This window comes from Tursiops truncatus, unplaced genomic scaffold (genome assembly GCF_011762595.2).
Source record: "Tursiops truncatus isolate mTurTru1 unplaced genomic scaffold, mTurTru1.mat.Y mat_scaffold_463_arrow_ctg1, whole genome shotgun sequence".
In the NCBI taxonomy this organism is placed as follows: Eukaryota; Metazoa; Chordata; class Mammalia; order Artiodactyla; family Delphinidae; genus Tursiops; species Tursiops truncatus.
Genome location: NW_022983316.1, coordinates 1 through 55,353, shown reverse-complemented (window position 1 = coordinate 55,353; position 55,353 = coordinate 1). Strand labels below are relative to the sequence as shown.

At 44.1% G+C, this 55,353-nt stretch overlaps 1 protein-coding gene across 1 annotated transcript; it reads left to right on the top strand.

The window, feature by feature from the left end:
- The first annotated feature begins 11,399 nt into the window (after window positions 1-11,399).
- Window positions 11,400-48,998, top strand: LOC117310896 (methionine synthase-like). Its single transcript, XM_073799834.1, has 11 exons — window positions 11,400-11,732; window positions 12,020-12,199; window positions 14,699-14,815; window positions 15,129-15,269; window positions 21,211-21,300; window positions 22,691-22,843; window positions 26,053-26,160; window positions 27,462-27,562; window positions 35,912-35,979; window positions 36,560-36,680; window positions 45,057-48,998. The coding sequence occupies exons 1-11, from the start codon at window positions 11,622-11,624 to the stop codon at window positions 45,202-45,204; spliced, it is 1,338 nt and encodes a 445-aa protein (XP_073655935.1). The 5' UTR covers window positions 11,400-11,621; the 3' UTR covers window positions 45,205-48,998.
- The last annotated feature ends 6,355 nt before the right edge of the window (window positions 48,999-55,353 follow it).

The window sequence follows — 55,353 nt, the reverse complement described above, 5'->3', positions numbered from 1 at the left end:
AAAAAAATTCACATAGCCAGAAGAGGACAAAAGAGAGTTAATTTGATAACAAACATGTATTGAACCTTTAGTTGCACCAAGCAAGCACACTCACATGTTAAATCAGTTTCTTCCCCAACATATAAATGTTGGGTATATATTATTATTTTTGTATTTCATGTGAGTAAGCCAAAGCACAAAGACTTTACCTGACTGTTGTCGTGCTCACATTCAAACCCAGGAGATGGGTCTGTGCTAAATGGTTGGGTGAAAGAATCCAGGGTGAGGCTGTCAGGAAGAGTTGGCTATTTTAGAGAAGGTGGTCTTCAAAAGCCCTCTGACGGGGAGATGTTTGAAAACCTGAATAAAATGAGAAAGCCACGTGGCCATTTAGGGGACGAGAAGAGGTTTCTAGAAAATTGAAGATTTTGTATGAACTGCTGTTCTTTAACTCTTGCCTGACTCAACAAAATGTTGACGTCTTCTCGTCTTAGTAAATATGGATTATAACTCCATTTTTTATGGTGCATATATTCCAGTATGTATGGTTTACTTAGTCTATTATTGCATAAAATTTAGTAGGATGAACAGTGGCCAGTGAATATACTAATTCGTGCAGCCGTTTTCCTCTCGTAGAGTGATTTTCTTAGTTCACAGAAGTGGTCAAAGGCTGGGTCAAAGGGTGTGCACATTTGACATTTTAACACACATCGTTAAATTGTCCTTCTGAAAAGTTGTATCTAGTCATCTTCCGCTACTAGTTCAGTGTGGTAAGACCATTTGACATAATTTTTATTTTACCAAAGGTGTATATGCAGATAGTGAAAGAGACAAATAGTTCTTTTTATGAAAAACAGAAGCCTTAAGCCTCCAGGTCCCAGAGGCAACCACTTACAAGTTAGCTGATTCTTGTATCATTTACCTCCTTAACTTCAAATTACAGTTTTAGTTATTATTTGTTGTCTTTCTATACTGGCTAAGGATTTAACTTTTTCTCCATCTTCTACTCCCCACTCCACACATCTTTACTTTTAATCCCCCCGTCCTTCCAATATAGTTAATTTCAGTTGTAACTGTTTTTGGCACTTACATTAAGCTGTGTAAAAGCTGAGCCATGTAGTATACCATGATTCCTTTTCCTTTCCTGCACCCTCTTTCTTTTCTATGAAGTTAATACCTATCTTTGCATTTGCTTTGCTTCTTATGTATTTTCAGACTGTTCCCTAGTTGTGTAAATGTCCAATATCCAGTGTATCCAAAGACACTAAGTAGACTGTTGTTTTAATTTCTGAAGAATTATCTCTCCAAGTCTCCTGACATAATCTGGAAAGGTTGCTCAGTGGGCCAGCCGCACAGCTGTCACTGCAAGATATTCCTCCCCATCATGTGGACAGTTCTTCTCACCTCTCTCTTAGGTGTTCAGATCTCATAATTTCCTCATTCTTGGTTAATCTCTCATTTAGTGAACTGTATCCTCTGGTTAGCTTCTTACGAAAGAAGACATGGCAGTAAATATTTGATAAAACCTTTCATGTCTGAAAACGGCTTTATTCTACTTTTATACTTAATTAACAATTGTGTGGGTATAGGAGTACAAGCTTGAAATTATTTTCTCTATGTTTTGAACTCGTTGATCCATTGTCTTCTAGTTTCCATTGGTATTGGTAAGAAGTCCAGTGCTATTCTAACCCTGATCTTTTTGTGAACCTACATTTCTATGCTTCTTTATCTTTGTGTCTCAATTATTGCTCTATTCTGATGTGATGTTCCATCTGGATGTGATGGACTGTTGAAATCTAGTGATTAGAGCCATTCCTTGTGCTGGCACTCAGTAGGCCTTGTCAGTCAGGAAACTTAGAGCCGCAGTTGCAGGAAGTTTCCTTGAATTGTTTAGCCTCTCTTGGCCTGTGTATTATTCAGAAACTGGATGTTTTAGAAAGATCACCTAATTCTTACTTTTCCTCCTGTTTTTCAGTGCTGACATTTTGTTCTACTCTATGTGAGATTTCTGCATCTGTGTTTATGTCTGCTTTTTCCAGGAGCTCTTTTTTGTTACCTAAATGTTCTTTTTCAAATTTCTATAGCAGCCTGTTATTGTTTATGGAGCAGATGTCTTCTCAAATTCCTTCAAATATATCTTGAGCACCTAGTATGTGCCAGGCCTGAGGAGATAGCAGGGAAACAAACCTAGTCCCTGCCCTTGTGCAGTTTATTTCTTAGGGGGCAAAGGGAATAAGAAATGAAAAAACATAAAGATACACACACACACACACACAAACCCCTGGATGGTACTGGATACACTGAAGGGATATGGAAGGGATAAGCGTGATAGAAGTACCAGGATGAGGGTGGGGGATGCTCTTTTATATAGGATGGTTTGGGACGGAACAGAGGGGAGAAGAGGAGATTGAGAAGTTCTGAGGTTTAAAAAGGCAGCTGCGGGCTTCCCTGGTGGCGCAGTGGTAAGAATCTGCCTGCCAATGCAGGGGACACAGGTTCAATCCCTGGTCCGGGAAGATCCCACATGCCACAGAGCAACTTAGCCCGTGCGCCGCAACTACTGAGCCTGTGCTCTAGAGCCGCGAGCCACAACTACTGAAGCCTGCGTGCCTAGAGCCTGTGCTCTGCAACAAGAGAAGCCACCGCAGTGAGAAGCCTGCGCACCGCAATGAAGAGTAGTCCCCGCTCGCTGCAACTAGAGAAAGCCCGCGCAGCAACAAAGACCCAACGCAGCCAAAAAAAAAAAAAAAAAGGCAGCCACCAAATCTCGTGAAGGGCCTTGGAGACCACTGTTAACACTTTGGCTCTTCCTGTGAGTGAGCTGGGAAGCCGCTGAAGGGTTTTGAGCAGAGGAGCGACCATGGTCCGATTTATGTTTCAAAACCACTCTTGTTCTTCGGGGGAGAATGGTCTGCGGGGCCAAGCAGAGCCACTGGAGGTTGTTGCTGTAGCGCAGATGAGGGATGATGGTGGCCGGGACCAAGGCGGGAGCAACAGAAAACGTGAGGAGTCATCCATTTCTAGATGTGTCTTTAAGGTAGAGCCAGTAGAATTTGCCTTCGCGTTGGTGTGAGCCGTGAAAGGAGGAGGAGTCACAGATAATATTCAGCTTTTCAGCCTGGGCGTCGAGGTAGGAGGGCAGTGAGCAGCCGATCTGGGACGGGCTGAGGAGAAGTTCCTGTTGGGACGGGCCGAGGAGAAGTTCCGCTTTGGCTGTGTGTTTCCAGGGTGTGCTCAGGATGTGGTTGTGGAGATGAGTGTGGGCTTCATGGGCAAAGTCTGGCTTGAAGGTAGGATTGTCTTACTTGGGAATTATTTCTTCCTAGATGATATTAAAGCAGTGAGACTGACTTCACCAAAGGAATGACAGGAGAGAAGAGGCCCTAGGACTAAGCGAGTCTTGGAGCCACAGTGCTTCGTGGTCAGGGAGAAGAGGAGACGCCATCAGAAGAACTTGGGAAGGAACGGCCTGTTTGGTAGGAGAGGAACCAGAGGGGAGAGTTCACCTGGAAGCCATGTGAAAAGAAAACTTCTGGAAGGGCATGACGAGCTATTTTAAAGAGCTGTGGGTAGATCAGGGAGGAGGAGATCAAGAATTTACCCTTGGATTTAGAAATGGGTAGTTTATGATCTTGCTGTGCTGTTTCCAAGGAGATGAAAGCTTAATCGCAGTGGGTTCAAGAGAGAAGAGGAGAATGGGGGCAGCAGGTATAAACCATTTTGGGGGAGTTTTGCCAGAAAGGGGAACAGAAGTAGGGTGGAACCAGAGATGGATATGAGGTTAAGAAAGGGTGTGTGTGTGTGTGTGTGTGTGTGTGTGTGTGTGTGTGAAGACAGATGATGTGACAGTATGTGTTTGTAAGCTGGTGGGAGTGACCTGGTAGAGAGAAGGGGAGGAATTGGTGCGCAGGAGAAAGGGAGCACTTGCTCAGTCCATGACCTTGTGGGTCGAGGGCTGGCAGCCAGTGTGCAGGGGGTGGGCAGCGTGCTCACAGCGCAGCAGCAGCAGCAGGCAGGGCTGGGAGTGCTGGGGGTGTGGTGGTTTGACTGCTTCTATTTTCTCAGCGAAGCAGGAGGCAAGGTCAGCCCTGAGAATGAGAATGGCATGTTGTTTGCTTCGTGTACTGGTGCTTTACCAGAAGTGTGAAATAGAAGCACTCCCATGGGGAAGGGTGGTCACTGCCTGTGCTGTTAAAAACATACACACCCCTGGCTTCACCCGTGAGTTTCTGACTTATGTGGTCTGGGGTGAGACCTGGCTTCGGTAATTTTAAAGCCTTAGACGTGATTCTCCTGTATACTCTGGCTGAAAACCACCAGCAGAGTTTATCTCATTTAGTCCTCGTAGTAACCATGTGGGGTAGCTGTTGCCCCATTTTACAGTGAGCCAAGGTCAAATGGCTAGGACGTCATGGAGCCCTGGTCTGCCTAGTTTGAAGACTGATGCATGCTTCCAAATCCTGTGTTATCTCCCCTGCAGAGTGCTTGATCTTGGCTGAGAACAAGCTTTCCCAATTTAGATTTGAATGAGTCCACAAATAAAAAGCAAATGTAGGGGAATTTTTTAACTTGCTAGTTATGAGAGAAACACACATTAGAGCAATATTAAGTGACATTTGTGCTTATTAAGTTAGCAAAAGCAAATTTAAAATGATCAAGATCTGTGCTGGTACAGCAGTGGTAAACAGAAGGCCTCATTCATTGTAAAGTATAGTAAAAACTGAGACAGTCCTTTTGAAAGACCCCATAATGCCTATCGAGAGTCATGAAAATGTTCATACCCTTTGAGGTAATGATCTCATTTCTGGGAAAGTATCCCAATAAAAACATTCAGCAGCATAAGAATTCTATATATGCCAAGGTTTTTCACCAGCTTTTATTGAAGATAAAACAACCTAAATGCCCAACTGGAGAGAAAGTGATAACTTAGGTTATCATTCTGTTGTAATATTATCCAGAGTATTTCAATATTAATTATGAAGATTATGGAGCAGCATGACAGTGCTTACAAGATATAAATAAAAAATAAAAACCAATAGTTATATAGACACTGTATATGCAACTACATAAAAACCACATTGATAAAGATTGGAGGATAATGCTATTAAGGAGAATAGCTGTTAGAGTAAAGGTGGTGGGATTAAAGGTCCCTTTTCAAAAACTGCTTTTCCTGATTAAAAGTAATTTTTCTATATAATTATAGACCTACATATGCTCGTTGAAGGATTGTAGTATTGAAAATTATAAAGAACAAAGTAAAAAAAACTCATATACTTGAATAGGTCAGAAATCAGCAATACAGATATTTTGATGCAAAGGCATTTCTTCTATTAATTGAGTTCGTAACACCTTTGAGTGTAACAATCAGGTAAGAACCAAGATTTGCTTTACTTGGATGACACCACTGGTTATAAGGAGAAAACAGCTCTCTTAAATGGAAGACCACTGTTGCAACTAAACAAAGCAGAGGAACATACAACGTGCTTATGTTCCAGTACATGGCGACTGTCTTTGCTTTATGTTTGTGATCCATAGTGCAATGAAAACTGCAAGGTCAAGGCCAGATATGACAGGGAGGACTGGCCCCGAGCCTGGATTAGAAGGCATATAAGGAAGCACTTCTGTGTTTTTTGTTATGTTAGTAGTTTTGATCAGCTGTTACTTTTAACTCTAAGTAACAACAACAACAAAATATATATATATATAATATATATAATAATATATAAAATACGAAGAACACTTTCATTATTGAAATTTCTATGGGAAGAATTATTACTACTCACCTCCAGATTTAATTCTCCTTTTCTAATTGAAGTGATTATTTTTATGGCAATTTTTGCTAATGTAAGTTTTCTTAGAAATACAGTTATCACATAGTAGAATAGACTATATTATTTTTGTTTGCACGTGTGTAAACTATGTAAAAGAATAATCAATATCATCCTATAAAAGATCCATTATATTCAGCACATTTTCCTATGTTAAAATGATTTGAACATAATATTCTAATTTATGGAGAAATAAAACTCCATTAGGATATTGATTAAAATGTAATAAATCCTAACCTAGAAAATAATGAGGAATTGGTATCTGGGAGACATTCAGGAACATGATATATCTTTCTGGTTACTATTCAATCAAGTTTTATAGTTTTTCTTAAATAGGAAACCTCAAGAACATTCCTAGGTATTTGTGTTGTTTTGTTGTTGTGATTTTGGCTTTTTTTTCCTTGGTAGTAATTTTTTAGAGTTTTATTACATAACATCTTCTTTTTAAATTTAGATAAATTGACACTGTTTTCGAGTTGAATATCTTATATTTTCCAGTAGGTTATGCACCATAGTATGATAAACACATAGTTGTAGGAAACCAAATCAATAGTTTGCCCTTTATTTTTTTCCTTGGTGAAGGTAGTTGACCCACGCCTAGGAGTTGATTCTCAGAGTTTCTGCTCTAACGCTCTCCCAGCTTTGTTAAAATCTGACATATATTTCTGCATTTCAGGGGCCTCCTTTTTAGTGACTATAGAGAGGTCACCCCTCTCTGGTTAAGATGCCATGATTGAGTATTTATCTCCTTGGACCTTTCTTTATAAGGTAGTTATATTTAAATTCTCACTTTGTAAGAAGGAGACTTGTCCAGATTGCCTTCAGAGGTAGGAGTTGTGGTACGGATATGAGGAACATAGGCCTCTGAGCCACGCCTGGTCTCAAGACGTCCATGCCTGAGTGTTCATTTGTCCTACAGGAATAACAGCACAGCATACAGTAGGCATACCTCCTACGCTGAGGGTCCCTGCTCCCTGGCATGTGCTGGCACCCCTCGCTGTGAGAGAGAAGATTTGAGTGGGTTCATTTGCCCCTGCTGGGATGTGGCGTTGCTTCATCCAGGCCTTAGTATTTGGCTTTGCAGAGTAGGATTTTCCAGCAAACAGCCTCTCTCTGCAGGTTGTAGAGAAAAGCCATGAGCACCTGCTGGCTCATGATAATGACCTTGCAGATGAGTCTGGTTTCTGGTCTCCTCACCTGCTGTATCCCCTGTGGTTCTCTAAACCAGTAGTTCTCAAGTGGGGGGGGGTGATTTTGCCACCCCAGGGGACATTTGGCGATGTCTAGACAGATTTTTTATTGTCATGACTGGGTTGTTGGGAGGGGACGTGCTCCGTCATCTAGTGGGAGCGGGCAGCGATGCTGCTGAAAGCTCTCCAATGCATAGGGCGGCCCCCGCAGCAAAGAATGCTCTGGTCCAGATTGTCAACAGTATCAAGGTTGAGTAACCCAATTCTTAACCCAGGGCAGCTTCTTTTCTGCTACCCGTTTTTCTCTCTGATGTTGTCTGGCTGATGGGGAAAGGACAAATATGGTTTTCGTATTTTAATCCTCTGTGCCAAGCCTTGGGCTCTGGGCACTGAGGATAAATAATGGTTAGCAGAAGGCCCAGCTCCTTGCAAGATTCAGTGCCTTTCAGAGGTTTTGGTGAAAGTGGAAGAAAGACCTGATGAAGCAGGGAAAATCTAGCATGGTGGGATTCCAGAAAGATCTGAAGGGCAGGGAAAGAGTTCATAGTTAAAGCTCGATTGTTAAAAGGAAGGCAAAACTAGATAGGTTATGGGTCTTTTCTAAATATTTTTGGGTATTGGTTTTAAATACATCTCTGGATAGTAGGTCAGCCTTTTTCTTTGCTCTTCCTATGAGCTGTCTCTTTCTACTGTATCCCCTTCCTAGCTCTCCCTTTGAATGTACTAAAGCCGACCAATCCTCCACTCTATCCAGGGATCGATAAACATATTAAGAATTTCCTTCTCTTTCCTCCCTTTCACCCCCACACAGAATTTGCATCCTCTCCTAGAAGGTGACATTTAAAACAACTTGACTTCTTTAAAGAGTTCAGAAGTTTTCAGTGTGGTGGCACCTGCAGTTTCTAGATTGCAACTGACACCCCTTTTTCCTCACCAGATCACCTCTCGGTGTCGATTCCACGTCTGAAATCCTATCCATTTCCTCTATAATCCTGAGTTCCTGGCATCCACATTCTGCTTTAAATGTGAGTTCTGCCGGGGCACAGCCTCCGTTCTTTCAGGAGAAGGGTGAGCCAGGAGGCGTTCCAAGGTGACCTTGCGTCTCCTGCAACCCCAGCTCAGTGCTCTGCCCTGTCCTTCATCCCATGCCTCACTTCTGTCCGCAGGCCTGTGGCTTCTGCCGGCCTCTGGGTGTCCTAACCTTCAGCTGCTTACGCCCACACATTTACCCCAGTAGGGAAGTCACTCCAAGGATTTCTGAACCAATCCCTTGCCCTGAGTGATTTTAAGCCAACGGGTCTCTTGTCCTGTGTTTTCCTTGGAAACTTCCCTTCTTCAGCTTTTTTCTTTCTGACTTGTCGGTGCCTTTCTGATGGTGGCAACACGTCCCTTTCCGTCACTTCTGTTTTGAACTCTGCTGTGTTCCGTGGCCCACTTTAAGCTGGTTCAGTCAAGTTTGAAACCTTTAACTTGCCTCTGAAGTTGGTCCCGTTCCTTCTCTGTTGTTGTCAGGGTGCATTTTCACAGAACCTAGGTGTCTTTGATCCTTTTTCTTTCTTTCTCATAGTATCAGCCTCGATAACTAAATCAAAAATTGTTTTATGCTTATCTCATTTTCCCCTAAGTGTCTGATAATCTAGCAAAACTGAGCAGTGGATTTCTTAACTGAAGCCTCCTACCTACTGATGGCTGTCTAGCTTTACTACAGCTTAAGAATAAACCTGATAAATCATAAAATCATAAAAGATATTTATTCCTCCTTCTTGGCCCTTAGATTTGCAGTATTTTCACTGAGGTTTCTTCCACCTCAGCCTGAGAAGGTGCATCTCACTCTTTAGTGGTTCTCACCTGGGCTGTATGTTAGTATCGCTAAGGGGCTCTTTAAAAATACTGTTGCTTGGGTCTCATCTCAGGATTCTGATTGAACTGGTCTTGAGTGAGGTTCAGGTATTAGTATTAGAAAACGAAATCCCACCGGGTTATTAAAACATGCCACCAGAGTTGAGAGCTTCTGCATCTTTGAAATCCTCAAACCTTGAAGTTTATTAGTGTGTTTTATCTCACAGCCCTGGCTGAGGAACAGGACAAAGAGAACCTTGGAGAATCTAACATGATATGCTCCTGGCAAAGGCCTGTCCATTGAAACTCTGTGCATTCTGAGATTTGCTTGTTTATTCAACAGACAGTAGCTGCTTGTCTATTAATGTGGCAGGTAGGTGTACTAGGTGCTGGGAGAACAATTTGACAGGGGCCTCATCCTTGCAGAGCTGATAGTTGATGATTCAGTTCTGACCTAGAAATGAATTCCTGTCCTGTGAGATGTCATTCATGGCTCAGAGAAAGAAAGGACCAGGACCTACCAACCAAACTAGGTGAAGAAATGCTAACAGCACTGGTAGCCCCCCAACCCCCGTGCCTTTTCTCTTAGTGAGCTTAGCTGGGCCATGAACCTAGAACCTAGAACTCTGGCTCTCTGTGAAGGGGGAAATAAAGTCCAAGACTAAAGGTGACCCTGGGTGACCTGCTCTTGACCACTTTCTTCTGGGCCCACATCTTGATCTTAACCTTATCACTAACTGAAGGAAGAAGTAAGAAGTTTGTTGAAGACATTCAGTTAAGGAAGATGAGAGCCTGCCACCTTCCCTGAAGCCTGGAGCAGTGGGGCTGCAGAGCCTGCTCCTTGTGGTCCTTTCCCTGGGCCCCTTGGTCTGCTAAGTTGTGGGAGCACATCCCCAGCAGGAGGTAAACTCTAACCCCAGCAGCTGCAGGAAGCAGGGATAGATTAGACATCACGGAGAACAGTTGAAAAAGAACACCAAAGTAGGTGAGCAATCAGAAGCCTAGATCTGAGTGAGTTCTTTTTATAATTCCCCCACCAAGCCTTTCTCTGGAGGCTGGGGCCTCACTGAATGTCCTTGAACTACAGCAGTATCTGCACCCCTCATCCCTGCGGTCGCCTGAGAGCTCCCTCTAGAGGTCAGGATGTGTGTGATCAGCAGCTTATTTACCATACTTCATGTTCACATCTGGTCAAGGGTATCCTCCCTCCAAGTAGTCAGCCTGGAAGATTCAACACTTAATTCAGTGGTGTTGGACAATTTTCAAGAACATTTTGCACATTTATTCAGAACTGTATGTGACTTATTTTTTTGGAACCACTGTAGTGATAGCAAGTATTCATTTTTTCTTCAGAGCAGATTTGTTTTTTTTCTACAAACAGAAATTATTCAGCATGAAATTTGTTGAATAAGCCTCGCGTTGAGGTTGTAAATTTGACCTGAAGACAGTTTCCATGACCAAGTTCAGAAATGCCTTGAGTCAGGGCTTCCCTGGGGGCGCAGTGGGTAAGAATCCACCTGCTGATGCAGGGGACACGGGTTGGATCCCTGGTCCGGGAAGATCCCACATGCTGCGGAGCAACTAAGCCTGTGTGCCACAACTACTGAGCCTGTGCTCTAGAGCCCACGAGCCACAACTACTGAGCCCGCGAGCCACAACTGCTGAGCCCGCATGCCACAACTACTGAAGCCTGCATGCCACAACTACTGAAGCCCACACACCTAGAGCCCGTGCTCTGCAACAAGAGAAGCCACCACAATAAGAAGCCCATGCACTGCAAGGAAGAGTAGCCCCTGCTTGCTACAACTAGAGAAAGCCCGTGCACAGCAACGAAGACCCAACGCAGCCAAAAATAAAAAAAAAAAAAAAAAAGAAATGCCCTGAGTCAAAGCCTCATTCAACAATAATATTGAGCACATCCTCTGGCAGGCATTGCCCTAGGCGTTGGGGATACAGCAAGACTGATTCTAGCTCACGATGACAAATTAATAATAAATAATAAAACAAAAAATAATAAGTTGTCAAATAAATATATTTTCTAGAAGGAGAGATACCATGAAAAAGAGTGGAGGATGCAAGAGGGGTGGCAGGGGCCTGGTTTAGAGATGGAGATTAAGGAAGGCTTCTCTGAAAAGGGGACATTTGGGGGGAGACCTGAGTGATGCAAAGCACAAAGCCATGTCACAGTGTGTCCCGGGCAGTGGCAGCAATGAATAGAAAGGTTCTGAGGGAGGACAAGCTTGGTGGATTTCAGGAACATCAAGGGAGCAGTGTGGGGAGAGTGGGGTAGGATGAGGGGGGCAATGATAGGAAACAGAATTGGAGGCATGGGACCTGATTCTAAGGATATTGGGAAGCAACAGGAGGACTGGGATTTGCTGGAGTCAGTGCTTGGCTTTCTAGGGTCACTGTTTTGAAAAGTAATATTAATTTATATTTATGACTTGAGGCACAAGTTAGTTAGCTAATGTTATGGTGGGTGGGGTTGGAGGTGGGGAATAAATAAACATCTTTGAATCTGTGTAGACTGTTACTGCAGGAAGGTCCAAGAAAGCCTGGGTGATGGGTGAGGACACTGCAGGCAGGTCCAGGAGAGAAAGGGCACGTATTTTTAAACTTATTCTTTAGTAGTATTTGAATTTTTATCATATGTGTGTTTCTTTTGTTTGTTTGTTTTTTGGCAGTACGCGGGCCTCTCACTGTTGTGGCCTCTCCCGTTGCGGAGCACAGGCTCCGGACGCGCAGGCTCAGCAGCCATGGCTCATGGGCCTAGCCGCTCCGTGGCATGTGGGATCCTCCCGGACCGGGGCACGAACCCTGCATGTCCCCTGCATCGTGTCCCCTGCATCGGCAGGCGGACCCTCAACCACTGTGCCACCAGGGAAGCCCCCCACATGTGTGTATTTTTAAGAAGCCTGTTTATTAACATACCATACGTGTATGTAAGATTTGATCTTTACAGAAGTAGTGTAGCTGTTGTGTTGACGAAAACACAAAGGGACTTTAAACCAATTCCTCCTTGGAGATAATTTGATAAACATTGAGAGGCTGCTTGGCATTTGGATTTCTATGAAATCCAAGCATTGATACTTAAGCGCTTTCAACAAGTGAATTGTCCTTCTGTTTTCATAGATAACACCTTATTTTTCTATTTCAAATTACATCTTTTACTCCTTTCCCCAGGCAACAGAAACAGACACCAAAATCAGAGTGTGCACCCGGGCCTATCATCTCCTTTTGAAAAAACTGGCCTTCAATCCAAATGACATCATCTTTGACCCTAATATCCTCACCATTGGTACTGGGATGGAAGAACACAACTTGTATGCTGTTAATTTTATCAATGCAACAAAAGTCATTAAAGTGAGTATGAGTATTTTTCTCCTTTCTACCCAAGACATTGCTTAGATTTCTCACATGGCTCCAGTGAATAGTTTGAGCTAACATACATTTATTGGCAAGGAATATTGACATTCTTATTCTTAGGTAGTAAATTGGTTTTCTGAAATTTAGGGACTTTTATTGTTTTTCTTTTATATGTTATTTTATACTGTGAAGTAAAACACACATACCGGGAAATATAGAAAAAATAATAGAGTATGATAAATAATTAATTATGAAGCATATAATAGCTTTCACTTTCACTTGCGTCCTGAAATGGAGCATGGGTAGTGCCTCCATGGCTCTCCCTTTCTCATTACACCCTCATTCTGAATTTTATGCATGTTTCAACAGGCTGAGTTTTATGATTCTACTTTGTTGCTTTTCTTTAAAATTTTATCACTTCTGTATACACAATCTGAATTATCCATGGATTTTGTATCTGCAAATTCACCTACTCACTAAAATTTATTTGTGACCCCCAAATCAATGTTGCTGGTGCTTCTGCATCATTCACAGGCATATGCATGTGCAGAATGGTGAGAGAGCTGAGTGCCTGACCTACGTGTTCAGATGAGTCAACAGGGTTGAACCTCTGGGTTCAGCCCTCATTCCGTAAACAAGTGACCTTTTCATGGTCTGTTTAGTGCCATGTTTTTCACATTTTTGAGCTTTTTCTTGGTGATTGATTTCTGTATTTAAATGGCTCCCACACATTGTGCTGAAGTGTTATTTAGTGTTCGTATGTGCAAGAAGGCTGTTACGTGCCTTATGGAGAAAATATGTGTGTTAGATGAATTTTGTTTAGACACGAGTTGTGGTGCTGTTGGCTGTGAGCTCAGTGGTAGGCAATCAACAATATATACTAAACAAGATGTCTTTAAATGGAAACACATGTAAAACAGGGTTATATGTTGATCAGTGATGATAATTTTGGGACCAGAGGTTCACGAACCTAACCCTGCATTTCCCATTGGAGCAGTGGTTTTTTTCCCCAATTTGCAGTGTTCGCAGTGACTTCGTAGAACATAACTATCACAAATAATGAGAATTAACTGTATAAACAGTATAGTTTTGCCTGTTTTTGAGCTTTAAGATTCTAATGCCTTTTTTCCTCACCCAGTCTCATTTTAACGATTCACCTGTGTTGTTGTAGCTGTACTTTGTCATTTTAATTAATGTATAATATTCCATCATATACCTGTTTCATAATTAACTGTTCTGCTGTTGATAGACATTTGGTTTTCTTTTTTTTTTTAAATGTTTTATTTTTGGCTGCGTTGGGTCTTCGTTGCTGCCTGCGGGTTTTTCTCTAGTTGCGGAGAGCAGGGGCTACTCTTCCTTGCAAGTGTGCGGGCTTCTCATTGTGGTGGCTTCTCTTGTTGCAGAGCATGGGCTCTAGGCACGCAGGCTTCAGTAGTTGCAGCGCATGGGCTCGTAGTTGTGGCTCACAGGCTCTAGAGTGCAGGCTCAGTAGTTGTGGCGCACGGGCTTAGTTGCTCCGTGGCACATGGGATCTTCCTGGACCAGGGCTCGAACCCATGGGCCCTGCATTGGCAGGTGGGTTCTTAACCACTTCCGCATCAGGGAAGTCCCTAGATGTTTGGTTTGTTTCCAATTGGGGTATGTTATGAGCAAGGCTGCTGTGAGCGTTCTTGTATATATCTCTTGCATGAGCTTCCCTATAAAATATACCCAGAAGTGGAAGGGTTGGGTCACAGTAGCAGACAGTGACCAGCTCTCTCCCAAAATGCTTGAGCAAGTTTGTACTTTAACCAACAGTAAGTAAGAGTTCCTGTTGTTCCACACGCATACTAATGCTTGATATGTCATAAGGTGTGGTGGGAACCTCAATTTCCTTTTGCCCTTAGTCAAGTTTATAGTGAACCTGGGAGTTTGTTCATTTAGGCAGTGGAAGCCTTCTAGTAGCTTGTGCCTTCTGTGAATGACCAACTACTCTCTGTTTGTTCTCTCTGTCTGTCTCTCTCTCTGTTATCTGTCTCTGTTTCTTTCTTTTCTGTATTTATCCAGCAAAGTTTTTTTCTTTTAACTGTGCGGTGCGGCATGCAGGATCTTAGTTCCCCAACCAGGGATCGAACCCATGCCCCCTGCAGTGGAAGCGCAGAGTCTTAACCACTGGACTGCCAGGGAAGTCCCTCTCCAGCAAATATTTTATGACATACTCACCATGTATTGTGGCCCTATCATGGTCCCTGTAGAAGTATACAGAGATAAAGCAGAATTTTTTATTTTCCCTTAGGGAGATTAGAGTCTAGTAGGAAAAACTATGAAGCACTGCCTTTGTGATGTCCTGATATGCAAGGTGTGGTCTACGTCTAGCTAAAAGAAGCTCTGAATTACTTTGAACTCTATATGTTTGTTTTTTTTTAACTTTCCACTGTTATAAATAAAGCTTAAGGGATGTGATGGCTGCTTTTGGCAAAGTAGGGAAATCTTTTCATATTTAAAAATTTTTTCCAGGAAACGTTACCTGGAGCCAGAGTAAGTGGAGGTCTTTCCAACTTGTCCTTTTCATTCCGAGGAATGGAAGCGATTCGAGAAGCAATGCATGGGGTTTTCCTTTACCATGCAATCAAGGTATAGTGGAACACCTGTTTACCTTTTGACACCAACTTGTACTTAGGGCAGGGGTTTACAGACTTCGGCCCACAAACTAACTCTGCTCTGCTTTATTCACAGAGTTCTGTGAATACAGTTTTATTAGAACAAAGTCACACACTCTCACTCGTATCCTGTCTATGGATGCTTTTTTGCCACAGCAGCAGAGCTGAGTGGTTGCGACAGAAGCTATGGCCTACAGTATTTTCTATCTGGTTCTTCACAGAAAGAGTCGCTGACTCCGATTTAGAGTATCCCTAGAAATCCTCATTTTTCTTTTTATTGCCCTTAGTTTGGTATGGACATGGGGATAGTGAATGCTGGAAACCTTCCTGTGTATGATGACATCCACAAGGAACTTCTACAGCTCTGTGAGGACCTCATCTGGAACAGAGACCCTGAGGCCACCGAGAAGCTCTTACACTACGCCCAGGTAGGGAGAGGTGTTCCGATGGATGGCTTTTCCTATCTTTGAATCTTTCATTCACTTAGTGTTATTAGACCTTCATTGTAGCATAGAAGCAAGGATCCAGCCATGTCTTTGAATCATTGAAGGTTTCTACAGAGAGTTCTAGAGAAGGTGTTTTCATTAGGGCAAGGAAGGAGAAGCAGGCCTTAACCTATCTGCTTCAGTATTCTTAATTTATATTTCTTTAAGTTTATTTTAAAATGTAAAATTAATTTTTCTCATACCAAAGTAATACATATTAACTCTAGAAAATGTACAAAATACTGGTAAGCAAAAGAAGAAAATAAAAATTACTCATAATCCTACTACCCATTTTTAACCACTGTTGAGATTTTGTTACAACCTTCTAGTCATGTTTTTGGTTTTTTTCAATATGAATATGTGCTAATAGGTGTGTCCACACACACACACACACACACACACACGTACACGCACACGTACACGCACACTCACACACATTTTTTATAAAAATGTTAACTATATTCTCAGTGCTTTTTTGATAACCTGTTTGTTTAGCAGTATACTGGGAACATCTTTCCATTTTATTGGGTATTTTTCTACCTCATAATGTAAATTGGCTACTTTGGACATTTCCTTGTGTGGCTGTGTGATTACCTGGTTCCCATTGTTACAGCTTTATATTTGTATTTATACCTGTTTATATTAGGATCTAGTCCAATTGTGGCACAGTTCTACAGTTCAGGGCTTGAGGTCTGTACACATTTGATCTATAGACATGAGAATAATTTTAGTTAATCCAAAAATCAGTTCCTTGTTTCCGTTTATTATGTGTTCGGCAGTCCTAGCTGTATTAAGTATCTATTATGGGTGCTGCTTCCTAGAACTCAGTTTAAGGAAAGATGAGATCTTTACCTCAAGAAAACTTACTTTTTAATTTATTTCAGAAAGTGATAGCAAGGGAAGACATTTTTCTCACAAGGCACGTTGGGAAAGTGGTAGAATACTTTTGTGTGTGTTGCCACCTGTGTTAATGTTTTCCATGTTAAAATCTGAATTCATCTCTGGCAGAACTGCTAACTTTTCCTCTTCCTTCGAAGAGTACTGAAATGTTCTGGAAGAAGGATAGGACAATTTAGGATTAACTGCATCCTTGATTTATCAGCCTCACGGGAGACAAGATTTAGATTTATGAAACCGCTCCTGTTAGCCTTAGGTTCATTCAGGAAAGCTGAGTGGAGTTCAGACTCAGTGCCAGTGAGCACATGACCCTCCGCTCAGTTCCTTGGGACATTTCTGATTTCTCATGTGGACCCAGGACAGAATGTCTTGACGGTTGCAAATATAATCAAGTTCTGCTTCACAGCTCATTACATAAGAAACAGTGCCTAGCTTTCCTTCACTATTTCCATGATTGTTTCTACTCGGGTAGACAAAGTGCTTAGCCCAAGACGTGAGTGTGAAACACTATTCAGTTTTTGTCTTAGTCTGCCTTCAACTTAGTGGGGGATCCTTCATGAATCACTGACTAAAACAGGGTTCTGCTGAAGGCCAGAAGGGCAGCATAGCTTCTATATCAGGAAGTTATACTAGAGCGTTCTTAATTAACCCATAAAGTGATGTGCTATTTCATCTTCTCCACTGTTCAGATAAGACAGCTCTCGCTTAGGAAAGGTAGGGCTCCATAAGCCTATTCTTATATATGGTTTTGCTGGTTTTGTATTTTATATCAGTCATTCTTTTCGGTCTTTGTTCACTTTTAGTATTTGCTTACAAGTTTTTGTTTCTGTATATCTTGCTGAGCTGCCGAGGGGTTTTGCCCCTGGGGCACAGCTGAAGGTTAACGGGGAAATCTTCATCACAATTGCAAGGGTTCAGGCTTCGCTGGTGGTGGTGGTGAAGAATCCACCTGCCAAGGCAGGGGACACGGGTTCGAGCCCTGGTCCGGGAAGACCCCACACGCCGCAGAGCACCTAAGCCTGTGCGCCACAACTACTGAGCCCGCGTGTCGCAACTACTGGATCCCGCATGCCACAACTACTGAAGCCCGTGCACCTAGATCCCATGCTCCACAACAAGAGAAGCCACTGCAATGAGAAGCCCATGCACCGCAACGAAGAGAACCCCCGCTTGCCACAACTAGAGAAAGCCCACGCGCAGCAATGAAGACCCAATGCAGCCAAAAATAAATTAAGAAAAAAAAATTACAAGGGTTCAACAATCCATCTTATAAACAAGTGCCTCCCTCTTCATGTAAGCATGAGGACTTATCACAAGCCATTGACACCTCTGTCAAGTAGGCTGTCTGCATTCAAGGTGACTTCTGTCACCAGTAAGGAATTAATAACCAAAACAGGTATGCTTTCATCACTGCCAGGAGTCGTCAGCTCTGTAACCATTCCTCAGGATACACCGAGTGCAAAGGGAGCGTGAAAAGCAGGAATATTATGAGACAAATAAGGGTTGAGGAATTATTTTCTATATAAGAGAATGATTATTTCTTTTTGTTATGAAATGATGAACTCTGCACCCAAGTTTCATCTGATAGATTATTCAATATTATTATTAAAGAGGGTGGAAAGAGTCCTGTCTCTGATCTTCCTAAGCTCTGTAATGGACTTTATTGAAAAATAATTCCCCTGATTTGGTGCAGGCTGACCTGTGGCGAGTAAGTTCCAGGTGTCATGAGACCATGCAATTCCCGTGGCGTTTGTTTATTAGGCAGTACTCTTTGGGCATGAACGGGGAGGATCTCTGCTCTGGGTGGGATGGCTCTTGAATGGCCTCAGATTGTGAGAATACACAGGTCCCCAACTTACGATGGTGCAAAAGCAGTAAGCACTCAGTAGAAACCGTACTTTGAATTTTTGAATTTTGGTCTTTTCCCAGGCGAGCGATATTCAGTACCATCCTCTCTCCTGATGCTGGGCAGCGGCGACGAATCACAGCTCCCCGTCAGCCCGCCATCACGAGGGGAACAACCACTACACTTACAACCACTCTGGACCCACACAGCTGTTCTGTTTTTCACTTCTAGGACAGTATTTTTTTTTTTTTTTTAGATTCCAAATATAAGTGAGATCATACAGTATTTGTCTTTCTCTGTCTGACTTATTTCACTTAGCATGATGCCCTCAAGGTCCATCCATGCTGTTTCAAATGGCGGGATTTCCTCTTTTTTATGTCCGAATAATATTCCATTGTATATATATATACACCACACTTTCTATAGCCATTCGTTCACTGATGAACACTTAGGTTGTTTTCACATCTTGGCTATTGTAAATAATGCTGATGTGTGTGTGTATATATATATATATATATATATATATTTTTTTTTTTTTTAATTGCCATCTTCTTTAAGGTTTTTCAGCATGCGAGAGAGACATTGGTCTCTTGACATGTGACAAAGCCCTGCGTCATTCAGTTACCCCAGACCTCAACCCTGGAGCTCCCCCCAGGCCCTTCCTTCTTTCCTACCACACTGTCCATTACTTGATGCCTTTATGTTTGTGCTTTCCTCCTCTTCCTGTTCCTACCGCTGTAGTTCAGGCCTTCAGCATGGACTGTTAAAATATTCTCCCCCTTCTAGGGTTCTCTTAAAGATACTACTTTGATGGGAATTCCCTGGCGGTCCAGTTGTTAGGACTCGGTGCTTTCACTGCCAAGGGCCTGGGTTCAATCCCTGGGTGGAGAACTAAGATCCCACAAACCATGTGGCCAAAAGAAAAAAAATTACTACTTTGAATGTTACTCTGCAGCTTCAGAACTTTGTATTGTGTCATTCCCCCACCTCCACCCCTACCTACCACCACTGCCTGGAAGGTTAAGTCCAAACTCCAGAGCATGGATTTCTGGCACTCTGTGACTTGGCCTCTACTATCCTGCCCAAACATTGCTCTGGAAAATCCGTTCTTGTTCAGGATTAAATCATTCAGCTAATATTTACTCATTTTTGTTTTGTGCTTTCTGTACTTAGAGGATCTAAGTAGTAAGAGAGACATACCCCTACAGAGCCTGCAGCTTAGTGAGACATGCAGAAGTGTGTAGAGGCAGTTGTCATTGAGTGTGGTGGGTAGGTGCTGTGACAGGGCATGTATAGGATGCTCTAGACTGCTTAGGAAGGGCACTGAACCCAAAAGTAGAGGTGGTCAGGGAAGGCCTCCCAGAAATGCTGGGTCAGGTGAGACCTGAAAGCTCAACAGGAGTTAGGCAGGCTAATGTTTGGGGTTGGATTGTACTGGTATTCCCTGCCAGAGGAGGAGGATTTGCATCCAGCTGGGGCCTGGCATCTGGTAGGTGCTGAATAAATGTCAGGTGAACGGAAGTGAAGGCCCGGGGGTGAAAGAGCTGATGGAGAGTGTAAGGAATTGAAACGTTCAAGACAGCTGAGCTCCTCAGGAGTGGCAGAAGATGAAGCTGGGAGGAAGTCAGGTCAGGGCATTGTATGGCGTGGAGAGGAGTCGGTACCGTATCTGGAGAGAAATAGGGAACTTACAGTGAATTTTTTCCCATGGGCACAGTTTGATCAGGTTTGCATTTTGGAAAGGCCCCTCTGGCTACAGGGTGGAGGATGCATTGGAGACCAGGGTGATCCTGGGCTGTGGAGACCAGTTAGCTGCTTGCACTAGGAAAGTGGAAGCGGGGTAGAGAGAAAAATTGAGACGATGTAATCATTAGGACTAGGCGATTGAATGAATGTGAGGAATGGATGGAGAGTCAAGAGTGATACTGAGGTTTATGGTTTGGGCAACTAGTGCCATCAGTCGAGATGGAGGAAACAGATAATGCCATTCACCTTCCATACCATGATCATTGTGCTTTTGTCCCTTTGCTGAATCTGTCAGCTTCTTCGAAGTCTCTCTTCACCACTCCAGTTTGCGATGATATGCAAAATTCCTAGCCTCGTCTGTGTCATCTCCTCATTCAGCCCTTGGCACGTGCTTTCTCTTTAGCTTACCTTTCTTTGTGTATTTCCACCTCCCTTATGATACGGCAAAGTCCCGGAGAGCACAGTCTTGCACCTCGCAGTGTGCCCGCCTCCAGGATGATTTCTGACTTAGCTTTATTACAGCCTCTCTGTACATATCTGTGGGTAGTGATGGTCCTTGTTGAGAACTTTAAAAGCTCATCAGATATGAGGTTTAGCTAGCTTCTCTTACTGTCCTGGAAATCTTTGGTCCTAAGATGCTATCTTTTAGGAAAAAAGGAAAGAAAAAAAATGGAGCCTCACTCTGTCTCTCTACTAAGCATTCAAATCGTAGTGGTGATCATTTTGTGATTATAGAAATATTGAAGCACTATGCTGTGCACCAGGAACTAACATAGTGTTGTAGATCGATTATGCTTTAAAAACAAACAAACTCGTAGAAAAAGAGATCAGATTTGTGAATACTAGAGGCAGGGATGGTGGGAGGGAAAATAGGGTGAAAGCAGTCAAAAGGTACAGACTTCCTTGTAAGATAAGTAAGTACTAGGGGTGTAATGTACAACATGATAAATATAATTAAGCTTCTGTATATTATATATGAAAGTTGTTAAGAGAATAACTCCTGAGAGTTCTCATCACAAGAAAAAATGTCTTTTTCTTTTATTTTGTATCTATATGAGATGATAGATGTTCACTAAACTTATTGTGGTAAACATTTCATGATGTATGTAAGTCAACTCATTATGCTGTATACCTTAAACTTACACAGTGCTGTATGTCAATTCTATTTTAATAAAACTGGAAGGAAAAAATGTTTTAAAAAATAAAAGTTCAAATCCTAAAAGACTTCTCTCTTTCCGTCTCTCCTTACCTCAAACATTTACCAAGATCTTAATTCACGCTGGGTACTCTACTAGGGCCTTGAAATGTAAAAGAAGAATAAGGCATAGTTTGTTTCTGCCCATTAGCTGAGTAAGTGACCTGTTGTATTATCTCTCTGTCCAAATTTCAATCCAGACTCAGGGCAAGGGAGGGAAGAAAGTCATCCAGACTGATGAGTGGAGGAATGGCCCCATCGAAGAACGCCTTGCATATGCTCTTGTGAAGGTGAGTGTGGGCTGGAGGCTGGGGCTCGTCCTGAGGGCTGATGATGTGGCTGGAGGGGAGGTGCTGACAGCAGCTGACAAAGGAGGTTCCCTGGACCACCCTGGGTGATTTTGCCCTCCACGCCCCCCCGCCTCCAGTACTTTTGGTAGTATCTAGACATACTTTTGGTTGTCCCCCCTGGGGGTGGAAGCTTTTACTGGCATCCAGTGGCCAGGGGTGCTGCTGAACTGACCATCCTACATGCACAGGATAGGCCTGCACCACAGAGAATTATTCAGTCCAAACTGTCAGTTATGCCGAGGTTGAGAAATGCTGTCTGAGACCAAGTTGCTGTCGTTTGGTCAACAAGCGAATCCTGGCTCTTCTGCTATAATTGGAATTTTAGGCCAAATAAATAATCTCTTGGCTTCAATTTCCTCATTTGTGAGTCTGGAAAATTTCAGAGTTTTTTTTTTTTTAATTAATTAATTTATTTTGGCTGTGTTGGGTCTTTTGTTGCTGCATATGGGTTTTCTCTAGTTGTGGTGAGCGGGGCCTACTCTTGGTTCGGTGCGCGGGCTTCTCATTGCAGTGGCTTCTCATTGCGGAGCACGGGCTCTAGGCACGCAGGCTTCAGTAGTTGTGGCTCACGGGCTCAGTTGCTCTGCGGCATGTGGGATCTTCCCAGACCAGGGCTCGAACCCGTGTCCCCTGCATTGGCAGGTGGATTCTTAACCACTGTGCCACCAGGGAAGCCCCAGAGTTCTTTTTTTGCCTCTAGAATTTAATTTTTAATTTCTTGGACTTTTGAGATTCACCTACTTCAGGTTGTGGAACTAGTCAGCCACCTCTAAGGATCCTTGAACTGGGGATGCTGGAGGATTAGGGCCTGACCAGTGAAGGCAGGACAGGTCAGTGGAAGTTTCATGGACTGAACTTCGTCTAAGTGTCCTGCCCATTGTTATTCCTCCCCCCACCCAGCCCTGTAACATTACAGTGAGAAAACATACTGTTTTCACAGGAGATATTTGTTAATATATAACCTGTTAAACCACTAGGAAAAAAAAGTGTATTTTATTATGAATTTGAACTTATTAGTACTCCTTCTGTCACTAATTTTTCACTTTTACTCAATATTTACTTTATATCGATAAAGCCAGCTAAGCACTTTACACGGGTTATCTCATTTAATCCTCAGAATAACCACATGAGGTTGGTACTGTGTGATATATTAATCAAGGAAACTGAGGTTTAATGAATTGTCTAAATTAGTGATAGGAGCCAGGGTTTGAACAGTCTGATTCCAAAACTCATAATCTTAAGTATTTCCATGATTTATTCTTTGTTGGCTATTTGAACTTAAGCCAATTTTTTCTGTGATATTTTTCCTATTTTTTTTGTGTGTGTGTAGGGCATTGAAAAATACATTATTGAGGATACTGAGGAAGCCAGATTAAACCAGGAAAAATATCCCCGACCTCTGAATATCATTGAAGGGCCACTGATGAGTGGCATGAAAATTGTTGGTGATCTTTTTGGAGCTGGAAAAATGTTTCTACCTCAGGTTGGCAAATGATGGGGGGAAATTTTCACAATTGAAAGAAAAAGCCTTTATCTTTTAAGTTTGGGTAAGTTTGGGTATATTTCTCAGGTTTTAATTTTGACAAGAGCTCAGGGGCATTGAGATGTGATTCTGGTCATTCTTTCTCTAAATTCATTTTTAGGAGTAGTCTGGAAAAGTCCATCTAGGCTGGTGTGGAGGTTAGAGGTCATCTGGATATTCCCAGCATTCTAGTCTTCATGTTCTGGGCTTCTGTATCACTTCTTACCCTAACACATGTCTCTCCTCCACCCCCAAATTGAAATAAAACCCAAGTTATACAGAGTGCATTAAGTCAGATAGAGAAAAACAAATACCGTATATTAACGCATATATGTGGAACCTAGAAAAATGCCACAGATGAACCGGTTTGCAAGGCAGAAATAGAGACACAGATGTAGAGAACAAACGTATGGACACCAAGGGGGGAAAGTGGCGGGGGGGTGGTGGTGGTGGTGGGATGAATTGGGAGATTGGGATTGACATGTATACACTAATAAAATGGATAACTAATGAGAACGTGCTGTATAAAAATAAATTAAATTAAAAAAAATAAAACCCAAGAGTAATGTAAAATTATCATATTAAGATTTGATTTGACCAGCCCGTGCTCATCCTTAAGGATGAATATTTTGAAAAGGTCATTACCATTTTAAATAGTGATATACATTAAATGATATATTTCAAGTAAAACCAGTACTCTTACTCTTATTTTGACTTACAGCAGCTACTGACCACATCAGTTAATAAATCATGTTGAGCCTTCTGGTCTGTGAGGCATACAAAAAATAAGTCCCTGTTCTTTTTTTTTTTTTTCTTATTTAACTTTTTTAAAAATTATAGTTGATTTTTTAAAAACTCATTCTACATTTAATTATTCATTGCCCATTTCCCCCGTTTCCTTCATAGCATTCATCTTTTCTTATAGCTTTATTGTTTTATAATTAATATACGATAAACTGCACGTATTTAAAGGATGCAGTTTGATAAGCTTTAGCATGTCTGCACCTGTGAAACCATAATCACACTCAAAATAAAGGGCGTTCAGTTGTCCTGTCTTAGTCTCCCCCCGTCTGGGGCAGTTCCTCAGTCTTTATGTTTCATGATGTTGACTTATTATTTTAACTTTTTATTTTTGAGTTAACTTTAGACTTACAAGTTGCAGATGTAGTTTAAAGTGTCCATGTATCCCTCACTCAACTTCTTCCCCTAATGTTAACATTTTCACTTGATCATAGTACAGTTATCAGAACCAGGAAGTTAGCATTGGTATAATACTGTTAACGAAAGACCTTGTTCAGATTTCACCAGTGTTTTCGCTGCTGTTCTCTTTGTGTTCCACAACCCCACATTGCTTTTATCCTGCCTTTTCTAACAGTTCCTGAGTCTTTCCTTGTAACCTTGACTTTGGAAGAGTATAGTACAGTTTGATAATGGTAGCCTGTCCCTCAGTTTGAATTTGTCTGATGTTTTTTCATTTTTGGCAAGAATAACACAGTATAATGCTGTGCCCTTCTCGGTGGATCATATCAGGAGGCCCATCATGTTGCTGTGTCTCATTACTGGTGAGGTTAACTTTGATCATTTGGTTAATGGTGCCTGCTATGTTTCTCCACTGTAAATTTACTTGTGGGGAGAAACTTTGAGACTATGCAAATATCCTGTTTCTCATCCTACTTCTACTCATGAATTTTAGCATACGCTGATGAATTTTATAAAAGACCCTGTTCTTTTTTGTCTATTTAATAAATTTGACATGTTTTGTTTTGTAAATTTAAAGTGCACAGTGATACATTTACATATTGTAATATGATTGCCATTGAAGCAATTTTTATCACACTGTATCATTATAGTACAATATTATTGTCTATATTCATTATACTGTGTGTTAGATCTCTATGGCTTATTTACTTGTTACAAGTTTGTACCCTTAAATACCATCAGTCTTATCTTCCCATCCCCTATCGTTTGGTAACCACCATTTCACTCTCTGTTTTATTTTGTTTTTTCTTTCCTGTTTGCCTTTTTCAGGTTCCGCATGTAAGTGATATCACACAGTACTTATCTATCTCTATCTGATTTATCTTGCTTAGTATAATGTACTCAAGGTCCATCTGTGTTTTTTGCACATGGCAGGATATCCTCTTTTATCATGGCTGAATAATATTCCATTGTATATATATGTACCACATCTTTTTTATCCATTCATCTGTTGATGGGCGTTTGGGTTGTTTCCATATCTTGGCTACTATAAATAACGCTGTGATAAACATGGATGTGCAAATATCTTATCAAAATCCTGTTTTCATATCCTTTGGGTTTATACCCAGAAGTGGAATTGCTGGATCGTGTGGTAGACCTATTTTTAATTTTTTAAAGAACCTCCATATCGTTTTCCATATAGTTGGACTGATTTACATTCCCACTAGCAGTGCATAAGAGTTCTCTCTTCACCACATCTTCACCAGCACCTGTTGTTTCTTATCTTGATGATGGCCATTCTAACAGGTGTGAGGTGATAGCTCAGTGTGGTTTTGATTAGCATTTCCCTGATGATTAGTGGTGTTGAGCATCTTTTCATATGCCTACTGGCCATTTTGATATCCTCTTTGGAAAAATGTCTTTTTAGTTCTTCTGCCCACTTTTTAATCGGAATATTTGTTTTTTTGTTATGAAGTTGTGTTAGTTCTTTATATATTTTGGAAATTAATCGCTTATCCAATATATGTTTGCAAAATTCTTCTCCAATTCTGTAAGCTTTAAAAGGTCCTTTTTTGCATAAGTCTTAATTGTAAGTGAATTGTAACAGTGGGGACTGAGAAGAAAAGGCTGACAAGGGGCTCTTGGAGGAGAAGCTTGACACCTGAAGGATGTATAGAACTTGGAGATGTGATGGAGGGCCTTCTAGGCAGAGAAAAAATAACGTGCAGAAGTTCAGAGGACAGAAACTGCAACATTTGGCTTCTAGCCTTATTTTCCTTCTGCTCTACCTCATTCATTGACTTTCCTCACGGGGGTCTCCTTCCTTACCCCACCCACTCATAAGTGGACTCCAGGGTGGCTGACCTGAGGACAAAGCATGCATAATAATTTGTGCTAAAATTTCACAAGTGGCCAGTAGCAATCATCCAGGTGTTCTGGTAAAGATGCCTGACTCTGTGTATTTACCCCAGGTTATAAAGTCAGCTCGGGTCATGAAGAAAGCCGTGGGTCACCTTATTCCCTTCATGGAAAAAGAGAGAGAAGAAACCAAAGTGCTTCCTGGCACGATAGAAGACAAGGTGAGTCATTTTGTCCGAGCCCGTGGGCCCTGTGGGGATCGGCTCTGCACACTCTTACTGGGGTGTGGGTAGGGACCTAAGCCATCAGGCTTGGCTGTGTTTGTCATTGAAGATGAAAGGGAGGAATGATCCAGCTCTTTTACCAAATATCAGAATACCCTGGGATTTTTCCCATAAATGTGGCTTCATGAAATTTTTAATAGGAACATAATTTTTCAAACAAAGCCCATGATTTCAAGACAAAAGCAGTTTGTTCATTCATCTACTGACTATTTACAAAGCTCCTACTACGTGCCAGGTACTGTGCTCGACACTGTAGCTAAAAAAGATTGGTCCCTACCCTTGAGATGCTGTTTAGTTTTGGATAACCTCTTAACCTCTTAACTGAATATTTCCTGTGTGCTGGTCATGTTCCTGTCACCACTTCTGGATTCAGATCCATTCTTGTTGGCTGTACCACCACAGTAAATCATTAAGCTTTTGACCTTGTTTAGCCCCCTGTGAAGCTCAGGCAGCTTTGGCCCCTAGGATTCTGAATTCTAAAATTGATCTGAGTTTGTGAATGGCTCTTGCATAGTGTTTATAAAAATCCCGTTTGCCTTGTGTGCCTTTTTCTTTTCTTTTTCTCTTTTCTCCCTTCCTTCCTTCTTCCTTCCTTCCTCCCTCCCTCCCTCCCTTCCTCCCTCCCTCCCTCCCTTTTTCCGAGGGAGGGAGTGCTGCCAGTCTGGACCAACAGTGTTGAAGCCCCCCTGCACTGGTCTGTTGTGGTCCTTCCCATTCTGACAGGACACGTGCGATTCACCGGCTCCTTCCTCTCCCTTTACTGCTAATAGTGAATGCTTATCAGACAGGTTTTGGGGGTTAAGGATATGATCTTCAGCGATGGGACTGTTTTGTATTTGAACTTAAACTGTCCTTTGAGGTGATGGAATGCATGATCTTGGTTGAAGCCCCCTGAGCTAACCAGCTGGGCGGGCTTCCTTTGAGCTGCTGGGGCTTACAGCCGCCTTCTCACAGAGCATGGGACCTGGCTTCTGGGTCCATCTTCTTTTTTTTTTTGGCCATGCCACGCAGCATGTGGAATCCTAGTTCCCCAACCAGGGATCAAACCCCCACCCCCTGCATTGAAAGCCTGGAGTCCTAACCACTGGACCACCAGGGAAGTCCCCCGGGTCCATCCTTGAGGTTGCCTTGGTTGTATTGAATTGCTTTCTGTGCTGATACCTGTCTGGCTTTGGAGAACTGGGTGATCTGCTCTGAAGTGACCACAGCGATGCTTAGCTGCTTGGCTTCCTCTCCAGGACCCTTACCAAGGTACCATTGTGCTGGCTACCGTGAAAGGCGATGTGCACGACATTGGCAAGAACATAGTTGGAGTAGTCCTTGGCTGCAATAATTTCAGGTGAGTTAAGACCTGTCATTTTCACCCCCTTTCTTATTTAAAGTACAAGCATTAACAGGGTAATTCTTTATTGGGTGCGAAGGGCAGGGTAGGGCAGTAGATGTTAGAGATTATTTTTAATTTCTTTTTCTTCACTGTGTTTTCAAATTTTCTACATTGAACATACCTTTTCAAATGAAGGAAGTTAGTAATTATTTAATGTTGTATGTTCAGTAAGGACAAAAAGAATAGAAAAAACTATTCAAGCAGTGTCAAAACAACAAGAGGCCTCTGGGGATTTGACCTCCGGCCAGAGGCTGGAACATTGGGTCCCACCCCATGGCCCATGACATTGAGCATATTTCCGTTTTCCTCTCCATGAACTGCCAGATTTTTAGAGCCAAGATCTTATTAAGACCTTCGCTAAATAGAGTTTTATAAGAAGGCTTTGACTGTACAGTTCTTTTTGCTTTGCTTAGAACAGAACCAGGCATGCATCCTGGTGTTGATGAAGCTAGTTTTTGAATGTTGTATACAGGTAAAATCCCTTTCTTATATCTTTCATTATAGTTGAATGATTATTCAGCGCAAATTTATTTCTATGTGAGAGCTCATGACCCACAGTAAGAGCATGTTTTGCTCAGATTTCAACATATTCTTTGTAATGAAAAGCCTAATATAACTAATGTCTTCTCTGGCCCATGTCCAACCAACAGTCTCTGAGTCATGGACTTCTTTCCAATGTGCGTTTTTCTCTGTAGAGAAGAGAGACTTGACTGCAGCTACAGCTGGGCTCCCTTGGAGTTGTCTTTGCCCACTGTCGGATAATAATTACCCTCTAAGCCCCCCGCCTACTCTCAAAATATTTATCCATGTCTGCGTTCAAGGCTAATTAAATGCAGCTAAGAACCACTCAGAAAGGCTGGAGATGGAGGAGCAGTGTGAGGGCGGCACCTTCTTCCCTCTGACTGTCTTCACAGGCACTTCCGTTTGGCTGCCTGTTCACTGTCAAAGACTTAGCATTCTCTCCTGGTCCTGGAAATGAGGAATATTGTTCTTGGAATATATTAATTTTTTTTAAGATAAAAATACTGGAGATACAGTGGAGGTTGTTATAATGAGATTTTACCTATAGGATAAGTATTTGGACGAGAAATAAGTATTTGGATGAGGTATTTGCTTCCTAAAATCTCTGACATTTCTTCTGTTGTCTCATCTTTTCAAACCCTATGTTGTTGGTTTCTATTTGCATTTATCATAATTAGTTCAAGTTCAGTTACGCTGATAAATGTTTATAGATCATCTACTACATACCATGCATTGTATCAGAGACACGAAAGTGATTGAGTTGACTTTTCTCCATTTAAGAACGTTACTGTTTATCAGGCTAAAAAGCAGGAACATGTTCAGTGGTGATAGTGGGACAAGAACTATTGAAAAGGCAATTTGTAGACAAACTCTCTACAGCAATTCTTGAGATATCATTGTCATGTGTTTATCATTTTTTATTATGAAAAATGGACAAGTAGTTGAGAGAATCATACCAGGAATGTATTTTCCTCCAGTTAAAACATTTTAAGGGACTTCCTTGGTGGCGCAGTGGTTAAGAATCCGCCTGCCAATGCAGGAGACATGGGTTTGATCCCTGGTCCGGGAAGATCCCACATGCCGCGGACCAGCTAAGCCTGTGCGCCACAACTACTGAACCTGTGCTCTAGAGCCCACGAGCCACAACTACTGAGCCCACGAGCCACAACTGCTGAAACCCACGCACCTAGAGCCCGTGCTCCGCAATGAGAGAAGCCACCGCAATGAGAACCCTGCTCACCGCAACGAAGAGTAGCCCCCGCTCGCCGCATCTAGAGAAAGCCCGCGTGCAGCAACGAAGACCAAAGCAGTCAAAAAAAAAAAAGAGGCCAGGGAAAACTGTGACCAGCATACCCAGTTCCTCTGGCTTGTGCACTGGGGGCCACTTATCTGGAGTAACTGGAGAAACGTCTTCTGATGAAATTCTATTCTTTTTGCAAAAAAGAAAAGTTAATGTGCAAACTTTTTCTATCAGGTCAAACACTCCTTTGGGTCTTATGTCTTATAACACATAGACTCTTGGCACTGGTGGGTTTAATGTTATGACATCAGCTAGTAGACAGGTGCCCCTGATAGCTGCTTTATATAGTTAAATGTATGCTTTTGCTGGGTATCCATGTTCCAGCTGATGCCTGGGTGAATCACCCAGCTAGTGAGTGAGTCTAGCAAACCATCCAGTACCAGATATTAATGCAACTTTCTCATTCCTGGTTCTTTGTCGTTGATGCAGTAAATCTCATGAAGAGACATGTTCTTTGTGGGGGAAAAAAGAAGTAAAGAGGACTGAAAGTGGTAGTTCTGTCTAGACAGAAAACACATTTTGTATGGGGATGATGCAATAGAATTTGCAGATTTGAGAATTTAAATGGTTCTGGGGATGTGTCCACCAAGAGTTTATTAATACCTAACATTTGTTTTCTGCTTCACAATTTATATAGTGCTTTTATATAACTGATTTTTCTTTTTCTTTGTTTTTTGGTATTCTTTTCCTGATTCCTTCCTTCCTTCCTCCCTCCCTCCCTCCCTCTTTCTTTCTTTCTTTTTGTTCATTCTTTTTATGGTTTTGATCCTGCTTTGCCTGCCTCAATTATTGTATTTCTCATTTTACACAGCTAGCAAGTGGCAGGCTGTACTCAGGGCTTCTGAATCCAAAAGTCGGGATTCTATGTTATGTCAGTTTAGCTTCCAGTATTTATTCCAGTTATAAACAACTTTAACTGTAATGTATAATATTAATATGCTAGTTAAATTCCTCTGAAGAAATAATTTAGAATACTTAAAAACATTTTTGATCAGATATTTGATTACATGAAAGTTGATTTTAGATATACTCTTTAATAATAATTATATAAAGAGACAAATGTGGACTTTCCCCATGTAACAGATAATGCACACTGTTTAACTGGGTAAGAAAAAGTAGGATATATTAACAGAAATGTTAAAATTAGATATACATCTAGTACTTTAAAAAATATGGATCTGATGAAACAGATAATGAGGTATATTTTCATTTTAACCAGTGGTTCTTAATATAATTGTCTAGTATGGGTAAATAATACGCAATATATGGCTAAGAAGGGGACACTTTGAAACTGTATAATGTTAGAGCTTTCAGCTGAGTAAGGAAAACAACTGTATCTAAGTCAAGGGCGCACTAGAGACTTCTCCTAGCACCTCAACATGCTCTCTTTATAATTATTCGGAGGCTTTCAACTGTGTGTGTGTGTGTCTGTCTGTGTCTGTCTGTCGTTTTCTAGCTTAATTGAGATATAATTGACATATAACATTGTTTAAGGTGTAAAATGTTGATTTGATACACTTATATATTGCAGTATGATCACCACCATAGTGTTAGCTAACACCTCCATCACATCACATAATTACCATTTCTTGTTTGTGGTGAGCACATTAAGATCTACTTTCTTAACACTCTCAAGTATATCATACAGTATTGTTAACTCCATTCATAGTGCTGTGTATTATATCCCTAGAACTTATTCATCTTCCAACTGGAAGTTTGTACCCTTGACCAGCATCTCCCCATTTCCCCACCCCTCAGCCCCTGGTAACAGCTGTCCTACTCTCTGTTTCTATGAGTTCAGCTGTTTTAGATTTCCTGTGTAAGCATATCCTACAGTATTTGTCTCTCTCTGTCTGACTTATTTCACTTAGCATAATGCCCTCATAGTCCATCCATGTCATAATGGCAGGGTTTCCTTCTTTCTTATGGCTTCTTATGGTTCCATCGTATGCATGTATCACTCCTGCTTTATCCATTTATCTGTTCTTAACCACAGCTTGGAAACCTTATAGGGGCTGCAGACTGGTACGGTACTCCCATCTAGTGGTGGTACCTGTGAATTGCAGGATCAGAAGAAGCTGCCACCTTTAACTTCATTTCACATGACAGTAAATATGAGGCACCCTAAGTGGATGCAGATGCAAAGCTAGCTTTATATTCCATTTTAATTCCTTCTGGAGAGTAAAAGGGGCTTTATATATTACAATATTTATTTTCTAAATTGTATGAATTCTTAAATAGTATTGGATGCCTTTGCTAAGGCATTTAGTGCAGCTTACTTTTTTTCTGTATTAGAAACTCAAATTAAATGCCTGCATTTACAGCTCTGTTACAAGCACTTTAGAAAGATGATTATAAAATACAAAATTTTCCATAACATCATTTTTATTTTCTTTAATCTCTCATGTGGCAAAATATAAGAATGTGTATAAGAGGCCTACAGACACTGGGTATAGCTCAGAGTGCAGAAGGGAAACCAAGGGAAAGCCAAGGGAGGTGGAGAGTTATATGGGGGATGCAGGGAGTTGTAGTAAAGGGGAAAGAAAATGGGAAGAGATGGTGGGAAGAATGGCGGCTGCCACGGAAGGCAGGGATGGGATTGACCCAGGCTTCAGATCCTTTCCTTCAGCCAGGGTTCCCCAGGGCCAGCTGTTTGTGATTCTGGACGTTCATAGTACTAGTTTCTGCCTGGGTGGCCCTCTTTTTTCCTTCATCCAGCTAATACCTACGTATTTTTTCAAAATGCAGCTGGAATCACCCTCTTGGGGTGCTTCTAGTTGTTACCGAGATTAGATGGTCTCCCACAGCACACTGTAAATGCCTCCTCTGTGGCACTTGTCACACCATATTCTAATTCAGAATATGAATTAGAATTCATATTCTAATGAACTCACATGTGCTCAGAAACTGATTTCTCAACTCACACATGCTCAGGAACTGATCCCCTTCTTCTGGGGTGGGGCTGGGGACAACCCGAGGCCTAGATTGGTTGTCCCTGGTGGTGAGCAGCCTCCTTCCTGTATCCCAGTGCCATAAATACTACTTTCTATGCATGGAAAACTTTGGGAAGTGCTCCTCTAAACAGTGATATATTTGACTGTCTCCCAGCAAGACCTCTTAAGACAGCCTAATACGTTGGAAGTTGAACTTGTACCCCAGACCCCTGGCTCACTGTTTCCAGACCTCTTCTTACCTGCCTGACTGCCGGTTGTCACTCTCTTGCTGATTTCTCCTTCTCTGTGTGACCCCTGAACGGGGGAGTGCTCCGAGGCTCAGCCCTGGGACCTCTTCTCTGTCTGTCCTCACTACCTAGGTTAGTGCTTCTCGGACTGTAATGTGCCTTCTGACCACCTGGGATCTTGATAAAGGTCAGATCAGGTTAAAGTAGGTCTGGTCAGATAGTCTTAGATCATCTCATTCAGTCTCATGACTTTTTTTTCTTGCTCCTCTCCCCTTTCATCTCCCCTCCCCTTCCCCTCCTCTCTCCCCACCTTCCCTCCCCCCTTTCTCCCCACCCTCCACCCGCTTTTGGCAATTTATTTTTCTACATCTTTTACACACGGTCTGAGGACTTTTTAACACCATCTAATATGCTGTCAAGTCCCAGGTTTTATCCCCAGCATGGATCTGTCACCTGGACTCTAGGCTTACCTATCCAGATGACTACCTAAGGGCTCCATTTGGATAGCTAAAGAAACAATATTTTGAAGAACTAATCGCTGCCATTAAGATGCCCTCTACGGGGCTTCCCTGGTGGTGCAGTGGTTAAGAATCTGTCTGCCCATGCAGGGGACACAGGTTTGAGCCCTGGTCCAGGAAGGTCACATTTGCTGTGGAGCAACTAAGCCTGTGGGCCACAACTACTGAGCCTGTGCTCTAGAGCCCGCGAACCACAACTACTGAGCCCACTTGCCACAACTACTGAAGCCCGTGCACCTAGAGCCCGTGCTCCGCAACAAGAGAAGCCACTGCAATGTGAAGCCCACACGCTGCAACGAAGAGTAGCCCCTGCTCGCCGCACCTAGAGAAAGCCCGCACGCAGCAACGAAGACTCAACGTGGCCAAAAATAAATAAATAATAAAAATTTAAAAAAGAAAAAATGATGCCCTCTTCTCCCCCTCTGACCTTACTCCCTACAGCTTTCTCCTTCCTCCATTTCTGTCCGGCCACGAGGTCTCCTTAGTTTTCCTCAAACAAAAGCAAGCATCACACGATGTTCCTGAACGATACAGTGCCTAAAACAAGAAAAAGAATTGAGAGCAAGATGATTCTTGCCATCATACTGATGATTTTTAATTGAATTTTTAAAATATATGCAATGCTGAAAGCAGTCAGCTTTGAAATACATGCCTCTTTATCTTGATATAAAAGCAATATGCTATTTTGCTTAGTTTTATAAGCTGTATTTAGTCACAGTTTAACAAATCTAGTTGCCAGACTGAGTGCAATGTGCTAAAAAAAAAAAAAAAAGGGTTCCACCTTGCCCCTGTTATAACCTGCAGGCCCCATCATCAACACTTACAGCATTTGTTCTCTACTGGCTTAGTGCTAACAGACCTGAATAGAGTTAGCATTGATTTGAAATTGTGTACTTAACTGAGGATTCCATATATGCTAGTTTATTTTTTTTTAATTTAAGTAATATGGCAACAAACTAAAAAATCTAACCGTATGAGAAGGTATATAGTGAGAAGCAAGGCCCCTTCCTGCCCCTGGTGTCCAACTACACCCACCTGTTAGCAGCTGACATGATGTCAGGTAGTAGTTCTTAAGCATTGATTTTTTTTTTATTTAAAATTATCTTGCCTATTTAGTTTTAAGAATTGTTGACATTAGGAAGCAAGTGAAAACGCGTACTGTAATTTTTTAAACATCTTTATAACAAATACTTATGATCAAATTAAATTGTCAAAATGACTGACATTCCGTGTACTCTCTAAATCTAGAAGAGTAGTTTATAGAACATTTTCAAGGGCAGAAGTCCCATTTTCTCCGAGTTCCAGAAAGCTGTCTCCTCCCTGAGTTACAGTTCCTTGGTGTTACTCTGTCCTCTGAGCGTAACAGGCTCCAGGCTTCCTTTGCCCAGTTGCATCCCCCTTCTCATGTGCCCGCCCAGGGTCAGCTCTTCCTTTGAGTCTCACTCCATCTCTCGTGGTTACCTGCTCTCTGATTCAGTCTCCCTCTCCCTCAACTTAAGTCACCAGATTCCTTCTCGTCAGCGTTTCATGTGCAGGAACTGACCTCTTCTTGCTTATCCTCCTAGTTGGCTTCCATGTAGGGTATACTGTTCAGTTGATATTTATTGAGTCAACTTACCCAGCATCTTTATTGGCCTACATGGCTAAGAAGATGGATTTTGGTGTCAGATCCTGGTTCAAACCTCAGCTCTGCTACTGATTAGTTGTTTGACTGGACAAGATGCTTAACTTCTGGGCCCACACTTCTCTGGGCCCTTCCTCATTAAAATGTAAAAATCATGTTTTCAAGAATTTTAAAAATAGAGAGTATTAATTGGTAAAACCTGCCTCAAAATCGAGTTTAAAATATGAATCAAGCATCGTAAAAATATTTATATTCTTTAATGCAATAATGCCATTTGTATTAACCATCCAGTGTATATATTTGGATAAATGCATGAAGTAAAATATGAAAACAAACCACAGAAAATGGGCCCCATGGTAGTGCTTCCATGCAGAGTTCCTGTGAGGGTTAAACAAGATTGTTTATGCAGAAGGCTTAGCATAGTGGAAACAACCCAGGTGTCCATTGACAGGTGGATGAATAAACACCCTGTGGCACATTCATACAATGGAATATTATTCAGCCTTAAAAAGGAATGAAGTTCTGACACAGGCTACAACGTGGAGCATCCCCGAAGTCATTATGCTAAGTGATATAAGCCACACACAAAAGGACAAATAATGTATGATTCCACTTATATAAATACCCAGACTAGGCAAATTCATAGAGACAGAAAGTAGAGTAGAGGTTACCAGGGGCTGGGACGGGCCGATCAGGGATTGTTGCTGAGGGATTGCAGAGTTTCTTTTGGGGCGATGAAAGAGTTTTGAAAATAAATGCTGGTGATGGTTGCACACCATTGCAACTGACTGATTAGTGATGCTGAATTGTACTTAGGTTAAAATGGCAAATTATGTGTTATATATATTTTACCAGAGCTTAGGAAATAATAGTGTCCTCTATCAAAAATTATTGAATTGTCTACTTTAAATAGGTGGATTAGATGCTCTGTGGATTAAGTCGGCAAAGGTGTTTAAAAAAGCTCAGCATAGTCCCTGACGCATGGTCAGTTCCTAATAAATGGCAGTCGTCGATGAGTTGGTGGTTGATATTTAGTGAGCTTTTCAGTGTGATTCCAGTTTACGTTAGAGTAATATTTAATGGCTAAATAAAAATGTTCGTCTAGCTTTTTCCTAATGGGTTCTCATTAATTTTCTCACATCTCATTTCTGTGCCCCAGAGTTATTGACTTAGGAGTCATGACTCCATGTGACAAGATACTGAAAGCTGCTCTCGACCACAAAGCAGGTACTGTGCAGCCGTGCTCCTGGGCATTTCAGTAAATACCATTTCCTCCCATTGTCTGTCTGTCGGTGAATAGCCATGGCCCAGCCCATGTGGGATGGTGGGACATTCAGACCTTCAAGTGCTAGCTGTTCCTGGGGGTGCTGTCATTGCCGTTCATAATGGAGACAGAAGGGGTGAGCAGGTAACCGTGAAACTCCTCTCTAGCTATGAGGAAGGGGAATGGGGACAGGCTTCTTCAAAGAGAACAGTTTTATCAGACTTTTTTCCTCTGTGTGTAGTTGCTTTTATGTTTCTTCTGACACTGTGACACATGGAGTCTGGGAAATCATGAACTAACAATTGTGCGGCTTCCGGAAACTGTGGCAAGCATATTATTGCAACTTGAAGTTGCAAATCATATTTACTCCTGAAAGCAAAAAATAAATTGAAAACCCCAGTCAGAAGAGAAGCCTCAGAATTAGAAATTGGGAATTTATCTTCTGTCTTGTGGTCTTTATTACAAAGTTTTGAAAATGAGTCTTCATACTTTTCCTCTCATCCTCCGTCTCACTGTCCTTTTTTCTCTTTTTTTAAATAATAGATATAATTGGCCTGTCAGGACTAATCACTCCTTCCCTGGATGAAATGATTTTCGTTGCTAAGGAAATGGAGAGATTAGCTATAAAGATTCCGTTGTTGATTGGAGGAGCTACCACTTCGAGGTAAGTCATGCTACTGAGCTTTGTGCTTCCCTTAAATTCTCTTAAATGCCAGCATTTAAAAACAGTGATAAAACCTGACTTTTTTTCTTATGCATAGTGCATTGGCTTCTTATTATATAAATACATGAACTTTCCAGCCTTCACACCACGAGAGCCAGAATCATTTGGGGGCCTGCTGCAGGAAACTCCTCTGTCATCTACCCCCTCTCCCTGTTTTTGGATTCCTTTGGCCTGCAGTCCTCTTTTCCTTCATCTTCTCACCTCCCATTCAGTTCCTGAGACTTCTAACGAACACTTATCCTCTTGAAATCAAACTGAGTGGAGAAGCTGTGTTTTTTGGTACAAAAACACTGCTTGAACTTTAGCCCACTCTCTGTCTTGAAGCAGGTATCTGACTGAATAATTACAGGTTCTCTTGAAGAAACTCCGACCTTGTCATAGTTGAGATAGAAAGCTGACCTAGAGAGAATGAATCAGAGGATCACTTTGGGAAGTTGTTTCTGAAAGAGAGACCTTTGGGGAACCTTTGGGTCAAATAATTTAAAGAGAAAGTTCAAATTCGGTCACATGATTATTATTCAGTTTGTCGGATTTCTCCTGGGGTCACGATCATAATGATATTTGGTGAGAGGTATGTTAATTATGGGTATTAGACTTTAAAAACATTTTTATTTTATATTGGAGTGTAGTTGATTAACAATGTTGTGTTAGTTTCAGATGTACAGCAGAGTGATTTAGTTGTACATACACGTAGATCCATTCTTTTTCAAATTCTTTTCCCATTTAGGTTGTTAGGTAATGTTGAGCAGAGTTCCATGGATATTAGATTTCTCATGACACATTCCTTATGCCCCATGTAGTTCACTTTGGCAGGGAGCAGTGCCCAGGAGGAGCATTGACCTTGATGGTCACACAAGCATGCAGTTTACTTTTCTGATACAATATACAGTAGATGTGGGACAAAGCTATTCCAGAGTTCCTTTCACTCTGGAAACAACTGTATGTTAAGCCATTTGTATTAGGGATCTCCACAGAAACAGGATCAGTAAGGGGTGTGTGCGTGTGTGTGTGTGTGTGTGTGTGTGTGTGTGTGTGTGTATCTATACAGGGGGTGTGGGGGAAGGGAGGGAGAGTGATTGATTTTAAGGAACTGGCTTATGCGATATGGGGGCAGGTATGTCTGAAATCTACAGGGAACGTGGGCAGACTGGAGGCCAGGCAAGAGTTGCTGTTGTATCTTGAGTCCACAGGCAGTCTGGAGGCAGAAGGCCTTCTTCCTCTGGCGACTGCAGCCTTTTCTCTTAAGGTCTTTAATTGATTGGATGAGGCCCACCCACACGGAGGACAATCTGCTTTACTCAGAGCCTACTGATTTAAATGTTAATCATATCTAAAAAATACCTTCACAGAAACATCTAGATTGTTGTTTGACCAAAAACTGGGTACCATGGCCTACCCAAATTGGCACATAAAATTGACCATCCTTCCATTTATAACCTGAATGGACCATGTTCATGAATAGTCAGGGTTCTATGTCATGTATCCACTAATTACTTTTCATACTTGAAGGACTCAGTAGTGTGGCTATCGTTGCTCACATTAGAAAACTAGGTTTGTTTTTCCCCGAAGGACTTACCCACTAGGATACTGGCAGATCGTTCTCCAGGGATATGACCAACCATCGATAACTGAGGTTTCAGTGAGCATGGTTGTGGGTACTTGATGATTATAGTGTGAATATTCATTAGCTTAGCAAAGAGAATGGTAAGGGAATCTACAGATTATTGTCAAAATGAAAGACCTTTTAAAATCATGGTTGTAAAAGAGGATAAATAAATACTTAAATGAGCAGATGTAATGAAATGCATTATGAGTTATGTAAATGTGATGCTGGTTTCCAAATGAGAACCACTTTATGTGGACACTGCACTCGGGAATTCAATACCAGGAAACCACATGTTGCTACTTGTGCAAGTTGGAATGTTACCAATAGTTAATTCTACTGTATCTCTTACCAAGTAAGAGCCACCAGATTAAAGAGGTTTCTTAAAAAATAACCAGAAGTAACATGACTAACCTCTCAGGATACATCATTGGCAAACTTAGCCATAAAGGACTCTCATGGCTATGACTCTATACCAGTTATAACCTGGTATATCAAGTTAAAATTAATCATATCAGAAATCACCCACAGTCTTAGTGCTATTGTAGAATATCTATTCTCATCATCTGGGAAACTAAATGTGTTCCTCCAAGGAGAGAGAAATCTGGATCCCATGACCTCCCAAGGTCTCTTTAACTCTCTGATGTTTTGTTTCTCGATGAGCTTTTCTGGTTCTATTCTCTTCCATGCCTGTTGCAGTTTCTGAAAAATTATTTAGAAAATAAAAGCCAGTAGTGATGCTTCCAGGTAACCATCCCCTTCTCCATTGTGGTGCAAGGGCAGCCTTTGAAAAACAGATTCTCGTGCAGCCTCCAGGAATGTCAGTGTAAAATTCCCCCTTCTGCCTTCATTTTAAAGTGGTGACAGTGGGTGAGGTCTCAGACCTGGAGGCTTGCTTCGTCAAGCCCTCTTATTTAAGTAAGCACTTTTGCTAAGTATAGCACTCATGTAGAAAAGTACACAAGTCACAGGTAAACAACTTGATGAATTTTTTAAAAAATGAAACCACCCATGTAATAACCCCCAGATCAAGAAATAGAACATTAATGACACTCTGGGAACTTCACTGGATCCCCCGACCTAGTCATTCTATCTTCTATCACCACAGTTTGGTTTTGTCTGCATTTCAACTTTGTGTAAGTGGAATCCTACTGTAGTATTCATTCTTCTGTGTCTCGCTCAACATTACGTCTTTAAGGCCTAAACTCATTATTACAGTAGCGTTTTTGTTTTTTTTCCCATTGTGGTATAATATTGCATTGTATTATGCCCTCTGGCTTATTTATCCATGCTAGTGTTGGTGGACATTTGGGTTTTTCCAGTTTGGGGCTATTACACAGAATGCTGCTATGTATGTGTTTCTGCCCTGAAGCAGACTTGCTGGGTCACAGAATATGCATATGGTCATCGGCATTAGATATTTTTTCTAAAGTGATTTTATTAATTTATACTCCCACCGGCAATTAAGATATTTCCAATTATTCCACATCCTTTTCAGTTTTATCCATTTTAGTGTGTGCGTAACAATATCTTGCTAAGGTCTTCATTTGTATTTCTCTACTGACTAATGATGTTGAGTACCTTTTCATGTGTATATTGACCACTTGGATATGCTTTTTAAATCTTTTTTTTTAATTAGGTATTCTGCCCTTTTTATTCTTTTACTGATTTGTATGCATTCTTTATATTGGAAACAAGACTCTTTATCAGAAATATGTATTGCAAATAGAGTTTTCCAATATGGCTTACCTTTTGCTGTCTTAGTGGTATTTTGGGTAACAAAAGTTCTTCATTTTCATGAAGTCTGATTTATCGATCTCTTTATGGTTAGTGCTTTTCGCATCTGTGTAAGAAGGCTTCTACCCTAGGAGAGTCAGCTTTGCTAGAAAGCATTTGGGAGTTTGAATGTCTCAGAAGTCATCTGAGAACGCTTATCGTCACCTCCTACAGACCTGTGGAGGGCTCAGCAGAGGCCCAGTTCTTTCCTTTGCTGTTTTTGATCAAATGGAGGCTCAGGACTTCCAAATTCTCATGAAAGCAGATCTGTGAGGGGAATAGCAGCATGGCTTTTCCAAACCTCAGGGGCCTGAGGTAGGTAGCGTGAGAGAATTAGAACTGTACCCCCAAGACACGAAATGAGGCTTGAGGATGGATCCTTGGAGAGGCTGAAAGGGTTATACAGATTTGGGGTCATATGTGGGTAGAAATCTGTTTGGAATGGCCCTTTTTAACCTGTAGCTATAAGAGACTAGAAAACTGAATTTTCTCCTGTCTGTAATACAGATGGTTTTGTATCACAAACTAGAAATGACTTTAATGGAAATCTGGCCCTTTTAGCTACAGAACTTCTCAAGGGCACAAGTCTGGCAGTTAGCTCTCAATTTGTAACTGGTTTAAAGCCAATAACTGCAAAGTGTCTTTTTCAATTATCTTTTGTGTAGTTTAAACTTGGAGAATTCAACAGGAAGTCACATTGCTCAAAGCTGGAGGTAATTTTCTGAGTTTTCTGTTGTTTTTTTTTTTTAACTGCTATGAGGTAAGGTGCTGAATTACATAACTGATAATATTTCCTCTGTATAGGATTTCAAAGAATGAATTTTACATGCTAATCTCACTCCTGATTCCATCTTTTTTAAAATAAATTTATTTATTCAATTTATTTATTATTTTTGGCTGCGTTGGATCTTTGTTGCTGTGTGCGAGCTTTTTACTAGTTGCAGCGAGTGGGGCCTACTCTTCGTTGCGGTGTGTGGGCTTCTCATTGCAGTGGCTTCTCTTGTTGTGGAGCACAGGCCCTAGGCGTGCGGGCTTTAGTAGTTGTGGCTCCCGGCTTCAGTACTTGTGGCTTGAGGGCTCTAGAGCGCAGGCTCAGTAGTTGTGGCGCAAGGGCTTAGTTGTTCTGTGGCATGTGGGATCTTCCTGGACCAGGGCTCGAACCCGTGTCCCCTGCATTGGCAGGCGGATTCTTTTTTTTTTTTTTTTTTTGTGGTACGCGGGCCTCTCACTGTTCTGGCCTCTCCCGTTGCGGAGCACAGGCTCCAGACACGCAGGCTCAGCGGCCATGGCTCACCGGCCCAGCCGCTCCGCGGCATGTGGGATCCTCCCAGACCGGGGCACGAACCCGCGTCCCCTGCATCGGCAGGCAGACTCTCAACCACTGCGCCACCAGGGAAGCCCGGCAGGCGGATTCTTAACCACAGCGCCACCAGGGAAGCCCTCCTGATTCCATCTTAATTTTCCCATCCTTATTTCCCATTTTCTCTCATTTTTTCTCATCAAATTTTAAGTTTTGGTTATGCTGCATTTATGTAAAACACTAGTTCTGAGATAGGGTATGACATGAAATAAGTGCTTGTTCTTTTTTTTTTTTTTTATTGCGGTACCACGGGCCTCTCACTGTTGCCTCTCCCGTTGCGGAGCACAGGCTCCGGACGCGCAGGCTCAGTGGCCATGGCTCACGGGCCCAGCCGCTCCGCGGCATGTGGGATCCTCCCGGACTGGGGCACGAACCTGTGTCCCCTGCATCGGCAGGCGGGCTCTCAACCACTGTGCCACTAGTGAAGCCCGGAGTGCTTGTTCTTTTTCAGAGTGTTAAAAAAGATCTTCTAAGGCTAACATGATCATGCCTATTTGGCTGGTGTGGGAGGTGACTAATTAAATCCTAAATGTTGACTAGTGACTTAGCAGAGATGGATTTGAGATTCAGCCTCAGCGTTTAGCCCTTTGCCCTAGGTACGTAGGAAGGGGAGGAGAGTTTCTACTGTTTTGCATCTTTTCAGACTTCAGAAAGAAATCTTTCAGCTGGAGAAGTTCGTGTAAACGGGAGCTTAGAAAAAAGTGGAATCATTGTCAAACTGGAAGCACTGTTTTTTTTTGTTTTTTAAGTAATGATGTGGTATTTTTATTTTTATATTTTGCGGTACGCGGGCCTCTCACTGTTGTGGCCTCTCGCGTTGCGGAGTACAGGCCCCGGACACGCAGGCTCAGAGGCCATGGCTCACGGGCCCAGCCGCTCCGCGGCATGTGGGATCTTCCCAGACCGGGTCACGAACCCGTGTCCCCTGCATCGGCAGGCGAACTCTCAACCACTGCGCTACCAGGGAAGCCCTGATGTGGTATTTTGTTTGTTTGTTTACTTTGGCTGCACTGCGCGGCATGGTGGATATTAGTTCCCCGACCAGGGATGGAACCTTCACCCTCTGCAGTGGAAGCGCAGAGTCTTAACCACTGGACTGCTAGGGAAGTCCCCGGAAGCACCCTGATAGCTGGGCAAGCTCAAATTTCATACCTGTGCTCATCCAGCTTGGACAGTGTTTGCGCTGGAAAGGAGCACTTTGATTTGTTTTGTTTTGTCTTTTTAAATCATGAAATCCATCCATTTCTTCTCAGTTCCCTTTCCCAGAAGATCATCAAAGAGAGAATGGCCAGAATTACACTGAGAACCCTTGGATACTTACTAAATATCAATTATATTGATTTAAACATTGTAAATTTTACTGGCTGTCCTTAAAAGATATGTCACTGAAGTTACGTCAGGCTTAAAACATTGTTTCCTGGGGGAACTTCATGCAGAAGAAAGACTGAGGTATATTTGTGTGTCTCAAGTTACTAAGGAAGCATCTGAGGAAGAGGACGCATACAGAGTCTAACTTGTGTTTTGAAACTGGAAGCAACATCTTCTTTATAACTTTTCCTACTGTTTGAAAATCTTCACTCCCTCATAGACTACCCAAGATATTTTCAGAATCTTCGGTCCCCAAACACACAATAGGCACAAAACGGGTCCTGAGGAGGCAGTGGTGTTCTTTAGGCTGCTCCAGGGCCGAGATGCAGCTCCCCCTGCTGGTGGGCCTCCCAATCCAGAAGGCATCTCCTGCGCTAACTGGCCTAGGCCTCAACTTCCATCTCACAGCCCAGTTCTGGTGGATTATGGCTTTAGACCTTTGCTTCCTATTTATGCACAGAAATATGCTTAGAAAGGGGACAGGTGAAATGTTAGAGGCCTTGTCTGTCTCATTATGAATAAGTCTTTAGAGCCTTCCCTTAGAAGCCTCTTAAAAACACACTCACACAAATAATGCACCTTTAATATTCTCTTGGTTTTTAAAAATTACCTCAGTAATCCACACTTATTAGAACATGTCAGACAATTCAGAGGAATGGAAAGTAAAATTAGTCTCTCCCTTCCCACTTTCAGTCCCAGTTCTAACCTCCGTATAACCAGTGCTGACTCTTTGATGTCTGTTTCTCTGTGTTTTCTAAATATACAGACACTTATATACAAGTTGATTGGTTGGGGCAGGTTGAGGGTGGTAGTGTTTTGTTTATTTTTGGCTGCATTGGGTCTTCGTTGCTGCGTGCAGGGTTTCTCTGCTTGTGGCGAGCGGGGACTACTCTTCGTTGTGGTGCACGGGCTTCTCACTGCGGTGGCTTCTCTTGTTGCGGAGCATGGGCTCTTGGCGTGCGGGCTTCAGTATTTGTGGCATATGGGCTCAGTAGTTGTGGTGCATGGGCTTAGTTGTTCCGCAGCATGTGGGATCTTCCCGGACCGGGGCTCGAATCCGTGTCCCCTGCATTGGCAGGCAGATTCTTAACCACTGTGCCACCAGGGAAGCCCTGTTTTGTTTCTTTTTAAAATAAAATTGTATTAAACATACTGTTTTGCTACTTTAGTTTTTCCTTATAAAGTAGCATATTCTGGACATCTTTCCAAATGAAAAATACATTTTAGTTGAGGGGAAAGAATATGAAAGTATCTGACTTGGGGAAAGTTGCTGCTACATTAAGGGGGAAGGAAGGAGAAGAAAAGACTGGGAACACTGTCCATCTTGTGGAAACTACTGTTGTCACCCTTTTATGTGGAATTGTGGCAAAGTTCACACTTCTGTCCCAGCTTCAGGGTCCTGGTTTAACTACAGTAGCGTAGGGTGTATACATTTTCAGTTCTCACTTTAATATGTTATGTTCCGTAATGAAATAGCAGATGTGTAGCCTATGCTATTGCTATAAACATTCAGCAATCAGAGGGCAATTCTGTGGTAAAATTAGGTAATTTTAAGGATTAAAGGGTGTTTCTTCCTCAGAACTGACATTTTCAAGTTTGGCAAAAGGGATTTGGGGCTGAGCTAGTGTTAGGATAAGATATTGTTGCTTTGGCCTCTCTGTGTTACTTTGTGTTGAATTTATTTACGGTCCAAGACTCCTTTGTACAAGTACAAGGTGGGCTTGAGGTGGAGAGGTGTTATTGTCTCCCGGGGTCAGGGAGCAGCAGCTGGGGAGTGGTGACCCGTAGCCCCTGCCAGTGTCTGGTTCTCCAGGGCTCCTGGCTGGAGGCCTAGCTCATCGGCAGGAAGAAACGCCACTTGACCTTTATGACAGCAAAGTGCTGTGCCTGTGCCGGTCCGTTCCCTTACTTCAGACAGGCTGCTAGTACAGAGAGCTGAGGACACCATCCTTCTCATTTTCTCCTAGGTTTCTTTGTAGTCTGGGCCAAAAATCCATGCCTTTTTCCCCTTGGCTTCCCCCTCTTAGGGTGGGGAGAAAGTCATTCTCATTTTCCAAGGGAAATTTGGAGTTCAATATTTATAACTACCTTGAAATCTTTCTCTGGAAGGCACTGTAGAATCACATTATCTCTAATGGTTCTGAACGAGACTTGTGTAGGAACTGTCAGCCCTGACGGATGTGTTTTTCTCCCTGACGCCTCTTTTCAGAACCCACACAGCAGTTAAAATAGCCCCAAGATACAGCGCGCCTGTGATCCACGTCCTGGACGCATCTAAGAGCGTGGTGGTGGTAAGTGTGGGCCTCGCGTTGTTTCAGAGCTCCTGTGAAGGCAAAACAGAGAGCGCTGAGAGTTAGAGCTGCTATGAAGGGGCAACAGAGAGCGCTGAGATTTAGTCAGAGCTGCTGTGAAGGTGCGACAGAGAGCACTGAGAGATAGAGCTGCTGTGAAGGGGCAACAGAGAGCGCTGAGAGTTAGAGCTGATCTGAAGGGTCAACAGAAAGCACTGAGAGTTAGAGCTGCTATGAAGGGGCAACACAGAGCGCTGAGATTTAGTCAGAGCTGCTATGAAGAAGCAACAGAGAGGACTGAGAGTTATAGCTGTTGTGAAGGGACAACAGATAGCTGTGAGAGGTAGTTAGAGCTGCTGAGACCGGGCAACAGAGAGAGGTGAGAGTTAGAACTGCGTTGAAGCGGCAACACAGAGCGCTGAGATTTAGTCAGAGCTGCTCTGAAGGGCAACAGAGCTGCTGAGAGTTAGAGATGCGTTGAAGGGGCAACAGAGCTCGCTGAGGTTTACAGCTGCCATGAAGGGGCAACGGAGCGCGCTTAGAAGTAGAGCTGCTCTGAAGGAGCAAACAGACCACGGAGAGTTAGAGCTGCTGTGGAGGGGAAACAGAGAGCGCGGAGATTTAGTCAGAGCTGCTCTGAAGGGCAACAGAGAGCGCTGAGAGTTAGAGCTTCGTTAAAGGGGCAACACAGAGTGCTGTGAGTTAGAGCTGCACTGAAGGAGCAAATGAGAGCACTTAGCGTTAGAGCTGCTGTGAAGGGGCAACAAACAACACTGGAAGTTAGAGCTGCTGAGAAGGGGCAACTGAGAGCACTTAGACTTACAGCCACTGTGAAGGGGCAACAGAGAGCCCAGACATTCAGGGCTGCTGTGAAGGGGAAACAGAGTGGTGGAGTTACAGCTGTTGTGAAGGGGAAACAGAGCTCCCTGAGGTTTAGAGCTGCTGTAAAGGGGCAACTGAGAGCGCTTAGAATTAGAGCTGCTCTGAAGAAGAAAAGAGAGCGCTGAGAGTTAGAGCTGCTGTGAAGGGGCAACAGAAAGCGCTGAGATTTAGTGCTACTCTGAAGGGCAACAGAGCGTGCTGAGAGTTAGAGCTGCTGTGAAGGAGCAACACAGCGCGCTGAGATTTAGTCAGAGCTGTAGTGAAGGGGCAACAGCGAGCGCTGAGAGTTAGAGCTGCGTTGAAGGGGCAACAGAGCTCGCTGAGGTTTACAGCTGTTGTGAAGGGGCAACTGAGAGCGCTTAGAGTTAGAGCTGCTGTGAAGGGGCAACACAGATCGCTGAGATTCAGTAAGAGCTGCTCGGAAGGGAAAACAGAGGGGGCTGAGTGTTAGAGCTGCTGTAAAGGGGCAACAGAGAGGGCTTGAGAGTTAGAGCTGCGTTGATGGGGAAACAGCGCTGAGAATTAGAGCTGCTGTGAAGGGGCAACACAAAGAGCTGAGATTTAGCATTGCTGAGAAGGGGCAACACATAGCGCTGAGAGTTAGAGCTCCTGCGAAGGGGAAAGAGATAGCGGTGAGAGAGCGGCTGTGATGGGGCAACAGAGAGGGCTGAGAGATAGTCAGAGCTGCTGTGAAGGGGCAACAGAGCGTGCTGAGAGAGTTTCTGTGAAGGGGCAACACAGCGAGCTGAGATTTAGTCAGAGCTGCAGTGAAGGGGCAACAGCGAGCGCTGAGCGTTAGAGCTGCGTTGAAGGGGCAACAGAGCTCGCTGAGGTTTACAGCTGCTGTGAAGGGGCAACTGAGAGCGCCTAGAATTAGAGCTGCTCTCAATTAGCAAACAGAGCGGTGAGAGTTAGAGCTCCTGTGAAGGGGCAATAGAGAGCGCTGAGAGTTAAAGCTGCCTTGGGGAAACAGAGCACTGAGATTTAGTCAGAGCTGCTCTGAAGGGCAAGAGAGAGCGGTGAGAGTTAGAGCTGCGTTAAAGTGGGAACAGAGAGTGCTGTGAGTTATAGAGCTGCATTGAAGGGGCAACTGAGAGCGCTTAGAGTTAGAGCTGCTGTGAAGGGGAAACAGAGAGAGCTCTGAGAGTTAGAGCTGAGTTGAAGGGGCAACACGGTGTGCTGCGAGATAGAGCTGGTGTGAAGGGGCAACAGAGAGCGCTGAGATTTAGTCAGAGCTACAATGAAGGGTCAACAGAGCGCTGAGAGTTATAGTTGCTATGAATGGGCAACAGTGAGCGCCTAGTTACAGCTGTGTTGATGGGCAACCCAGAGCGTTGAGAGTGAGGGCTGCTGTGAAGCGGAAACAGAGCGGTGAGAGTTAAGCTCCTGTGAAGGGGCAGTAGAGCGCTCTGAGAGTTAGAGCTGCTGTGAAGGGGCCACAGAAAGCGCTGAGATTTAGTCAGTGCTACTCTGAAGGGCAACAGAGCGCGCTGAGAGTTAGAGCTGCTGTGAAGGGGCACCAGAGAGCCTAGAGATTTAGTCAGAGCTCCTCTGAAGGGGCAACAGAGCGCTCTGAGAGTTAGAGCTGCTGTGAAGGGGCCACAGAAAGCGCTGAGATTTAGTTAGTGCTACTCTGAAGGGCAACAGAGCGCGCTAAGAGTTAGAGCTGCTGTGAAGGGGCAACAGAGCGTGCTGAGAGAGTTTCTGTGAAGGGGCAACACAGCGCACTGAGATTTAGTCAGAGCTGCACGGAAGGGGCAACAGCGAGCGCTGAGCGTTAGAGCTGCGTTGAAGGGGCAACAGAGCTCGCTGAGGTTTACAGCTGCTGTGAAGGGGCAACTGAGAGCGCTTAGAATTAGAGCTGCTCTCAAGTAGCAAACAGAGCGGTGAGAGTTAGAGCTCCTGTGAAGGGGCAATAGAGAGCGCTGAGAGATAAAGCTGCCTTGGGGAAATAGAGAGCACTGAGATTTAGTCAGAGCTGCTCTGAAGGGCAAGAGAGAGCAGTGAGAGTTAGAGCTCCGTTAAAGTGGGAACAGAGAGTGCTGTGAGTTATAGAGCTGCATTGAAGGGGCAACTGAGAGCGCTTAGAGTTAGAGATGCTGTGAAGGGGAAACAGAGAGAGCTCTGAGAGTTAGAGCTGCGTTGAAGGGGCAACAGGGTGTGCTGCGAGATAGAGCTGGTGTGAAGGGGCAACAGAGAGCGCTGAGATTTAGTCAGAGCTACAATGAAGGGTCAACAGAGCGCTGAGAGTTATAGCTGCTATGAATGGGCAACAGTGAGCGCTGAGTTACAGCTGTGTTGATGGGCAACCCAGAGCGTTGAGAGTGAGGGCTGCTGTGAAGCGGAAACAGAGTGGTGAGAGTTAGAGCTGCTGTGATAGGGAAAGAGAGTGGTGAGAGTTCCAGCTGTTGTGAAGGGCCAAAACATAGCGCTGAGAGTTAGAGCTGCTGTGAAGGGGCCACAGAGAGCCTAGAGATTTAGTCAGAGCTCCTCTGAAGGGGGCAACAGAGCGCTCTGAGAGTTACAGCTGCTGTGGAGGGGCCACAGAAAGCGCTGAGATTTAGTGAGTGCTACTCTGAAGGGCAACAGAGCGCGCTGAGAGTTAGAGCTGCTGTGAACCTCGGTGAGGTTTAGAGCTGCTGTGAAGGGTCAACTGAGAGAGAGGGCTTAGAATTAGAGCTGCTCTGCAGAAGCAAACAGAGCGCTGAGAGATTGATCTGCTGTGGAGGGGAAACAGAGAGCGCTGAGATTTAGTCAGAGCTGCTCTGAAGGGCAACAGAGAGCGCTGAGAGAGCTTCTGTGAAGGGGCAACACAGAGCGCTGAGATTTAGTGAGAGCTGCACTGAAGGGGCAACAGCGAGCGCTGAGAGTTAGAGCTGCGTTGAAGGGGCAACACAGAGCGTTGAGAGTCAGGGCTGCTGTGAAGCGGAAACAGAATGGTGAGAGTTAGAGCTGTTGTGAAGGGGCAACACACAGCGCTGAGAGTCAGAGCTGCTGTGAAGGGCAGCAGAGCTCGCTGAGGTTCAGAGCTGCTCTGAAGGGGGCAACAGAGCGCTCTGAGAGTTAGAGCTGCTGTGAAGGGGCAACTGAGAGCACTTAGAGTTAAAGCCGCTGTGAAGGGGCAACAGAGAGCGTAGAGAGTCAGGGCTGCTGTGAAGCGGAAACAGAGATTGGTGAGAGTTAGAGCTGCTGTGAAGGGGAAACAGAGTGGTGAGAGTTACAGCTGTTGTGAAGGGGGCAACACACAGCGCTGAGATTTAGAGCTGCTGTGAAGGGGCAACACAGATCGCTGAGATTTAGTCAGAGCTCCTTTGAAGGGGCAACAGAGCGCTCTGAGAGTTAGAGCTGCTGTGAAGAGGCCACAGAAAGCGGTGAGATTTTGTGCTACTCTGAAGGGCAACAGAGCGCGCTGAGAGTTAGAGCTGCTGTGAAGGGGCAACAGAGAGCCTAGAGATTTAGTCAGAGCTCCTCTGAAGGGGCAACAGAGCGCTCTGAGAGTTAGAGCTGCTGTGAAGGGGCCACAGAAAGCGCTGAGATTTAGTTAGTGCTACTCTGAAGGGCAACAGAGCGCGCTAAGAGTTAGAGCTGCTTGTGAAGGGGCAACACAGCGCACTGAGATTTAGGTCAGAGCTGCACGGAAGGGGCAACAGCGAGCGCTGAGCGTTAGAGCTGCGTGGAAGGGGCAACAGAGCTCGCTGAGGTTACAGCTGCTGTGAAGGGGGCAACTGAGAGCGCTTAGAATTAAGAGCTGCTCTGAAGAAGGCAACAGAGCGGTGAGAGTTAGAGCTCCTGTGAAGGGGCAATAGAGAGTGCTGAGAGTTAAAGCTGTCTTGGGGAAACAGAGCACTGAGATTTAGTCAGAGCTGCTCTGAAGGACAATAGAGAGCGGTGAGAGTTAGAGTTTGCGTTAAAGTGGGAACAGAGAGTGCTGTGAGTTATAGAGCTGCATTGAAGGGGCAACTGAGAGCGCTTAGAGTTAGAGCTGCTGTGAGGGGGAAACAGAGAGAGCTCTGAGAGTTAGAGCTGCGTTGAAAGAGCAACACGTGTGCTGCGAGATAGAGCTGGTGTGAGGGGCAACAGAGCGCTGAGATTTAGTCAGAGCTACAATGAAGGGTCACAGAGCGCTGAGAGTTATAGCTGCTATGAATGGGCAACAGTGAGCGCTGAGTTACAGCTGTGTTGATGGGCAACACAGAGCGTTGAGAGTGAGGGCTGCTGTGAAGTGGAAACAGAGCGGTGAGAGTTAGAGCTGCTGTGAAGGGGAAACAGAGAGTGGAGAGAGTTAGAGCTGTTGTGAAGGGGCAACACATAGCGCTGAGAGTTAGAGCTGCTGGGAAGGGGAAACAGAGAGAGCTCTGAGAGTTAGAGCTGCGTTGTAGGGGCAAGAGAGAGCGATGAGGGTTTACCGCTGCTGTGAACGGACGACTGAGAGCGCTTAGAATTAGAGCTGCTCTCAAGTAGCAAAACAGAGCGGTGAGAGTTAGAGCTCCTGTGAAGGGGCAGTAGAGTGCTCTGAGAGTTAGAGCTGCTGTGAAGGGGCCACAGAAAGCGCTGAGATTTAGTCAGTGCTACTCTGAAGGGCAACAGAGCGCGCTGAGAGTTAGAGCTGCTGTGAAGGGGCAACAGAGCTCGCTGAGGTTTACAGCTGCTGTGAAGGGGCAACTGAGAGCGCTTAGAATTAGAGCTGCTCTGAAGAAGCAAACAGAGCGGTGAGAGTTAGAGCTCCTGCGAAGGGGCAATAGAGAGCGCTGAGAGTTAAAGCTGCCTTGGGGAAATAGAGAGCACTGAGATTTAGTCAGAGCTGCTCTGAAGGGCAAGAGAGAGCGGTGAGAGTTAGAGCTGCGTTAAAGTGGGAACAGAGAGTGCTGTGAGTTATAGAGCTGCATTGAAGGGGCAACTGAGAGCGCTTAGAGTTAGAGCTGCTGTGAAGGGAAACAGAGAGCTCTGAGAGTTAGAGCTGCGTTGAAGGGGCAACACGGTGTGCTAAGATAGAACTGGTGTGAAGGGCAACAGAGAGCGCTGAGATTTAGTCAGAGCTACAATGAAGGGTCAACAGAGCGCTGAGAGTTACAGCTGCTATGAATGGGCAACAGTGAGCGCTGAGTTACAGCTGTGTTGATGGGCAACCCAGAGCGTTGAGAGTGAGGGCTGCTGTGAAGCGGAAACAGAGCGGTGAGAGTTAGAGCTGCTGTGAAGGGGCAACTGAGAGCACTTAGAGTTAAAGCCGCTGTGAAGGCGCAACAGAGAGCGTAGAGAGTCAGGGCTGCTGTGAAGTGAAAACAGAGATTGGTGAGAGTTAGAGCTGCTGTGAAGGGGAACAGAGAGTGGAGAGAGTTAGAGCTGTTGTGAAGGGGCAACACATAGCGCTGAGAGTTAGAGCTGCTGGGAAGGGGTAACACAGAGCGCTGAGATTTAGTCAGAGCTGCTCTGAAGAGGCCACAGCGAGCGCTGAGAGTTAGAGCTGCGTGGTAGGGGCAAGAGAGAGCGATGAGGTTTTACCGCTGCTGTGAACGGGCGACTGAGAGTGCTTAGAATTAGAGCTGCTCTCAAGTAGCAAACAGAGCGGTGAGAGTTAGAGCTCCTGTGAAGGGGCAATAGAGCGCTCTGAGAGGTAGAGCTGCTGTGAAGGGGCCACAGAAAGCGCTGATATTTAGTCATTGCTACTCTGAAGGGCAACAGAGCGCGCTGAGAGTTAGAGCTGCTGTGAAGGGGCAACACAGCGCGCTGAGATTTAGTCAGAGCTGCACTGAAGGGGCAACAGCGAGCGCTGAGAGTTAGAGCTCTGTTGAAGGGGCAACAGAGCTCGCTGAGGTTTACAGCTGCTGTGAAGGGGCAACTGAGAGTGCTTAGAATTAGAGCTGCTCTCAAGTAGCAAACAGAGCGGTGAGATTTAGAGCTCCAGTGAAGGGGCAATAGAGAGCACTGAGAGTTAAAGCTGCCTTGGGGAAACAGAGTGCGCTGAGATTTAGTCAGAGCTGCACTGAAGGGGCAACAGCGAGCGCTGAGAGTTAGAGCTGCGTTGAAAGGGCAACACAGCGTAGAGAGTCAGGGCTGCTGTGAAGCGGAAACAGAATGGTGAGAGTTAGAGCTGTTGTGAAGGGGCAACACACAGCGCTGAGAGTTAGAGCTGCTGTGAAGGGGCAGCAGAGCTCGCTGAGGTTCAGAGCTGCTCTGAAGGGGCAACACAGTGCGCTGAGATTTAGTGAGAGCTGCAGTGAAGGGGCAACAGCGAGCGCTGAGCGTTAGAGCTGCGTTGAAGGGGCAACAGAGCTCGCTGAGGTTTACAGCTGCTGTGAAGGGGCAACTGAGAGCGCCTAGAATTAGAGCTGCTCTCAATTAGCAAACAGAGCGGTGAGAGTTAGAGCTCCTGTGAAGGGGCAATAGAGAGCGCTGAGAGTTAAAGCTGCCTTGGGGAAACAGAGCACTGAGATTTAGTCAGAGCTGCTCTGAAGGGCAAGAGAGAGCGGTGAGAGTTAGAGCTGCGTTAAAGTGGGAACAGAGAGTGCTGTTAGTTATAGAGCTGCATTGAAGGGGCAACTGAGAGCGCTTAGAGTTAGAGCTGCTGTGAAGGGGAAACAGAGAGAGCTCTGAGAGTTAGAGCTGAGTTGAAGGGGCAACACGGTGTGCTGCGAGATAGAGCTGGTGTGAAGGAGCAACAGAGAGCGCTGAGATTTAGTGAGAGCTACAATGAAGGGTCAACAGAGCGCTGAGAGTTATAGTTGCTATGAATGGGCAACAGTGAGCGCTGAGTTATAGCTGTGTTGATGGGCAACCCAGAGCGTTGAGAGTGAGGGCTGCTGTGAAGCGGAAACAGAGCGGTGAGAGTTAAGCTCCTGTGAAGGGGCAGTAGAGCGCTATGAGAGTTAGAGCTGCTGTGAAGGGGCCACAGAAAGCGCGGAGATTTAGTCAGTGCTACTCTGAAGGGCAACAGAGCGCGCTGAGAGTTAGAGGTGCTGTGAAGGGGCAACAAGCGTGCTGAGAGAGATTCTGTGAAGGGGCAACACAGCGCACTGAGATTTAGTCAGAGCTGCCTGAAGGGGCAACAGCGAGCGCTGAGATTTAGAGCTGCGTTGAAAGGGCAACACAGCGTAGAGAGTGCAGGGCTGCTGTGAAGCGGAAACAGAATGGTGAGAGTTAGAGCTGTTGTGAAGGGCAACACACAGCGCTGAGAGTTAGAGCTGCTGTGAAGGGGCAACAGAGCGTGCTGAGAGAGATTCTGTGAAGGGGCACACAGATCGCTGAGATTTAGTCAGAGCTCCTCTGAAGGGGCAACAGAGCGCTCTGAGAGTTAGAAACTGCTGTGAAAGGGCCACAGAAAACACTGAGATTTTAGTGCTACTCTGAAGGGCAACACAGCGCGCTGAGAGTTAGAGCTGCTGTGAAGGGCAACAGAGTGTGCTGAGAGAGTTTCTGTGAAGGGGCAACACAGCGAGCTGAGATTTAGTCAGAGCTGCAGTGAAGGGGCAACAGCGAGCGCTGAGCGTTAGAGCTGCGTTGAAGGAGCAACAGAGCTCGCTGAGGTTTACAGCTGCTGTGAAGGGGCAACTGAGAGCGCCTAGGGAAGGAGGATAGTGAGAAATTAGAGCTGCTGTGACTTAAAAACAGAGCGTGAGAGTTTAGAGCTGCCTGTGAAGGGCAGTAGAGCGCTATGAGAGTTAGAGCTGCTTGTGAAGGGGCCACAGAAAGCGCGGAGATTTAGTCGTGCTACTCTGAAGGGCAACAGAGCGCGCTGAGAGTTAGCGGTTGCTGTGAAGTGGCAACAGAGCGTGCTGAGAGAGATTCTGTGAAGGGGCAACACAGCGCATGAGATTTAGTCAGAGCTGCACTGAGGGCAACAGCGGCGCTGAGAGTTAGAGCTGCTGTGAAGGGGCAACAGAGCGTAAGAGAGTCAGGCTGCTGTGGAAGCCGGAAACGAAATGGCTGAGAGTTAGAGCTGTTTGAAGGTGCAACACACGGCGCTGAGAGTTAGAGCTGCTGTGAAGGGGCAACAGAGCGTGCTGATTAGAGATTCTGTGAAGGGGCAACACAGAGCGCTGAGATTTAGTCAGATCTCCTCTGAAGGTGGCAACGAGCTAGCTCACCCCCCAGACTCTGTCTGAGAGTTAGAACTGCTGTGAAAGGGCCACAGAAACACTGAGATTTAGTGAGCTACTCTGAAGGGCAACACAGCGCGCTGAGAGTTAGAGCTGCGGTGAAGGGGCAACAGAGTGTGCGAGAAGAGTTTCTGTGAAGGGGCAACACAGCGAGCTGAGATTTAGTCAGAGCTGCAGTGAGGGCAACAGCGAGCGCTGAGCGTTAGAGCTGCTTGAAGGGGCAACAGAGCTCGCTGAGGTTTACAGCTGCTGTGAAGGGGCAACTGAGAGCGCCTAGAATTAGAGCTGCTGTGAATTAGAAACAGAGCGGTGAGAGTTAGAGCTCCTGTGAAGGGGCAATAGAGAGCGCTGAGAGTTAAAGCTGCCTTGGGGAAACGAGCACTGAGATTTAGTCAGAGCTGCTCTGAAGGGCAAGAGAGAGCGGTGAGAGTTAGAGCTGCGTTAAAGTGGGAACAGAGAGTGCTTAGAGTTATAGAGCTGCATTGAAGGGGCAACTGAGAGCGCTTAGAGTTAGAGCTGCTGTGAAGGGGAAACAGAGAGAGCTCTGAGAGTTAGAGCTGAGTTGAAGGGGCAACACGGTGTGCTGCAGATAGAGCTGGTGTGAAGGAGCAACAGAGAGCGCTGAGATTTAGTCAGAGCTACAATGAGGGTCAACAGAGCGCTGAGAGTTATAGTGCTATGAATGGGCAACAGTGAGCGCTGAGTTACAGCTGTGTTGATGGGCAACCCAGAGCGTTGAGAGTGAGGGCTGCTGTGAAGCGGAAACAGAGCGGTGAGAGTTAGCTGCTGTGAAGGGGCAGTAGAGCGCTATGAGAGTTTGAGAGCTGCTGTGAAGGGGCCACAGAGAGAGCGCTGAAGGATTTAGTCAGTGCCTACAGCTGAAGGGCAACAGAGCGCGCTGAGAGTTAGAGCTGCTGTGAAGGGGCACCAGAGAGCCTAGAGATTTAGTCAGAGCTCCTCTGAAGGGGCACAGAGCGCTCTGAGAGTTAGAGCTGCTGTGAAGGGCCACAGAAAGCGCTGAGATTTAGTCAGTGCTACTCTGAAGGGCACAGAGCGCGCTGAGAGTTAGAGCTGCTGTGAAGGGGGCACAGAGCGTGATGAGGAGTTTCTGTGAAGGGGCAACAGATGCACTGAGATTTAGTCAGAGCTGCACGGAAGGGGCACAGCTAGCGCTGAGTGGGTTAGAGCTGCTTGAAGGGGCAACAGAGCTCGCTGAGGTTTACAGCTGCTGTGAAGGGGC

What these genes read in the sequence shown, in the direction of transcription:
- LOC117310896 (XM_073799834.1), top strand. Translation starts at nt 11,622, where the DNA reads ATGTGGGATCCTCCCGGACCGGGGCACGAACCCTGCATGTCCCCTGCA. An exon ending in ATGCAACAAAAGTCATTAAA is followed by an intron (nt 12,200 to 14,698) that starts GTGAGTATGAGT and finishes AATTTTTTCCAG; the next exon opens with GAAACGTTACCTGGAGCCAG. An exon ending in GAAAAATGTTTCTACCTCAG is followed by an intron (nt 22,844 to 26,052) that starts GTTGGCAAATGA and finishes TATTTACCCCAG; the next exon opens with GTTATAAAGTCAGCTCGGGT.